This window comes from Mytilus edulis, chromosome 11 (assembly GCF_963676685.1).
Source record: "Mytilus edulis chromosome 11, xbMytEdul2.2, whole genome shotgun sequence".
Lineage (NCBI taxonomy): Eukaryota > Metazoa > Mollusca > Bivalvia > Mytilida > Mytilidae > Mytilus > Mytilus edulis.
The window spans coordinates 3,552,371-3,624,459 of NC_092354.1; the positions used below are offsets into that span (position 1 = coordinate 3,552,371).

The 72,089-nt window shown below is 33.3% G+C and overlaps 1 protein-coding gene and 1 long non-coding RNA gene across 2 annotated transcripts; both read right to left on the minus strand.

Moving 5' to 3' along the window:
• Window positions 1-4,170: 4,170 nt before the first annotated feature.
• LOC139495380 (uncharacterized) lies at window positions 4,171-45,421 on the minus strand. The gene is made up of 12 exons (XM_071283687.1): window positions 45,404-45,421; window positions 44,602-44,691; window positions 39,819-39,920; window positions 38,924-39,025; window positions 37,829-37,930; window positions 29,532-29,621; window positions 22,136-22,211; window positions 15,871-16,113; window positions 14,908-15,396; window positions 12,349-12,455; window positions 9,468-9,921; window positions 4,171-4,942 (listed from the first exon to the last, which is right to left on the minus strand). The coding sequence occupies exons 1-12, from the start codon at window positions 45,419-45,421 to the stop codon at window positions 4,551-4,553; spliced, it is 2,265 nt and encodes a 754-aa protein (XP_071139788.1). The 3' UTR covers window positions 4,171-4,550.
• A 9,150-nt stretch (window positions 45,422-54,571) lies between these two features.
• Window positions 54,572-56,238, minus strand: LOC139493902 (uncharacterized). Its single transcript, XR_011657094.1, has 2 exons — window positions 55,336-56,238; window positions 54,572-54,740 (listed from the first exon to the last, which is right to left on the minus strand). It is a non-coding gene; the product is annotated as an uncharacterized lncRNA (long non-coding RNA).
• Window positions 56,239-72,089: the final 15,851 nt, after the last annotated feature.

A 72,089-nucleotide genomic window follows, 5' to 3' on the forward strand; every position in this document is an offset into this window, starting at 1 on the left:
ATTCTCCTCGAGCAATCCTAGTTACCCCTTGGTAGTATAGAAACTTGTGGTATAATTTTAAAGAGATCAATACACCATACCACAAGTTATTGTCTGGAAAATAGAAAAATGCTAATTTAGGCCCTTTTTATGCCCCTTTTTCTTAAATTGTTAGAACCATAATCCCCAAAATCAATCCCAATCTTTCTTTCCTGGTTATAAACATTGTGTTTAAATTTCATAGATTTATATTTGCATTTACTAAAGTTATTGTCAGGAAACCCCATGTCTTCGGACAACAGCAATGACGACGTGATACCAATATACGACTGCAAAAATGTTTGCAGTCGTATAAAAATATCTATTACTCGACCAATAAATGGACAAAGCGCTTAATATGCAATTTGGATATGCTAGGCGAGGGGATATCAAAGGCACTAATAATCATGACAATTAGAGAACTTAAAGAACCTAGATTTGCCATTTTAAATGCTAATATCTGTATAGTTATAACCGGTACTCACTAGATATCACTTGTTTTCTCCTCCTCATCTGAAAAGGAATAATATCAAACATTTTAAAAATAGTCGAGGGGACTGATCAGCAGGAGCTTTTGGAAATGTTCCACAATGCTTATATAAAAATGATGAGTAGATCAGTGTAAATATAAAGATGTAAACTTGAAACATCTGAGCTATTTTCAGGAAGAATAATTCTGATATCCTTTCTAAATTTCCCTATGCAACACAAAATCTTATTTAACAATATACTTAGCAAACATCACAACATATATGTTCCAAAGGTTGAAAAATGTTTTAAAATAAATTAGTGATATATTTAGAACATCAGCCATGGGTTTGATATTAATGGCTTGAACTCAAATCTTTGGAAGGCTTAATGAATAAATAACTTGGTGTTCAAATAAAAACAATAACAACATTTTGAAAATTCAAACGCCAAATTCCTCATCTACCGATGTGGCTCATCGTTACTATGAAGTTTCAAAAAAAAATGAGCATTTTGATATTTTTGAAATTTTTGGTGTAGTTTCCATGGCAACAAAGTAGTTCCACTGAATGCTGAAATCATCCAAAACCAGTATATGGCTGGCACCTACATTGTATTAAAATATAATGATTCTGAGTTTAAGCATCTCCAAATTATTCACCAAAATCAAAAACTGGATTTTTCACATTTGTTCCGTTTCCATGGTAACGGCAGCCATATTTTATGTTTTGAAACCCAACTGCAACCGAAATTTTGTGTTCCTCGTTATAGTGAGCTATCAGTAAGATTGGTTCCATTGGCTCCAAAAAATCTGCCGTACAAAACTAGAGGCCCTAAAGAGCTTGTGTCGCTCACCTTGTGAATATGAAACAAAGGACACAGATGGATTCATGACAAAATTGTGTTTTGGTGATGGTGATGTGTTTGTAGATCTTACTTTACTAAACATTCTTGCTGCTTCCAATTATCACTATCTATATTTAACTTGGCCAAGTAGTATCAGTGGAAAATGTTAGTGAAAATCTACAAATTTTATGAAAATTGTTAACATGGTTAAATATTGACTATCATGACTATGAAGGGTAATAACTCCTTAGGGGGTGAATTGACTATTTTGGTCATGTTCACTTATTTTTATGTCTTACTTTGATGTACATTATTGCTGTTTACACTTTGCTGTACATTATTGCTGTTTACAGTTTATTTCTATCTATAATATTATTCTAGATAAAAACCAAAAAACAGCAAAATTTCTTTAAAATTACCAATTCAGGGGCAGCATCTTAACAACCGGTTATCAGATTCATCTGAAAATTCCAGGGCAGATAGATCTTGACCTGATCAACAATTTAACTTCCTGTCAGATTTGCTCTCAATGCTTTGGTTTTTAAGTTATAAGCCAAAAACTGCATTTTACCCCTATGTTCTATTTTTAGCCATGGTAGCCATCTTGGTCACCGAACACATTTCTTAAACTAGATACCCCAATGATGATTGTGGCCAAGTTTGGTTAAGTTTGGCCAAGCAGTTTCAGAGGAGAATATTTTTGTAAAAGTTAACGACGACGGACGATGACGGACGCCAAGTGATGAGAAAAGGTCGCTTAGCCCTTCGGGCCAGGTGAGCTTAAAACAGAATAAGAACATGAAGAAAAGGATTAATTTACCAATATCATACATAGCTTACCATACATAAGGTATGTGTTGTTATTTTCATTTCAATTAAGCCTTTGGCCAAATCTCCAAAACGTATGCCATTGTTCTCTCTCAAATCAATAAGTGTTAAAAACTTGACCATCTGTGTATTTCTTGGGTAATTCTCTACCATATCACTCCATTCTGTTTCTTCCATGTCAAGATGAATAGCTAAATCATGTATCATGTGTTTGTCACAATTAACAGACAAACGAAGCAACTCTGTGTTACTTGGAATCTGAGATAATGCATCTTCACTCAAACCTTAAATTAATATATAAAAAATACATATGATAAATTTTTACACGCACATTACATCACCATACAGCTTAAACAAGATATAACCTATTTATACAAGGATAACTATCATATTTCCTAAGAAAATCGTTCAACCTGTTTTTATAGCAAGATAAATAAAGGCAACAGTAGTATACCGCTGTTTATAGCAAGATAAACCTCCCATTAAATTGCCAGTATTTAACAGCCGCATTATATTGACAAAACTTGAACATAAACCCAAATATATAGGTAATTGGTAAACTTGACAATAATTTGTATCTAGCAGTCAAATGATCTTCTCAGTATACGACTTATTTATTTACATTATGCATAAAAACTGAGTTTTGATATCAAATGAAAGTAGATGAAAATATTATACTTATACTGAATAACGCAACTGTTCACAAATTGTAATAGAACGCTGTTTACTTAGCCCGCTACACATGATATTTAATGGAACATCTCTTTGACATTCCTGGTACATGTACTATTAATCTTTCTCAAATTACAAAGCTTAAGTCGCCTATAGAAATTGGTTGATATGCATGATGTGTCTGTGATACAACAAAAAAAAAAAACAACAACAGAAGACTTGTTTTTTTATGGAATGCATTTTAAGATACAAAATGTCTTCTGAACCGGTAGCTTCTAATTTTATAATTTTATTGTGAAATTTTAACTGATGTAACTGAAAGAAGTTTATTACGAAACCCAAGAGCTTGAAATCCAATAATTCTCATATGTTATATCATTTACAACTTAGGTATCCTAGGGGTTGACACCTTCGTGGTTTAATTAGTTCAGTCAGTTAAGGAAGTATCACTGAGAGGTCATGTCAATTCTTTATTAACGCTTTAGGTATTATTTTATCAATAACAAAACACAAAGTTAACATCAGACACTTGACACTGATTACATTGACATCAGACATCTGATACTGATCACATAGACATCAGATATATAATACTGATCAAATGAACATCAGACACTTGACACTGATTATATTGACATCAGACACAAAACACATAACTATACCTGTACAATCCGGATCACACTGCTTTTGTTTCTATTAAAGGAAAACAAATATTATTGTAAATGTAACATCCACAAGAAACTGTACAGACACTTATTATAACAAAGCATATACTAAACACAACAATTTGAACTCTTAACAGTAACTATGACCTGAATTCGATTGATTAACATGGACATATCTTTCTGTAAATATCTTATTAACTAACTGCAAACAGATAAACCTTAGAGTTGATATAAAACTCAATAAGGTAAACTACCTCGTGAAATGTAAGTTATGTCTTGAAATTCCTGTTGAGCAAAAAGAACCATATCTTTTTAACAAATTGTACATATATATTTAAATGGATTAAAAGTTAGCCAATCGTAAATTTACTATTTTACTTTAATTGGTTGCTTTCCAAAAAAAGACTAGATTTTCTTTTCTGTTTGTCTCGTCACATGTTATAATAAGAAAACAACAATGCGTCCATAGTACATAGATGCTCCACCTGCATTATCACTTTCTGTGTTCAGTGGACCGTGAAATTTGGGTCAAAACTCTAATTTGGCATTAAAAGTAGAAAGATCATAGGGAACGTGTGTACAAAGTGTCAACTTCAACTACATCTCTTTATTGTGGTAGGGGAAATTAAGTGATTACACAAAAAAGTTGCATATTCAATGCTAGTATTCAAACCTGTTTCTGGTTCCAAACCTTCCAGTTGAGTGTAATGTCGTCACCATGGTTACAAACGCACTCATCAGTTTTTAAAGCTAATCTTTCTTCTGGAAAGTAACAGATAAATCTTGAGCAGGAATACTCAGTGTGAAATGGTAGTTGACTGATGACTTTTTCGTGGACAGTGGACTGATAAAATTCCGAAATCCTCTCCAATGTTAAATGCAAACATTCTCTGACACTAGTGGCTATCTCAGGAACTATCAGGCCCTTGGAGCGTTTGTGGACTAGGTACAGTAAGATCTTGTTACCTTCTACACAGACAACGATATCATGCTCTTTATCAACTGATAACCCAACAAACCCAGAAAACATAAGTTTCCTTCCACGGTATTGTTTTAATGTCCACATACTGAGACATGCACATATGAGACGATTTGGTAAGGCAGGAGGTATGATGGTTCCTTTGAAAAAAAGGCCAAACTAAGTGTCCTCTCTGGTGTACATTCTTGTGTCAAGAAATCTGTATCATTTCTTTGGGTAAGCATACAGGGTACAAAGAAGTTTTCTATTGGTAGACGGCTTCCTGTTTTTGTATCATATCTCCGTTGTTCGGATACGATATCTAGATGTATCAGCATATCAAATATGTACTCTTTAAATGGTAAAATCTGACGGAATTCATCTTGTTCCCAAATCTGGTAGAGGTCTACTTTTTGTATCATTCCATTTTCAGACATCTTTTGAAAGGTTTCCCTTGTTTTATTTTCTGTGGGCCAAAATGCAACATCTATAAAAATGAAATAAAGAATATGTTATCAGACTATATTATGAGGTAATACCGGTCTATAAAAGCTACATGATAAAACAATTTGTATCGCTCACTTAGATCATCACTGGAAAAAACAATTCATCCTAATATTTCAATTAAATGTCTTTTGTATCAGAACACATTATGTTTTTGTCTAGTCTGTTATAACGGGATTTGATGATCAAAGTTGAATCATTTTCCATTTGTAAGAAAATAATCTGAAACAAGGCTTGCATGTGCTGTGGGAAAACTGTGAGTTTTCAAATGTTTGCATGGTTTCTACATGTTTTCTGTAGAAGAAATGATGCATGGCAGTCATACATGATGACATCTTGTCAGTCAATTACTGTCGTTCATATTTTTATTTTCCAGCTTTTAGCACATAAAGTTTACTCCTCAGTTACTATTTATTCTAAGTACATGAAGTAAACAAATATTTTGAATGTTTATTACCTTGATTACCTTGATTAAATACATTACTTTTGGGTGGGTAATTTATTAGTTTTGAGGTAAGTTTCTAAGCTGTGATCCTTTTCGTGGGTAATTTATTAGTTTTGTGGTAAGTTCCCAAGCTGCATTCCTTTTCGGTGCGTAATTTATTAATTTTGAGGTAAGTTCTCAAGCTGCATTCCTTTTGGGTGGGTAATTTATTAGTTTTGAGGTAAGTTCCCAAGCTGTGATCCTTTTGGGTGGGTAATTTATTAATTTTGAGGTAAGTTCCCAAGCTGTGATCCTTTTCCGTGGGTAATTTATTAATTTTGAGGTAAGTTCCCAAGCTGTGATCCTTTTCGGTGGGTAATTTATTAATTTTGAGGTAAGTTCCCAAGCTGTGATCCTTTTCGGTGGGTAATTTATTAATTTTGAGGTAAGTTCCCAAGCTGTGATCCTTTTCGGTGGGTAATTTATTAGTTTTGAGGTAAGTTCCCAAGCTGTGATCCTTTTCGGTGGGTAATTTATTAATTTTGAGGTAAGTTCCCAAGCTGTGATCCTTTTCGGTGGGTAATTTATTAATTTTGAGGTAAGTTCCCAAGCTGTGATCCTTTTCGGTGGGTAATTTATTAATTTTGAGGTAAGTTCCCAAGCTGTGATCGTATATATAAAGAAGACATTTATGTTAAATACACTGAATGTGATTTTTTTCCTTGACAAATACATGAAATATGATATTTATAAAATAGGGGCGAGATATACCAGAGGGATATTCAAACTGACATCGCCATGGCTAAAAAAGAAAAAGACAAACAGACAAATTTGATATTATAAAATAGGGGCAAAATATACCAGAGGGACATTCAAACTCATAAACTCACATCGCCAAGGCTAAAAAAGAAAAACAGAAACAGACAAATATGATATTATAAAATAGGGGTGAAGTATACCAGAGGCACATTGAAACTCATAAACTGACATCTCCAAGGCTTAAAAAGAAAAAGACAAACAGACAAATATGATATTATAAAACAGGAGCGAAATATACCAGAGGGACATTAAAACTCATAAACTGACATAGCCATGGCTTAAAAAGAAAAAGACAAACAGACAAATATGATAGTATAAAATAGGGCAAAATATACCAGAGGGACATTTAAACTCATAAACTGAAAATGCCATGACTAAGAAAAAAAAGACAGACAAATATGATATTATAAAATAGAAGCGAAATATAACAGAGGGACATTAAAACTCATAAACTGACATCTCCAAGGCTAACAAAGAAAAAGACAAACAGACAAATATGATATTATAAAAAAGGGGCGAAATATAACAGAGGGACATTCATACTCATAAACTGACATCGCCATGGCAAAAAAGGAAAAAGATAAACAGACAAATATGATAGTATAAAACAGGAGCAAGATATACCAGAGGGATATTCAAACTCATAAACTGACATCGCCATGGCAAAAAAAGAAAAAGACAAACAGACAAATATGATAGTATAAAACAGGAGCGTGATATACCAGAGGGATATTCAAACTCATAAACTGACATTGCCATGGGTAACAAAGAAAAGACAAACAGACTAATATGATATTATAAAAAAGGGGCGAAATATAACAGAGGGACATTCATACTCATAAACTGACATCGCCATGGCAAAAAAAGAAAAAGATAAACAGACAAATATGATAGTATAAAACAGGAGCAAGATATACCAGAGGGATATTCAAACTCATAAACTGACATCGCCATGGCAAAAAAAGAAAAAGACAAACAGACAAATATGATAGTATAAAACAGGAGCGTGATATACCAGAGGGATATTCAAACTCATAAACTGACATTGCCATAGATACCACATAATCCGTTATCATCTGTGAAACTAATATTTCATAACAGTCAACCAACTCGTGATGGTGTCCGTAAAAATTTCTTTCAACTTCACTGTTTGGTTTAATTTAGCAGGAATTTCTGCTCTATTGGTGAGGATCAGATTTCTGGATGAAATTTGTTCCCTAATATAAATAGAAAGTGACACAGTTACAACATGATGGGAGAACTAAGTATTAATAGTTGATATTTCATGATTATGAAGAATAAATGTCTGCAGACTTTCAGACAATTGATTAATCCAGGATATCTTCCATCAAAATACAAGTTTCATTTAAATCTGTGTATAAAACTTGTATCTTTTGACAAATATTTCAAAAATGGGAACCAATGAATAATTTGTAACACTAGGCATCATTATGGGCACTTATACCATTTTGCAATTGTGTTTCACACTGAAATGTCTCGCCTTCTTTACTAATCATTGATATTATGTTGAGAGTCCTAAGTATAAAGCTTTATTACAACTGTCACTGAACTTAACATTAACCAAGATAGCTAAACAAAGACCAATGAACCATGAAAATGAGGTCAAGGTCAGAAGAACCATGCCAGCCAGACAATTGCAGCTAACAATGCTTACATACAACAAATATAGTTGACCTATTACTTATAGTTTAAGAAAAATAGACCAAAACACAAAAACAGTCAAAGGACACCAACACATCGAAAAAATCTCGCAACCCTAGGGGTGCATCAGCTGGTCCCTAAACAATAATGTATGTTAGTTTAGTGAAACTGAATGTCTCACTAACCACGTCTACATTCACCTTCTATAAAAAGCCTAGTATAAGAGTTTCAGTTTAAATATATAAAAACTACACATTGTCTCAAAACATAATTGTGTTGAAAATCAACTCATAACGAGATAGAACTACTTGCATTCTCAAAGTTTTTTAGCATTGTTCAAATATATCTTATATTTGGAAACCATGTAGTTCTATAGTTAAACCGATACCTTTATCATGTTTATACTAAATAAATATCAGTTTCAGTTTAAATTGAAAAAAAATATATTATATTTAAGTTTCATAAAATTTCGTTGAAGTAAACTTAAGTCGGAGAACAGAAACGAAATATTCCGCCTTGTTTCCATTTGTAAGAAGCATAACTCTAGAACGGTAAAAGGGAAGGCACCAAAATTCAAACTTGATCTTTGTTTTGTGGTAATAAGTATTTTGTATATAATTCATAAAGTTTGGTTGAGGCAGGGACTTTCTATACTAACGGGAATAGTCAATTATAACGATATCTATACACATTATCAGACTGATCTCGGCCATAGCTAATGTCACGTGACTTTATAGCAAATCATTTCACATTTTGAAGTATTCTACATAACTACAAATAAACTATATGTTCAAGTTTAACAAAAAATGGTTTTTATGAAATTTTATACATTTTGTCATTGCAAACTGCTTTTCATGTTTTCAAAAGATTTCTCGTCTTTTAAATATTGATCTTTAAACTTGTGTGATATGGTAACCATTTTACACAACTGGGGTGTTCTTCAAAACGATACGTCTCAGTTAAATAATTCATCATTCTTTAAAATCTTATATTTTGTGTCATCTTAAATCGCTATTAATCAGATTTTATATATACAGCTAATAATAATTATACAATTACAATGTACTGTGAAGTACGCAAATATATACTAGCATTGTATATCAGAACTAAGTTTATTGTTGGGTGGTAGCTTTAAATAGGCGGCTGAGTAATCAGTTAGTATAGAAAGTCCCTGGTTGAGGCAAACTTAAGTAAGACAATGGAAACAAAAAATTCAGCAATTTTCCCATTTATAAATTAAAGGGACATACTCTAGTATAATAAAAGTGACGCCACACAATTCAAATTTGATCTAAGTATCTAAGTAAACTCCTCGGTTGCCTGCTGTCGTACATCACCAATTAAAAAACAACATTTTTATTCAGAAATCTGATAAGAAATTGCATGCATTTCACAATTTTTAACACTGTGGATAAAAAAAAGATTAATCTTTTTACTAATCATATTACATATAGTTCTCACATACCAACAATAATATTAGTATAGGATACTATCCAACAGTCTGTCACGCTCTAATAAAAGGTAGGTAAACACTTTTTGGATATTGGAACATTTTTAACTGCAATATATATATATTCACTACACAATGAAAATACATACACACCTGTGATAAAAGATCTCATAACTTCCACCATAAGAAGAGGGTTGATGATTACATTATCTCTCAGCTGGGGAGTATCGAAATAAACAATCTTCCCAAGGGAATGATGAAAATGTAGGAAATCAGTCAACTGCTCAGGGGACAGGACAGACACCTCGCTGATAGCATTTAATTCTTTAACTTCAGCCAATGACATTATTTGTTTTCCTTCTGCCACTAGTTCAGCGATCTCTAGCTCTAGTGGAACACAAGCATTGGGCATTCTTTCACCCCAGCATGGGTGGTCGAATGTAAGTTCTGTTATTGTTTTCTTCAGAACTTCTATTTCTGGGTCGGCTTGATCTTTGGCATTGACAAATATCAGAGGTCTAAGGACCAGATGATGTTTTCCCTCGTGGTCTTTAAACAACTCCTCAATTCCTCTGTAAAGCTCTTCACGTCTGGTCTCAATATTCTCCTGTTAAACATAAAAAGTTGACAGAATAATACACTGTATCGCACACCTGGTGATTTAAATGCATCTTCAATGGTGGAATAACAACAACAACAACAATACATTGTTTTAAGAGAGTTACACAATGAGTTAATCTTCCCTGAGGCCCTCATCGTGAAAATTCAAACAAAATGCAAACATATACATTGCATACATTAGTATAAAAAGTCAAGTATGATAATAATGTTCAATACAACTTGATAAAATGTGATGAATAAATAAACATGATGACATAATCAGTTTTTAATATTATTTATACAGCTAGGTTGATTTCAATAAATGATCTGTTATAAATGTTGTATTTGAAAGAATTAACATTTGTAATATTTTTTCACGGTATTGGCAAATTATTCCACAAGAATGGTCTCGAATACGTAAAAAAGATTTTGAACAATTCTGTTCTTGGTTTAGGGAGTATGAGGTTTCCTTGAACAGCATTTCTCCAGGGGTATGTATTTATTTATGTCTGAAACATAATGAAACTTGTCAGTTAGATATGATGGGGCGTCATTTTTAATGCACTTAAATGTCATCACAAACTTGTGATATTTTATTCTCTGTTCAACTGTCAACCAGTTTAAGTGTTTGAATAAGGGCAAGAAAGAGCGAAAGGGTCGGTTTCTAGTATTAATCTAGCAGCTCTCTTTTGTAATTTTAATATCCTCACTGCTACAACTACTCCACACTTAACAACAATAATCAATTAGTGGCAAGATAAAACCAATATAGAATAATTTTCTGTTGTCTAGATTTAAAAATTGTTTAATCTTTAATAGTAGATATATATAGTCTAGATGATATTTTTGAGCAGAGCACATCAATTTGGTTTGTCCATGTGAGGGAAGGGTCAATTTGAATTCCTAAAATACCTTTGCATGTGGAAGATTGTATCACTTGATTGTTAATAGTTAAACAACTCTCATTGTAATGTGGCATTGCTCTTTGCTTCATTCCAATAATCATATATTTTGTTTTATTTTTATTGATGAACATATTGTTATCATCATGATCATTGCACCATTCCTCAATACCATGTACATCTTCTTGTACCTTTGACTGTAGAGTTTGATAACCATTACCAGAAAGATGTAAAGTTGAATCATAGGCATATAACAGTGAAAGAATTTTTCATATAAAAAGGAAGGTCGTTTATGTATAATATAAATAGAAGGGGGCCTAATATGGAGCCTTTGGGGACACCATACTTGATATAAAGTTTTTCAGAATGAGCATTACCAATTTGTACTTGTTGAGTTCTTTCATTCAAATATGATTTTAAAAAAGAAACAGCAGTATTATCAAATCCATAAATTTCAAATTTTTTTCAGAGAAAATCATGATCTACTACATCAAAAGCTTTCTTAAAATCCAACAGGACTGTTAAGTTGATATCACCATCATTAATAACACGTTCTACAATTAGATTTATCTCAAATTTTCAAGTGACATACATCTTCTCTCAAACGTCAATTTTACACTTTTAACCTAGATCTCATACTTTCAAAGATAACAGACTGAAACTGTTATCAGTTGTTAAATCTTACCTTCCAAGGGAAATAAAATGAAAAGGGTATTTTGAAAGAAAAACTTGCTATTGATATTTTTGTTTGGTAATTCACTTTACCTACCTAGTAAAGAAACACAAGTAAACAACATAAGTCACAGTTAATAAGTTGGCAATAAATCTAAAACAGGTCAAGAGGGTATTTGCATAAACATATGGATATTGTTTAACTTCAATTTTTTGTTGATAAAATTGAACTTATTTTAAAACAAATCATAAATCGTCCTCATGCATTACCTGTCCCGATTTTTTATTTCACCAACTCATCAACATTTGTATTACGTTTTGGAATTTCAAATATTTTGGCCTCTAACATCACTAAACTTTCATATTGTCAGCATATTTGTTGAAATAAAACTGACTTAAAAAGAAAATACAAACTTTAACATTTAAACTGAGCAATTGTTATAGTCAATAGACCATGCCCGAGAGTAACAAGGCAAAAAAAATACAAACTTTAACATTTAAACTGAACAATTGTTTAAAGTCAATAGACCATGACCGAGAGTGACACGGCAGAAAATCTCCATGACAATGAGATATATCAAATTGAATATTAATACAAATGCTAACCAATATCATTTTCTTATGTATAAGTGTTTCTTCATATATTCTACTCTAGTTATAGTCCCTGTAATCTGATCTTAAGTCTATTACCCACAAATCAATTAGGATCTTTTTTTCTTTCGATAGTGTAGCTTTATACGAAGTTTGGTCAAGTTAAGACATATGGGCATATCATCATCATGTAAGCAGTTTTTACACATTATTCAAGTGTTTCAAATGGCAATGACTTACTACTATATTTCTAACATAAGATCACTCACCATTGGTACTTTGTCCTTGTGAGTGGCAACAAACAAGATTTTTGGTATGCCTGCATATACAACCTTACAATAGGTCAGGATGGAATTGACCCAATATTGCAAGAATACTACAAAATGAAATCATACTCTGTCATAAAAAAAAGTATAAACCAGAGGCTCTAAAGAGCCTGCGTCTTTCACCTTGGTCTATGTGAATATTAAACAAAGGAAGCAGATGGAATACAAATTCATGAACAAATTTAACAAGTAATTCCATTCCCCTACTTACTTTTTTAGGCATAACATATAAGGAAATAAATCTGGATGGTGTATGAAGAAAAATTTCATCAAAACTACAATTTTTAGTCTTTGGGTAGATATTTTGAGAAATCAAGTATGTAAACATTCTAACATTAAATATGTTTTTTGGTTTACTCATTATAAAACAATCTGACTTTCTATAGGAAAACATTGTTGTTAACATTGCTTAATGACAAGGCCATTAATTGTGAATTTGACAATACATTGCTTAACTTACTTTTACAACAAATAAACATATTTTGACACAAGTAAGGATAACATTTGTTTTTGCTGCTATTTAATACAAAGTTTTAACAAAAATAGAATTAAGGAATAACAACAATAGTGCACACACTGAAATTTCTCGCCTTCTTTACTAACCATTTATATTATGTTGATAGTCCTAAATATAAAGTTTTACTACAACTATCACAAAAAACTTAGCATGATCCAAGAAAATGAGGTCAAGGTCAGATAAACTAAACAGAAATACATGTACTCCTAACAATCATTCAATTCACTATATGTAGTTGACCGGTCTGTCTACAAAGGACTCATCAGTGACGCTCGAATCCAAAAAAGTTAAAAAGGCCAAATAAAGTACGAGGTTGAAGAGCATTGAGGACAAAAAATTCCTGAAGTTTTGCCAAATACACCCAAGGTAATCTATTCCTGAGGTAGAAAAGCCTAAGTATTTTAAAAATTCAAAAGTTTTGTAAACAGTTAATTTATAGATATGACCTAGAAAATTTAACATTGACCAATGAACCATGAAAAGGAGGTCAGGGTCAGACGAACCATGCCAGGCAGACATGTACACCGTAGAATCAATCTATGCATTAAATATAGTCGAACTATTGCTTATAGTATCTAACAAACAAACTTAACCATGAAAACTTAACATTGATCAATGATCCATGAAAATAAGGTCAAGGTCAGATGATACATGGAGACTGACATGTACATCATAAAATATTTCCATACACCAAATATAGTTGACCTATTACATATAGTATTAGAAAAAATACTAAAACTCAATGAATTGAAATGAGGTTAAGGTCAGATCACACCTACAATACTGTGCAATTGAAGATTTCTTGCTATAGCGCAATACTGTGCAATTGAAAATTTCTTGCTATAGCGCAATACTTAATATAATAATTCACATATCCTGTTTGGTATTTATATCCTGCCATATCATTATTATTTGCTTTTATATATATATATATATATATAGAAATAAACAACTTAAAATAAAAATAATTAAAGAAAAAAAAATCCCCCCCAAATTTTTTGAACCCCTTATGATTCAACACCCTAAACTCAATCCCAGCCTTCCCATTGTGGTATAATACCTTGCAGTACAATTAATCAGAGAGATCCATACACTTGAACACAAGTTATTGTCTGGAAACTAGAAAAAAAGCTTTTTTGTGTCCTTTTTGCCCCAAAACTCAAACCCAGCCTTCCCTTTGTGATATGGAACCTTGTAGTATAATTTCAGAAAGATCCATACACTCACACAAAAGTTATTGTCCTGAAACTAAAAAAATGCATGTTTTTTTACCCTTTTTGGTCGCTAATTCCAAAAATTTTGAGGCAATTACCCCCAACATCAATCCCAGCATTTCCTTTGTGATATGGAACCTTGTGGTACAATGTAAGAGAGATCCATACACTAACACACAAGTTATTGTCTGGAAGTTACAAAAATGCTTATTTTTGGCCCCTTTTTCCTTAAATGATGGTACCATAACCCCCAAAATCAAACCCAACCTTCCTTTTGTGGTATTGAACCTTATGGTAATATTTCAAAGAGATCCATTTATTAAACTTAAGTTATTGTGCAAAAATCCAACTTGTCTTCGGACGACGACAACGAAGCCAACTTCATACCAATATATGACTGCAAAAATATAATGTTGTCTGTCAATAAATGCAACACTCTGTTCATGCTTATGATAAAATCATCAGCTCCTTTTTTGTGAGAATTTACTCATTCAAAATCTAAACCACTTTCCGACGTACAAAAATTTAAACCTGGTATATTTGATAAATATTAGTGTCTTACCTCATATCAATGTTTCAAAATGTGAGACATATTGAGGTTAATATTGTTACGTTTGTGACAAGCTCAAAGTGTCAATGTAAACAAGTTACGTAAACATTTAGATTGGCTTAAATATTTAGACAATTTTAATTGTTTTTTGAACTATCACCTTGCTGTCATAGAAATGTATCCTGTTTTCATTATCTGAGTGTAAATAACATGCACATTACCTGCTGGCGTTGGCGTCATGTGCTGCCCTGGAAAACACATCACATCAGGGACCTGTTCATGCAAATCTTTGCTCCCATCAAATACTACAAGAAACAATGCCCGGAACGTCATGAAGGTCTGATGTGTTGTTAGAAAAACATATTGTCCACCAAAATCCCAGAAGATAAGACGTCCGACTTTCATCTTATACTTCCCACTTTTGAGGAACTTTTCCATTTTCTTTCTTATTTCTTCTTTAGTCATTCTTGTTCTCATTTTCTTTTCCATCTGTTTGACTGTGTGAGGCACATTGGAGGATTTCGTTGATGGTAGAGATTGTGTTGCTGCAGACTGTTCTGAGGACAAAGAGGAAAGTGTAGCTTTGGCATAACCAGTTGGGCTTGTATCTGAAGCTTTGATGAACTTTTTGGTTAGTTCACTCTCCTCCTCTTCTTCCAGAGAGGTCATTAAAACCTTACTGTACACAACATCCAGGGCATTATAAGAGTCTGAAATTATATTTAATACATCAGGCAAATCAAATCAAAATCAGCTGCAGGCTGTCACAACGAAGTGAAGAATGTAAGAAAAATCAGTAATTAAGATTAGAATGATCTCTTATCAGGTGTAACATTCACATAATGCTATTAACACATTTTAAAGAGTCATATTTTAACTGATTGATGATGACATTACTGAATATGGAAAATAATGTTAATTCATTGAATAATTTTAACATTTAAATTCAATTTCAAAATATAAAACCTTAACATCTTTCTTATAAGATTAGTAAAATGTTAAGATTTTCATACACAAATCAGATTTGATATTGAATTAATATGGTGCGTGAATAGAAGGCACAAAAAATGACTACAATGTGAAACTATTTAAATCAGTGCTATAACATGTCTGGTGATAGGGCAGTCCATGCAATATAGTTTTTTTTTAATGTGGTCAGATATTCTTCTTGTGCTCTTTCTCACCTGGATCAACAAGAATCCACTCTTTTGACTGAATGTCGAGGCCACAGCGACCTTCTACCAGAGAAATCCCATCAGTGGGATGTCGCCCTTCTGGTATGACATCCCCAGCTAACTGCTTCACAAGAGTCGTTTTCCCAACAGAAAATTGACCAGTTACCATGCATCTCATATCAAATGATTCATAGCTGCCATTCCCTAATAAACGATTTAACATGGCAGACTGTTGCCCTTTTCCGATGGAATCTAAAAAAAAAAATTTGAAAGTTTTGATTTGTTCATGTTGTGAAAAAAAATGTATCCATACACCAGTCAGAGATATAACTCTATAGGGTTATTACAGAAAATAACTTGTGTGTGTTTTTACAGATTTTCTTCCTAAAATATTCTAAATCTGTAATAACATATGTTTGTTATTTGTAAAATTATTTCATTTATAGTGGGCTCTAGGGAACTCTTGAGACTCTGCGCAGAAACTAAATGCATAGCCTTGATAACTAATTTCTTAAGTAAATTAATACATTTTTGATTAACTATGATAAATCAATGAGTTGAGGCTATTAAGGGATAAACTTAGCTGTAATAACAAGGCTAAGTTATTAAAGGAATGTAACTTATTATATAAGACACTTGGGAATCACTGAGAAACTTGCGCAGAACCTCATTACATGCTCTGGTCATTATTTCTTACAATAAATTAAAATACATTGTAATTAAGCATGATCTATGTCTGAGCAAATCCTTTGAAGTGATATAGAGAAGCTGTGATAACACCCTTTAGTTATTTCAGGCATATTTTTTCTGTGATAACATATAGGTGTATTATGCAAAATGGCAAACTATGAACTGTTATATCTTTCAATAGTTAAGTATACATATAGACAAACGTAATATCAATAGAACTTTTACAAATTTAAACAACATTAATGATGTATATTGTCCCTTTTGAAACATGTAACATGCGTATGTTATCACATTTCTTTGATTTTTTAGTCTACAATAACAAATGTGTGTTATTTTCCTGTAATAACCCTATAGAGTTATATCCATGACTGTGCACACACTCATAGATAATTTCTCCTCATTTGTTGGTTAATATGTTGATATGTCATCTCTTCGATATGTCAGTGTGTTAAATCTGTCAGAATGTCTTTATGTATATGTGTTGATGTATTAGCCTGTTTGTGTATTGGATTATTGGTGTAATGATGTAGAAGTCTGTTAATGTGTTAAATTGTTAGTGTTTTTATATGTTCATGTGTTGATATATGAATATTTTAATGTGTTGAAATTTCAGTGTGTTAATATGTCTATGTGTCGATGTATGAGTCTGCATGATAATGTGTTAAAATGTCAGTTTGTTGATATCTCTATGTGGATGAATTTATCTGTTAATGTGTTAATTTATAAGTGTGTTGATATGTATACATGTTAATGTACGAGTCTGTTAATCTGTTGATCTGTTAGTGTGCCAATATGTCAAGGTGTATGTATGAGTCTGAAATTTTAGTTAATATGTCAGTGTGTCAATATGTTTATGTGTCGATGTATGAGTGTTAATGTATTGATATATCCGTGTGTTAATGCGTTGATGTTTGAATCTGTTAATGGGTTGATTTGTCAGTATGTCAATGTATTAATGTGTAGATGTTTTAGTATGTTAATGTGTTGATATGTTGATGTGTTGATATGTCATGTGTAGATTTATTAATCTGTTATAGTGTTCATCTGTCAGTGTGTCAATATGCCAATGTGTTGCTATTTGAGTCTGTTAAGGTGTAGTAATGTCAACTTGTGGATGTTAGAGACTGTTAATGTGTTTATTTGTCAGTGTGTCAATATGTTAATGTGTTAATGTATGCGTTGTTCAATATGTTTGTGGTTCAATATGTCAAGAGTGTCTACATGTCTATGTATTGATGTATGATCCTGTCAATGTGTCAATATGTCGACGTGTGAATATTTTAGCCTGTTTATGTGTGGATTTGTCAGTGTGTCAATTTGTCGATATGCAAATGTTTCAGTCTGTTAATGTGTAGATCTGTCAATGTGTCAATGTATGAGTCTGGTAAGATGTTGATATTCAGTGTGTCATTATGTCAATGTGTTGATGCTTGAGTCAGGGAATGTGTTGATATGTCAGTGTGTCAATATGTCAATGTGTTGATGTTATAGTCTGGTAAGATGTTCATCTGTCAGTGTGTCAATGTGTTGATGTTTCAGTCTGGTAAGATGTTGATCTCTCAGTGTGTCAGTATGTCAATGTGTTGATGTTTGAGTCTGGTAATATGTTGATATGTCAGTGTGTCAGTATTCAATGTGCTGATGCATGAGTCTGTCAATGTGTGATCTATTAGTGTGATGATGTTTGTGTGCTAAAGAGTTGATCTGTCAATGTTTCAATATGTCAATGTGTTGATGTACGAGTCTGTTAATGTATTCATCTGTCAGTGTGCTGTTGTTTGAGTCTGGGTATATATTGATATGTTAGTGTGTCAATATGTCAATGTGTTGATGTTTGAATCTGGTTATATGTTGATATATTAGTGTGTCAATATGTCCATGTGTTGATGTATGAATCTGGTTATACATGTTATATGTTGATATGTAAGCGTGTCAATATGTCAATGTGTTGATGTATGAATCTGGTTATATGTTGATATGTAAGTGTGTCAATATGTCAATGTGTTGATGTATGAGTCTGGTTATATGTTGATATGTAAGTGTGTCAATATGTCAATTTGTTGATGTTTGAGTCTGGTCATATTGTTATGCCTAAGGGTAGGAGTTAAGATTGATAGGTTTATATGTATCATGTTTCATTCTTTTCTTGTGTTGCTCAGAGAGTTCATTTCTACTTTCACTTTCATTTTCGTGTTCCGTTACTCTGAGCTGCACTGTTATATTATGAACGGAAGGACTATGCCTATGAACACTTTATATTTCAGGTATCGCGGCCGTATTGTATTGTATTATATGTATTATATTATTGTTTATGGGAAATATTGATAGGACAGGGTTCGTTCTCACTGTTTGACCAGGGGGGTACTTTGACATGATCCCAGCATTAGTTTGACCTGTATATCGCTTGTCTCTTTTGCTCACCTGTTTTATTCAATCACGTTAAGGGTCTATATTGTAACCAGGGTACGTTCCCACTAAGGGTTATTCTTGATAAGCCCATATCTCCCCTTTTTCCTCGACAGTTGTGTATTTCTATTTGTTTTTGTGCCATGTTCCATATTATTGCCGTGGGAACTTCCGGTTTTAAGGACCAATCGGAATGGACAGAGATAACCTAGTTTCCAGAACCCGGTATTATGTATATTTAGAATTACAACCAATCGCTACGTTAATTTTACGGACACACTTATCGTTATAGTAACGGACACACTTTCTGTGTCCGCAGACTTCCGGACTATATAAACGGTTGTAGCAGACGATTCTGGACAGCTCAGCTAACATTACCTTGACCATTTTGATAGATATACCATTATTACCAGAGCCTATACCACTTGTGAACCATTACCAGGTTAATGCTAACCCCGATTTTTTATGATATTTACGACCTGACAAGTGACCTATATTATTTACTACAATACTATAAATAGTAAAACCGCTTTCCCATGTTTACGCACGACGATTAACATCCAAGGGGGGCTCTGAACCGTTTTTGCTTTGGGATATTTATTTATAACATATATATATTGATTTATGACTGATTAAATAGTCATTGATAAACTTATAACTGTTTTTGTTATATTTTGTCTTGAAATGAATAAGAAACCAGTGTCTTAGATTACTCAGTCCAGCTACCAAGGTTTGCAAGTTACCATTGCATGTTTCACGATTACCAGTGAAAGATTATAAAAGGCCTGCTACCAAGGTTCTAGTGTTAAGCAAGTAAACACACACACACACATTTAAATATGAGCGACGTAATGCTATACCAGAGGTGTTACAATATGTTGATATGTAAGTGTGTCAATATGTCAATTTGTTCAAGTTTGAGTCCGGTAATATAATGATCTGTCAGTGTGTGAATATGTCAATGTGTCTGTTCATGTGTTGATCTATCATCGTGATGATGTATGTGTGTTAAAGTGTTGATCTGTCAGTGTTTCAATATGTCATTGTGTTGACGTTTGAGTCAAGTGATATGTTGATCTGTAATTGTGTCAATATATCAATGTATTGATGCAGAAATCTGTTTATATGTTGATCTGTAAATGTATCGATATGTTGATCTGTAATTGTGTCAATATATCAATGTATTGATGCAGAAATCTGTTTATATGTTGATCTGTAAATGTATCGATATGTCAATGTGTTGATATGAATCTGTTAATGTGTTAAACCAGTCAGTGTGTCAATATATCTATGTGCTGATTTATGAGTCTGTTAATATGTTGATATGTCAGTGTATCAATATGTCAATGTGTTGATATATAAACATGATAAATGTGTTAATGTGTTAAATCTGTCAGTGTATCAATATGTCCAATGTTGCCGTAGTAGCCTGTTAATGTGTTGTTCTGTCAGTTTGTCAATATGTCTATGTGTCGATGTGCGAGTCTGTTAATGTGTTGAAATGTCACTGTGTCAATATGTCAATGTGTTGATAAATGCATATTTTAATGTGTTGATCTGTCAATGTGTTGATACATCAAATGTTGATGTATGACTCTGTTAATGTGTTGATTTGTCAGTGTTTCAATATGTCAATGAGTCGAAGTATGAGTCTGTTTTTTTTCTAATATGTCAGTGTGTTGATATGGCAATGTGTTAATGTATGAATCTGTGTATGTGTTGATTTGTCGGTGTATTAATATATGCCAATGTGTCAAAGGATGAGTCTGTTTTGTGTTGATCTGTCTACGAGTGAATATGTCAATGTGTCAGTATATGAGTCTGTTTAAGTGTTGATCTCTCAAGGTGTTGATGTGTAAAAAGCTTTAGAACTGTCAGTGTATTAATATGTCGATTTGTAAATTTGTCAACTGGTCAATGTGTCCATATGTCTATGTGTCAATGTGTCCATATGTCTATGTGTCAATGTGTCCATATGTCTATGTGTCAATGTGTCCATATGTCTATGTGTCTATGTGTCCATATGTCTATGTGTCAATGTGTCCATATGTCTATGTGTCAATGTGTCCATATGTCTATGTGTCAATGTGTCCATATGTCAATGTGTCAATGTGTCCATATGTCTATGTGTCTATGTGTCCATATGTCTATGTGTCTATGTGTGCATATGTCTATGTGTCAATGTGTCCATATGTCTATGTGTCAATGTGTCCATATGTCTATGTGTCAATGTTTGAATTTGATACATTTTTGATTCCTCAATTTTGAGATGATGATCTGTCAATGTTTTGATATGTCAATTGATTAATATGTCGATTTTTTAATAGGTCAACTGGTCAATGTGTCTATCCGTCTATGTGTCAATGTATTAATATGCCAAAAAACTACTTATTCTGTATAATCAAATTAAGCCGATGGCTGGTTTATCGCAATTCAACTTCCCCTTATTTGCATTAGAATTAACATAAAGACAAACACAAGTCCATAAAAAAAACATTAAACATAAAATTGCAGATAGAGCACAAATCTCACCAAACGTCCATGAGAACAATTATTGATCCACTAGTGGCGTCCATCAGTTTGTACTTGAAAAGAAACCCTTCAATACATAATTGTGTGATATCCTGTCTATTTACTTAATTTATTTTAATATTCCACACTTTGTGAATACTGATAGTTTATTTTAGTGAGACATCCATTTTCACTGAACTTGTATACATTAAAGTTTAGGAGTCAGCTGAAGCAGTCTGTAGGTGTGGGATTTTCTGGCCGTGTTCGAGATGAATGCCTTGGGCTGTTTTATACTTTTTGATCTGGTTGAAGTTTCTTTGACGCATTCCCCGTTTCCATTCTCAATTGTAATCAAATATTCAATTGCTTGAGTTATATATATTAACTAAGTTTCAAGTTGATGTGATCACAAACTACATGTTTAATTCAAAACGTTAACTTGATACCGGGACAGACGCACAAACCAGAAAACATCATGACCCTCTACTATTGTAGGCAGAACATAAAACATCCATTTACTTGTCTTAGGCAGATCAGCTATATCCCACTGTGGCAATACTCTCAGAAAAGTATGGATGTACTTGGGACAACAAATATCCGTATATTAGAAACAAGCAATTATAAATCAGTTCAGCTGGTATCTGAATAATTAACATTAGATAATTACCTTCAACTACTGGTGCTGCAGGTTCCTGTAAATGGGTGTCAGGAGTTACTTCTGGGGATGTCTTTGACATGACAGTCTAAAAAAGAAAAATATGATATAGACTATCATGCCCTATGTGAAAACTTGTCAAATAGTTTAATACCCCTACAGAAAAAAAGTTGAGGGTCAGTTGAGGGATATGTGGAGGACATTTGAGGGCTAGCTGTTTTAAGCAAAATAGTTGAGGGCTAGGTGTTGAGCAGCTTTCTTTGGTTACGTCTTCTGACATCAGACTCGAACTTCTCTTAAACTGAATTTTAATGCGTATTGTTATGCGTTTACCTTTCTGCATTGGATAGAGGTATAAGGGGAGGGTTGAGATCTCACAAGCATGTTTAACCCCGCCGCATTTTTGCGCCTGTCCCAAGTCAGGAGCCTCTGGCCTTTGTTAGTCTTGTATTATTTTAACTTTTAGTTTCTTGTGTACAATTTGGAGTTTAGTATGGTGTTCATTATCACTGAACTAGTATATATTTGTTTAGGGGCCAGCTGAAGGACGCCTCCGGGTGCGAGAATTTCGTGTTGCATTGAAGACCTGTTGGTGACCCTCTGTTGTTGTCTGCTCTATGGTTGGGTTGTTGTCTCTTTGACACATTCCCCATTTCCATTCTCAATTGTATAGCTCAACTCAAACCTTGCCAAGCACTGTATGTTTGATAGATGTCGCTCAACTGGCCCTCAACTGAACCTGGCCATTAAGTTGAATAAGAGTTGAGCAATTGATCTTTCGTTTTCATATAGTTAAGCAAAAGTTGAGCATTCAGACTTTGATTTTTTTTTTGTAGTTGAAGAAAAGTTGAGCAATTGATCTTTGATTTAACTTTTCATGTAGTTGAGCAAAAGTTGAGCAAAAGTTGAGCAATTAGAAATATGAGCTGGTGATATAAATGTTATGTGCACCATCTGTTTTCAATTTATCTCTGTGTACATGTGTAAAGTACAAGAAGACAGGAAATTGTATTGTAAATGTACACAGAGTTTGAGGCAACATTATGGGAAGCACATGTTTTTATACATTTTTCTTCAGGTATTTACTTAACTATAACTCATAACATAAAAATAAAAAAAAACAAACAGTATTTTTTTATTATAAGATCAAATATTCAAGATTTTGGTAATTAATAGTTATTATTAGGGGAAAATGTTAAAAGGATCACACTGTCACAATACCCTTAAAAACCTCAATCAAAGTTAAAATTTGAACTGGGCTTGAGCATGCACATGGCAAGCAAAGATGTCTTCTAGCTGTCATGAATAAAATAAGAATTTTACAATGGATGTTTACTAATAACTGTATAGACATTGAATAGTGCAATGTATTCTTCTGATGGCATGACTTTTGGATTTAGGAAGATTGATGTTTTAACAAATATTTATGGAAACATCTTTTGGTAAGTACATTGCATTAGAGTTTCCACCATTTTGAATAAGTGTGTATGCACATTTAGTTCAAAATAGTGATATTTAAAGTGTCTTCTTAACTTTTTACAGTGAAGAAAAAATTTAGACAATATATTTATGCATTAATTTATATATTATCAAGTGTGTAAGACAGGAGACATATTTATTTTATTATTAAGATAATTTGTTTTATAAAGTATTACTAATATACTAATAAGAATATTCTAATACATGTATAATGAATATGGTATAAAACTATAGACATCTGGGGTAAGACTGCCAATAAGACATCTATCCACAACTGACAGATATATATATATATATATATATATATATATTTCTTTTTTTTTCTTGTTGAACATGTTGAACAACTCTATCTATTTTGAGAATTTCAATATATATCTAAATACTTCTCCTTGCATAAAAATTAATATGGCTGCAGGATTAACTAGATGATTTTATTTACTAGATAACTTTTAACTAGAGTCTCTAAAGAGCCTGTGTCGCTCACCTTGGTCTATGTGCATATTCAACAACGGACACTCTCCAACATTGTAGACAAGAATAGAATTCACGACAAAAATCAGTTTAGATGATCTTGTATTGCTTATCATTTAGCCTGTTTAGTTTCTCTCTAACTTCTTTAGTTTTTGCTCAAAACACAAAAGAAGATAAACAAAATCCTCATTTAAGGGCAATCACTCCTATAAAGAGTCAGTCTACTTAAATATATCGGCAAAATTTGAATTGTAAGTAGATCTTGACTTGCTGATCATTTTGTGATTTGAAATGTCTTTATCTATTATAATTTTCTATCATTTATGACAAAACGCAAAACAAAAAGGTGAAAATCGTCTTTTAAGGACAATAACTCCAAAAAGGAGTCGTCTGACCATTTCCTCCATATTGTCTTTATTGTAGATTTTGTTTTGCTGATCGTTTTTGTCTAGCTAATTTTCTATCTGTCTAATATAGTTTTAAGATAGAAGGCAAACAAGAATGTGTCCAAAGAACACGGATGCCCCATTTGCAATATCATTTTCCATGTTCCATGGACTGTAAAAATTGGGTAATAATCTAATTTGGCATTAAAATTAGAAAGATTATACTATAAGAAACATATGTACTAAGTTTCAAGTTGATTGGACTTCAATTTCATCAAAAACTACCTTGACCAAAAACTTTAACCTGAAACTCCCTCTTTCATTTTCTATGTTCAGTGGACTGTGAAATTGGGTCAAAAGTCTAACTTGGCTGTAAAATTAGAATGATCATATCATAAGCAACAAGTGTACTAAGTTTCAAGTTGATTGGACTTCAGCTTCATCAAAAACTACGTTGACCAAAAACCTTAACCTGAAACTCCCCCATTCATTTTCTATGTTCAGTGGACCGTGAAATTGGGGTCAAAGTTTAATTTGGCCTTAAAATAAGAAAGATCGTATCATAAGCAACAAGTGTACTAAGTTTTAAGTTGATTGGACTTCAGCTTCATCAAAAACTACCTTGACCAAAAACTTTAACATGAAACTCCCCCCTTTAATTTTCTATGTTCAGTGGACCGTAAAATTGGGGTCAACAGTCTAATTTGGCTTTAAAATTAGAAAGATCATATCATAAGCAACACGTGTACTAAGTTTCAAGTTGATTGGACTTCAGATTCATCAAAAACTACCTTGACCAAAAACTTTAACCTGAACGGACGCACAGATGAACGGACGCACAGACGAACGGACGCACAGACTAACAGACGAACGGAGCCACAGACCAGAAAACATAATGCCCCTCTACTATCGTAGGTGGGGCATAAAAACGGAAAGATTGGTCAGCGAAGGGCAATAACTTTAATAAGGAGTCTATAGACAATTTTGACCATGTTGACCTATCTGTAGAACTTGCCTTGTTCATCATCTTTACCGCTGTATCTATTATAGTTTTCAAGATAGTAGGCAAAAATAAAAAAATGGTAAAATTTGTCATTTGAGGGCAATAAATCCTACAAGAAGTCATCTGACAGTTTTGACAAGTATAGACAATTGGCAGAGCTCAACATCCTGAAAATTTTAGGTCTTGTCAGATTTTCTCTTTATAATGGTTTTCAAAATTATAGACAAAGGGTCTCTTGACCCCAACTAACTTGCCTAGTCTGGGGGGCATTCACCCAATATAAGTATATATGGTTTTTAGAAAAGTAAAACGGAATAATTCTGACAAGAGTGCACCCGCTGAAATGTCTCGCCTGATTACTTACCATGATTGGTTTTATGTTGATAGTCCTAAAGATAAAGTTTCACTACAAGTATCACATAAACTTAAAATTATTAATGATCCATGAAAATGAGGTCAAGGTCATATAAACCAAGTCAGACAGACATGTACACCTTACAATCATTCCATGCATCAAATAAAGTTGACCTTATTGCTTATAGTATCTAAGAAGCAGACTTAAACAGGAAAACTAAACACTGACCAACAAACCATGAAAATGAGGTCAAGGTCAGATGAACCCTGCCAGACAGACATATTCACCTTACAATCATTCCATACACCAAACATAGTTGACCTATTGCTTATAGTATTAGAAAAACAGACCAAAACACTAAAACTTAATATTGACCAATGAACCATGAAAATGAGGTCAAGGACAAATGACACCTGCCAGTCAGACATGTAAACCTTACAATCATTACTCCATACACCAAGTACTGTTGACCTATTGCTTATAGTATTAGAAAAACAGACCAAAACACAAAAATTTAACATTGACCAATGAAACGTGAAAATGAGGTCAAGGTCAGATGAAACCTGCCAGACTGATTTGTACCCCTTACAATCATTCTATACACCATACATAGCTGACCTACTGCCTATAGTATCCGAGAAATGGACCTAATCACATAACGTTAACCTTGAGCACTGATCCATGAAATGAGGTGGAGGTCAGGTGACCTCTATCTGACGGACATGTAGACGTTGCAAGGAACCATATACCAAATATAGTTATCCTTTTACTCATAAGTGAGAAATTCACATAACCAAAAATCCAATTTTTTTTCAAGCAGTCGCTGAACCATGAAAATGAGGTCAAGGACATTGGACATATGACAGACAAATAGTTTAAGCTGCCACCGGATAGTAATACCCATGTCTCACTCTACGACTTTCGTCACAGGTGAGACAAAAATGGAACATATATCAAGAGTCAAGAGTCAGTAATATGAAAATAGTCTATTTACAGTAGATCCTTTTTACAAAATACTCAATACTCACCAAAATGTATACAGATCATAAATTTTGAGATACGGCGCAACATGTAAAAAAAACTCCCCCTTTTTTACAAAATACTCAAAAATGAAATTTTGAATCATCACCAAAAAGTGATAGATATTAAGATTTATGTAACTAAGAAGTGTGTAAAGTTTTAAGCAATAATCAAGCAATAATCAAGAATCATTTTTGAAATACGGTGCGACATGTGAAAAAGAATCACACCACTGTTTTAGTTACAAAGTGCCGTAACTCATAAAGTTTAAATCTTATTTTCACCAAAAAGTATACAGATCATTTGACCATCAGAAGAAACAACTATATTAAGTTTCATGAAATTTAAATAAGGTGTTCTCAAGTTATGGTGCGACATGTTTACCCCGGACAGACGGACAGACACCGGACATTTGTATCCCATAATATGTCCCGTCAAAATTTTGACTTGCGTATTAAACTAGAGGCTCTCAAGAGCCTGTGTCGCGCACCTTGGTTTATGTGCATATTACACAATGGACACAAATAAATTCATGACCAAATTGTGTTTTGGTGATCATGATGTGTTTGTAGATCTAACTTTACTGGACATTCTTCTTGCTACAATTATCTCTATCTATAATGAACTTGGCCCCGTACTTACAGTGGAAAATATATTCTAAAAATTTACAAAAATTTATGAAAATTGTTAAAAAATGACTATAAAGTGCAATAAGGGGTAAACTGAAATTTTGGTCATGTTGACCTATTTGTAGATCTTACTTTGCTGAACATTATTGCTGCTTACAGTTTATCTCTAGCTATTATAATATTCAAGATAATAACCAAAAACTGCAAAATGTCCTTAAAATTACTAATTTTGGGGCAGCAACCCAACAAAAGGTTGTCTGTTTTGTCTGAAAATTTCAGGGCAGATAGATCTTGACCTAATAGATTATTTTACCCCATGTCAGATTTGCTCTAAATGCTTTGGTTTTAGAGTAATAAGCCAAAATCTACATTTCACCCCAATGTTCTATTTTTAGCCATGGCGGCCATCTTGGTTTGACAGGGTCACGCCACACATTTTTAAAACTAGATACCCAAATGATGATTGTGGCTAAGTTTGGTTAAATTTGGCCAAGTAGTTTCAGAGAAGAAGATTTTTTAAAAGAATACTAAAATTTTAGAAAAAATGGTTAAAAATTGACTATAAAGGGCAATAACTCCTTAATGGGTTAACTGACTATTTTGGTCCTGTTGATCTATTTGTAGATCTTACTTTGCTGAACATTATTGCTGTTTACAGTTTATCTATATCTATAATAATATTTAAGAAAATGAGCAAAAACTGCAAAATGTCCTTAAAATTACTAATTCAGGGCCTGCAACCCAACAACAGGTTGTCCGATTTTTCTGAAAATTTCAGGGCAGATAGATCTTGACCTAATAGATCATTTTACCCCATGTCAGATTTGCTGTAAATGCTTTGGTTTAAGAGATATAAGCCAAAATCTACATTTCACCCCTGTGTTCTATTTCTAGCCATGGCTGCCATCTTGGTTTGTTGGCAGGGTCACGCAACACATTTTTGTTAACTAAATACCACAAAGATCATTGTGGGTGAGTTTGGATTAATTTGGCCCAGTAGTTCAGAGGAGAAGATTTTTGTAAAAGATTACTAAGATTTACGAAAAATGGTTAAAAATATACTATAAAGGGCAATAACTCCTAAAGAGGTCAACTGATCATTTCGGTTATGTTGACTTATTTGTAAATCTTACTCTGCTGAACATTATTGCTGTTTACAGTTTATCTCTATCTATAATAATATTCAAGATAAAAACCAAAAACAGTAAAATTTCCTTAAAATTAACGGGTTGTCTGATTCATCTGAAAATTTCAGGGCAGATAGATCTTGACCTGACAAACAATTTGACCCCATGTCAGATTTGCTCTTAATGCTTTGGTTTTTTAGAGTTATAAGCCGAAAACTGCATTTCACCCCCCCATGTTCTATTTTTAGCCATGGCGGCCATCTTGGTTGGTTTGGCGGGTCACGGGACACAATTTTTAAACTACATACCCCAATAATGATTGTGGCCAAGTTTGGTTAAATTTGGCTAATTAGTCTCAGAGGAGAAGATTTTTGTAAAGGAATACTAAAATTTACGAAAAATGGTTAAACATTGACTATAAAGGGCAATAACTCCTAAAGGGGTCAACTGACCATTTGGGTCATGTGACTTATTTGTAAATCTTACTCTGCTGAACATTATTGCGGTTTACAGTTTATCTCTATCTATAATAATATTCAAGATAACAACCAAAAACAGTAAAATTTCCTTAAAATTACCAATTTAGGGGCAGCAACCCAACTACGATTGTGGCCAAGTTTGGTGAAATTTAGCCCATTAATTTCAGAGGAGAAGATTTTTGTAAAAGTTAATGACCACAAACGACGCCGGACGCAATGTAAAAATAAGAAACATCCAACAGATGAGAACACAGATTTTAAACATTTGTCTTTCACATATGCCAACATGAATATTAGGCAACAAGCTTGGAATTGTCAACTTACATTGTTAACTGACAAAAATTACTACAATAACATTGAAAACTACAGGCAACTGTTTAATTGTAATTTCTTTGTACCAAGTCTGTTTTGTCTCTCATAATCTGTAAATATCTTTTAAAGTAGGACAATACTATTTACCTCAAGGAAGTCCATCACTTCTTCCTTTTTCCTTTTTTCCTCTTCATTATCATAGCTGTATATTTCTACCAGATCATAAGGAGTCTGACCCTGAAAAACAATCAAACAATCTTTCATTAATTATACACATATATATATCTTTTATTTCAAAAAACTTTAAAACATTAAATAATAGGTAACTGTTGAATAAATTTTACCTATACAACATGTACAATGTAAAACGATAAATAATAGGTAATTGTTGCATTTTAATGTTACCCATATAATTCAAAACGATAAATAATAGGTAAATTACTGCAATGTTACCTTTATAACATGTATAATGCAATAAATAATAGGTAACTGTTGCATCAATTTTATCTATACAATGCAGAATAGTCTTATTTATACTTGACCTAAAAGCCAGTGAACCTAAACTAACAACAAATAAGAAGAAACATTATAAAGAAATCAATGAATAATGTTTGAGATTTTACTGTTAAAGAAATGATTGCAGTATGTAAAATATTACATTAAAACCAAACACACTACAAGAAATAAAGCTATCATTATGATAATTCAACAATCTGTCTGGAAACTACAGTTAATTTTGTCTGTGTCATTAACTTGTAATATTAGTAACAACACAGTGTTAGGGATTTTACTAACTCTACATATTTGGAACATATGAAAAATCTCATATTACTGGTACAACTGTTATATTAAAATACATTCTGCAAAATACAGCTGGGATTGTTTCTTTATTCATACATATCTCTGATTATTTCTTGAAAAAATAATCATGTTTATGTGCGACTCCTAAAATATATGCGCTCAAACCATGTCTGTTATTCTTGCTTGCTCTCTATTCACGAGTTTAATAGCACATGAGTAAAAGGCTGACATGTGTTACTGTGGAGTTCTATTATTCGTATTTTGTGTTCAATTCAGAGTAATATTATTCTAGTACATACTTTATTTACAACAACTATGACACATGAGTAAAAGGCTGACATACGTTACTCTGGAGTGTAATTTTTCGTGATTTTTGTTCGATTCACATGGATGATGAGAGTCCATATTATTATTCTAGTAAGTGCTTTATTTACAACAACTATGACACATGAGTAAAATGTTGACATATGTTACTGTGGAGTGTTATTATTCATGATTTTTGTTTGATTCACATTGACAATGACAGTAATATTATGCTAGTAAGTGCTTCATTGACAACAACTATGACACCTGCATAAAATGCTGACATATGTTACTCTGGAGTGTCATAAGTCATGATTTTTGTTCAATTCACATGGATGATGACAGTCCATATTATTATTCTAGTACGTGCTTTATTGACAACAACTATGACACATGAGTAAAAAGTTTACATATGTTGCTGTGGAGTGTTATTATTCGTGATTTTTGTTCGATTCACATTGACAATGACAGTAATATTATGCTAGTAAGTGCGTTATTGACAACAACTATGACACCTGCATAAAATGCTGACATACGTTACTCTGGAGTGTCATAAGTCATGATTTTTGTTCGATTCACATGGATGATGACAGTCCATATTATTATTCTAGTATGTGCTTTATTGACAACAACTATGACACATGAGTAAAAAGCTTACATATGTTGCTGTGGAGTGTTATTATTCGTGATTTTTGTTCGATTCACATTGACAATGACAGTAATATTATTCTAGTAAGTGCTTTATTGACAACAACTATGACACCTGCATAAAATGCTGACATATGTTACTCTGGAGTGTCATAAGTCATGATTTTTGTTCGATTCACATGGATGATGACAGTCCATATTATTATTCTAGTACGTGCTTTATTGACAACAACTATGACACATGAGTAAAAAGCTTACATATGTTGCTGTGGAGTGTTATTCGTGATTTTTGTTCGATTCACATTGACAATGACAGTATTATTATGCTAGTAAGTGCTTTATTGACAACAACTATGACACCTGCATAAAATGCTGACATATGTTACTCTGGAGTGTCATAAGTCATGATTTTTGTTCGATTCACATGAATGATGACAGTCCATATTATTATTCTAGTACGTGCTTTATTGACAACAACTATGACACATGAGTAAAAAGCTTACATATGTTGCTGTGGAGTGTGATTTTTGTTCGATTCACATTGACAATGACAGTAATATTATGCTAGTAAGTGCTTTATTGACAACAACTATGACACCTGCATAAAATGCTGACATATGTTACTCTGGAGTGTCATAAGTCATGATTTTTGTTCGATTCACATGGATGATGACAGTCCATATTATTATTCTAGTACGTGCTTTATTGACAACAACTATGACACATGAGTAAAAAGCTTACATATGTTGCTGTGGAGTGTTATTATTCGTGAATTTTGTTCGATTCACATTGACAATGACAGTAATATGCTAGTAAGTGCTTTATTGACAACAACTATGACACCTGCATAAAATGCTGACATATGTTACTCTGGAGTGTCATTAGTCATGATTTTTGTTCGATTCACATGGATGATGACAGTCCATATTATTATTCTAGTGTTTGCTTTATGACAACCACTATGACACATGAGTAAAAGGCTGACACATGTTACTGCAGAGTGTCATTTTTCGTGCTTTGTGTTCGATTCACATGAATAATAATATTATTATTCAAGTATGTGCTTTATTGACAACTAATATCACAAATAAGTAAAAGGCTGACACATGTTACTGTGGAGTGTCATTATTCGTGGTATGTGTTCAATTCACATGGATAATGAGAGTATTATTATTCTATAAAGTGCTTCATTGAAAACCACTATGACACACAAGTAAAAGGCTAACATATGTTACTGTGGAGTGTTACTTTTCTTGTTTGTGTATTTATAAGCAAAATGACACCTGCATTATAAAAGGCTGAAATATGTGGGTAACACTGTTCTTGTTTTATACTTTTTATATTGGCTAATTGATTAATTAGTGAATGCTTGGTATCAAGTGTGTTGGTAAAGTATGATAAGATTGTAGTTGTGTTGGTAGTGTATGATGTGTTGCTGGAGTAGGATTAGATCATAGCTTTGTTAGTAGTAAATAATTGGTGTAAGGTATGTTGGTTGAATGTGATTAGATGGTAGTTATGATGGTAAGGTTTGATTGGATGGTTGGTGTGCTGGTGGTGTAGGATTAGTGTTAGATGTGTAATTGAACTATGGTTAGATGGTTGATGTGCTGGTAGTGTATTTTTGGAGTTAGATATGTAATTGAAGTATGATTAGATGGTTGATGTGTTGGTAGTGTATGATTGGTGTTAGATATGTAATTGGATTGATGAAGGGTGTGTTTGTACAGTATGATGAGATGGTAGTTGTGTCAGTAGTATATGATTGTTGTAGGGTATGTTGGTGGAGTACGATGAGATAGTAGTTGTGTCAGTAATGTAGGATTGGTGTAGGGTGTGTTGATGGAGTTTGATGAGATGGTTGTTTTGTCAGTAGTGTATGATTGATGTAAGGTATGTTGGTGGAGTATGATGAGATGGTAGTTGTGTCAGTAGTGTAGGATTGGTGTAGGGTGTGTTGGTAGAGTATGATGAGATGGTAGCTGTGTCAGTAGATTATGATTAATGTAGGGTGTGTTGATGGAGTATGATGAGATGGTTGTTGTGTCAGTAGGGTAGGATTGGTGTAGGGTGTGTTGGTAGAGTATGATGAGATGTTAGTTGTGAAAGCAGTGTATGATTGGTGTAGGGTGTGTTGTTAGAGTATGATGAGATGGATGTTGTATCAGTAGTGTAGGATTGGTGGTAGGTGTGTTGGTGGAGTATTATAAGATGGTAGATGTGTCAGTAGTGAAGGATTGGTGTAGGGTGTGTTGGTAGAGTATGATAAGATGATAGTTGTGTCAGTAGTATATGATTGATGTAGGGTGTGTTGGTAGAGTATGATGAGATGGTAGTTGTTTCAGTAGTTTAGGATAGATGTAGGGTGTTTTGGTAGAGTATGATGAGATGGTAGTTGTGTCAGTAGTTTAGGATTGGTGTTAGGTGTGTTGGTGGAGTATGATGAGATGGTTGTTATGTCAGTAGTATATGATTAATGTAGGGTGTGTTGGTAGAGTATGATGAGATGGTAGTTGTGTCAGTAGTTTAGGATAGATGTATGGTGTTTTGGTAGAGTATGATGAGATGGTAGTTGTGTCAGTAGTTTAGGATTGATGTAGGGTGTGTTGGTAGAGTATGATGAGATGGTAGCTGTGTCAGTAGTATATATATGATTAGTGGTTGATGTGTTGATAGTGTATGTTTGGTGTAAGATGTGTAATTGGATTGATGTAGGGTGTGTTGGTAGAGTATGATGAGATGGTAGTTCTGTCAGTAGTTTAGGGTTGGTGCTAGGTGTATTGGTGGAGTATGATGAGATGGTAGTTGTGTCAGTAGTTTAGGATTGATGTAGGGTGTGTTGGTATAGTATGATGAGATGATAGTTGTGTCAGTAGTATATGATTGATGTAGGGTGTGTTGGTAGAGTATGATGCGATGGTAGTTGTGTCAGTAGTTTAGGATAGATGTAGGGTGTTTTGGTAGAGTATGATGAGATGGTAGTTGTGTCAGTAGTTTAGGATTGATGTAGGGTGTGTTGGTAGAGTATGATGAGATGGTAGTTGTGTCAGTAGTATATGATTGATGTAGGGTGTGTTGGTAGAGTATGATGAGATGGTAGCTGTGTCAGTAGTATATATACGATTAGTGGTTGATGTGTTGGTAGTGTATGATTGGTGTTAGATGTGTAATTGGATTGATGTAGGGTGTGTTGGTAGAGTATGATGAGATGGTAGTTGTGTCAGTAGTTTAGGATAGATGGAGGGTGTTTTGGTAGAGTATGATGAGATGGTAGTTGTGTCAGTAGTTTAGGATTGATGTAGGGTGTGTTGGTAGAGTATGATGAGATGGTAGTTGTGTCAGTAGTATATGATTGATGTAGGGTGTGTTGGTAGAGTATGATGAGATGGTAGCTGTGTCAGTAGTATATATACGATTAGTGGTTGATGTGTTGGTAGTGTATGATTGGTGTTAGATGTGTAATTGGATTGATATTGGGTGTGTTGGTAGAGTATGATGAGATGGTAGTTGTGTCAGTAGTTTAGGATAGATGTAGGGTGTTTTGGTAGAGTATGATGAGATGGTAGTTGTGTCAGTAGTTTAGGATTGATGTAGGGTGTGTTGGTAGAGTATGATGAGATGGTAGTTGTGTCAGTAGTATATGATTGATGTAGGGTGTGTTGGTAGAGTATGATGAGATGGTAGCTGTGTCAGTAGTATATATACGATTAGTGGTTGATGTGTTGGTAGTGTATGATTGGTGTTAGATGTGTAATTGGATTGATGTAGGGTGTGTTGGTGGAGTATGATGGGATTGTAGTTGTGTCAGTAATGTAGGATTGGTGTTAGGTGTGTTGGTGGAGTATGATGAGATGGTAGTTGTGTCAGTAGTATTTGATTGATGTAGGGTGCTTTGGTAGAGTATGATGAGATGTAGTTGTGTCATTAGTTAAAGATTGATGTAGGGTGTGTTGGTATAGTATGATGAGATGATAGTTGTGTCAGTAGTTTAGGATTGATGTAGGATGTGTTGGTAGAGTATGATGAGATGGTAGTTGTGTCAGTAGTTTAGGATTGGTGTAGGTGTGTTGGTAGAGTATGATGAGATGGTAGTTGTGTCAGTAGTTTAGGATAGATGTAGGGTGTTTTGGTAGAGTATGATGAGATGGTAGTTGTGTCAGTAGTTTAGGATTGATGTAGGGTGTGTTGGTAGAGTATGATGAGATGGTAGCTGTGTCAGTAGTATATATATATGATTAGTGGTTGATGTGTTGATAGTGTATGTTTGGTGTAAGATGTGTAATTGGATTGATGTAGGGTGTGTTGGTAGAGTATGATGAGATGGTAGTTGTGTCAGTAGTTTAGGGTTGGTGCTAGGTGTATTGGTGGAGTATGATGAGATGGTAGTTGTGTCAGTAGTTTAGGATTGATGTAGGGTGTGTTGGTATAGTATGATGAGATGATAGTTGTGTCAGTAGTATATGATTGATGTAGGGTGTGTTGGTAGAGTATGATGAGATGGTAGTTGTGTCAGTAGTTTAGGATTGATTTAGGGTGTTTTGGTAGAGTATGATGAGATGGTAGTTGTGTCAGTAGTTAAGGATTGATGTAGGGTGTGTTGGTAGAGTATGATGAGATGGTAGTTGTGTCAGTAGTATATGATTGATGTAGGGTGTGTTGGTAGAGTATGATGAGATGGTAGCTGTGTCAGTAGTATATATACGATTAGTGGTTGATGTGTTGGTAGTGTATGATTGGTGTTAGATGTGTAATTGGATTGATGTAGGGTGTGTTGGTGGAGTATGATGGGATTGTAGTTGTGTCAGTAATGTAGGATTGGTGTTAGGTGTGTTGGTGGAGTATGATGAGATGGTAGTTGTGTCAGTAGTATTTGATTGATGTAGGGTGCTTTGGTAGAGTATGATGAGATGTAGTTGTGTCATTAGTTAAAGATTGATGTAGGGTGTGTTGGTATAGTATGATGAGATGATAGTTGTGTCAGTAGTTTAGGATTGATGTAGGATGTGTTGGTAGAGTATGATGAGATGGTAGTTGTGTCAGTAGTTTAGGATTGGTGTAGGTGTGTTGGTAGAGTATGATGAGATGGTAGCTGTGTCAGTAGTATATATATGATTAGTGGTTGATGTGTTGGTCGTGTATGATTGGTGTTAGATGTGTAATTGGATTGATGTAGGGTGTGTTTGTACAGTATAATGAGATGGTAGTTGTGTCAGTAATATATGATTGATGTAGGGTGTGTTGGTAGAGTATGATGAGATGGTAGTTGTGTCAGTAGTTTAGGATTGTTGTAGGGTGTGTTGGTGGAGTATGATGAGATTGTAGTTGTTTCAGTAGTTTATGATTGATGTAGGGTGTGTTGTTGGAGTATGATGAGATGGTAGTTGTGTCAGTAGTTTATGATTGTTGTAGGGTGTGTTGGTGGAGTATGATGAGATTGTAGTTGTGTCAGTAGTTTATGATTGATGTAGGGTGTGTTGTTGGAGTATGATGAGATGGTAGTTGTGTCAGTAATTTATGATTGGTGTAGGGTGTGTTCTTCCATACAACAAATATAGTTGACATATTGCTTATAGTTTGAAGGCCGTACGGTTAATGTCTGTGTCATTTTGGTCTCTTGTGGACAGTTGTTTCATTGGCAATCATACCACATCTTCTTTCTTATATTTGACCATTCAACCATTAAAATGTGGTCAAGGTCAGTTGACACCTGCCAGTTAAACATGTACACTTTACAATCATTCCATCCACCAAATATAGTAGACCTATTGCATACAGTATAAGAAAAACAGACCAAAACACAAACACTTAACTATAACCACTGAACCATGAAAATGAGGTCAAGGACAGATGACACCTGTCAGTTGGACATGTACACCTTACAGTCCTTCCAATAGTATCTGAGATATGGACTTGACCACCAAAACGTAACCTTGTTGAATGTTCACTGATCCATGAAATGAGGTCGAGTTCAAGTGAAAACTGTCTGATGGGCATGAGGACCTTGCAAAGTACGCACATACCAAATATAGTTATACTTTTACTTATAAAAGAGAATTTAACATTACAAAAAAAAGTTTTTTTCAAGTATGTCAAAAAATCGCTTAAATTTTACAGTTATTTTGTTTATGTACAGCTTTTTCGAAAAAAAAAAAAAAATAAAGGCCACCGATGAGTTAAAAAAGATATTTCAATTTTAATGCCAAAAATGGCATTTTTGCACAAAAAGGGAGATAATTTGGAGATTTTCCAATGATATCTACATTTTAAAAGTCACCTGAGGCCAACACCAATTTATTTTTGGAATGATTCTTGTACCATAATGATAAAACTACTTAAGGTAATAAATGAAATTTGTAAAGAAAAATTATTGTTTTTTTTTTGAAAATCTTATACCCGCGAGCCTCCTTAAGAAAACTGTGTTCATTCATTAGGTATATTAATAAAAAGGTTTGTCCATCCATGTAAAAGTTAAGCACAGACTGATTTTTTTCATATTTAGTTTAACCTGTGTATTATACAGGTATTTTATCATAAACTTAAAAGTTGTACTTTATTATATTTTATTTGCAGCTGTTTATCCTCAACTATTGTATTTGTATTAATATTGTAATTGTACTTTCTCTGTTGACTTGTATTTAGTTTTTAGAGAATAAAATATCTATCTATCTAATAAGAATAAAACTGAATGTTACCTGTTTTGTTTTCACCCAAGGATTGCATCCTTTATCTGTTAACCATTTTGTTACATCAATCCCTCCAAACTGAGCAGCATAATGTAAAGCTGTGTATCCATTCTATAACAATATAAAAATATAAACATGTTAATGGTGTGTGATAACAAAATCACGATAGGAGTCAAACAATTTACCAAATGTAAGAAATATAACATCTGTTAAGAAAATATCCAATTATATTTGTGTATAAACTATTAAATGGTAGATTAAGATATAAAAATTCAATGTATATTTTCTGATTCAGTGAAACAAAACAGGTAAAAAAAGATTAGTAAAGTCTTAATTATATGTGTAACAAGTCAAATAATAGCAACCCTAACTTTATATAAGTCTCACAAGTAATTGTTGTCCATTTAACATGTATGATAAACAACATGATTTTATGCTGATTCAGTAGAATGACCAAAGTTGAAAAAAAAACTTTTTTCAAGAAACATTAAAACGAGTTAAATTTTCTGATTCAGTACAAAGAGACAAGAAAAATAAGACCCCACTTTATATAATTCTGTCAAGTATTTGGTTTTTTTTTAAACATGTTTTACATTAAATCTGTAGAATTAACATTATCTGACTAAAGATGTTAACACAACTCGTTCTCTTTAACTTCTCATTAAAAAATGAGTTGTTTACAAAATATTTTTTTGTCAGGAAACAAAATAAAACCTTAACTATCTGATTCAGTTCTGTGTTACGAATGAAAAGAGACCCCACTTTATATAATTCTAACAAATATTAGTTGTCCATTAAACCTGTCTGATTAACAACATGATTTTGTGTAGGTTCTGTATAAAGTGATGTTTGTTCAGAGTAAGGTGATTAAAAGTTTTTGAAAAAAATAAAAATTTAAAGAAACATTTAAACGAGTTATATTTTCTGATTCAGTACGAAGAGACAAGAAAAATAAGACCTCACTTTATATAAGTCTGTCAAGTATTTGTTACTTATTAAAATCAGATGTTTACAAAATAAATTTTCATCAGGAAACAAAATAAAACCTTAAAATAAATATAAAGTGATGTTTGGTCAGAGTAAGGTCATTATATCTATCATTACCTCGGTGGATGTGGCCTTTAACTGACTGCCGTGACTGACTAGGTAAGTCATCACCTCCAGGTGTCCTCGCACAGCCGCCCACATTAATGGTGTCATTCCTCCCTGTAATATCAACATATAACAGACATCAAAACTTGTGTCATAAACTGGACAATGTTGTGTAATAAATATAAACAAAATATATATCACATGAATCAGTGGTCAAAACTGAATAAAATGACCAGTCACACTTTTATTTATATTCCACATAAAACAACAAATAAACGACATGTTTATTGTGAGATGTCAGAACTTCCATCAGAATTGTCAGGTTGAAAAAAAACTTTTATCAAGAAACATAAACAATATTTATATCAATGGACTCAGCTGGACAAGATAATTAAAATCAGACCCCACTTTATATAATTCTATCAAATATTTGTTGTCCATCAACCTGTCTGATTAACAATGATTACGTAGAATGATCAAAGTTAAAAAAAAACAAACTTTTTTTCAAGAAACATTAAAACGAGTTATATTTTCTGATTCAGTACGAAGAGACAAGAAAAATAAGACCCCACTTTATATAATTCTGTCGAGTATTTCTTATTTTTAAAAGATGTTTTACATTAGATCTGTAGAATTAACATTATCTGACTAAAGATGTTAACACAACTTGTTCTCTTCACCTTCTCATTAAAATCAGATGTTTACAAAAAAAAATTTCTTCAGGAAACAAAATAAAACCTTAACGATCTGATTCAGTTCTGTGTTACGAATAAAATGAGACCCCACTTTATATAATTCTAACAAATATTTGTTGTCCATTAAACCTGTCTGATTAACAACATGATTTTGTGTAGATTCTGTATAAAGTGATGTTTGGTCAGAGTAAGGTCATTATATCTATCATTACCCTGGTGGATGTAGCGTCTAACTGACTGCCGTGAGTGACTAGGTAAGTCACGACCTCCAGGTGTCCTCCCCCAGCCGCCAACATTAATGGTGTCCTTCCCAACTGTAATATCAACATATAACAGACATCAAAACTTGTGTCATAAACTGGACAATGTTGTGTAATAAATATAAACAAAATATATATCACATGAATCAGTGGTCAAAACTGAATAAAATGACCAGTCACACTTTTATTTATGTTTATGTAAATAAACAACATGTTTTATTGTGAGATGTCAGAACTTCCATCAGAAATGTCAGGTTAAAAAAAAAACTTTTTTTAAGAAACATTAAAACGAGTTATATTTTCTGATTCAGTACGAAGAGACAAGAAAAATAGGACCCCACTTTATATAATTCTGTCAAGTATTTGTTATTTTTAAAAGATGTTTTACATTAAATCTGTAGAGTTAACATTATCTTACTAAAGATGTAAACATAACTTTTTCTCATCAACTTCTCATTAAAATCAAATGTTTACAAAATAATTTTTTGTCAGGAAACAAAATAAAACCTTTACTATCTGATTCAGTTCTGTGTTACGAATAAAATGAGACCCCACTTTATATAATTCTAACAAATATTTGTTGTCCATTAAATCTGTCTGATTAACAATGATTACGTAGAATGATCAAAGTTTGAAACAACTTTTTTCAAGAAACATTAAAACGAGTTATATTTTCTGATTCAGTACGAAGAGACAAGAAAAATGAGACCCTACTTTATATAATTCTGTCAAGTATTTGTTATTTTTAAAAGATGTTTTACATTAGATCTGTAGAATTAACATTATCTTACCAAATATGTTAACACAATTTGTTTTCATTAACTTCTCATTAAAATCAAATGTTTACAAAATAATTTTTCGTCAAGAAACAAAATAAAACCATAACGATCTGATTTAGTTCTGTGTTACGAATAAAATGAGATCCCACTTTATATAATTCTAACAATAATGCGTGGTCCATTAAACCTGTCTGACTAACAACATCATTTTGTGTAAATTCAAAATAATGATCAAAGCTTAGAAAATATTTAGTGGTATTTCCGTGTAAAATGTTGGCTGCTTCATATCTTATGAGTTGTTGTGTATAAGGGTAATATAGCAATGGTGTGTGTTTGTGGTGAGTATATTAAAATGTAATAGAGCAATGATTGTGTTGAGTATAAGGATAATATAGCAATGGTGTATGTTTGTGCTGAGTTTAAGGGTAATATAGCAATAGTGTATGTTTGTGGTGAGTTTAAGGGTAATATAGCAAAGGTACATGTTTGTGGTGAGTATAAGGGTAATATAGCAATGGTGTATGTTTGTAGTGAGTATAAGGGTAATATAGCAATGGTGTATGTTTGTGGTGAGTATAAGGGTAATATAGCAAAGGTACATGTTTGTGCTGAGTGTAAGGGTAATATAGCAATGGTGTATATTTTTGGTGAGTATAACGGTAATATAGCAATGGTGTATGTGTGTGGTGAGTATAAGGGCAATATAGCAATGGTGTATGTTTGTGGTGAGTATAAGGGTAATATAGCAATAATGTATGTTTTTGGTGAGTATAAGGGTAATATAGCAATGGTGTATGTTTGTGCTGAGTATATAAGGGTAATATAGCAATGGTGTGTGCGTGTGGTGAGTATAAGGGCAATATAGCAATGGTGTATGTTTTTGGTGAGTATAACGGTAATATAGCAATGGTGTATGTTTGTGCTGAGTATAAGGGTAATATAGCAATGGTGTATGTTTGTGCTGAGTATACGAGTAATATAGCAATGGTGTATGTTTGTGCTGAGTATAAGGGTAATATAGCAATGGTGTATGTTTGTGGTGAGTGTAAGGGTAATATAGCAATGGTGTCACATGTCATGTTCAGTACAGGAGTGGTAAATGTATGTTGTATAATCAGGTGTCACATGTCATGTCCAGTACACGAGTAGTAAATGCAGGTTGTATGATCAGTTGTCACAGGTCTTGTTCAGTACAGGAGAGGTAAATGTATGTGATATGATCTGGTGTTATGTCATGTTCAGTACAACAGTGGTAAATGAAAGTTGTATGATCAGGTAGCACATGTCATGTTCAGAACAAGAGTGGTAATGCATGTTGTATGATCAGGTGGCACATGTCATGTTCAGTACAAGAGTGGTAAATAAAAGTGGAATGATCAGGTGTTACATGTCATGTTCAGTACAAGAGTGGTAAATGAAAGTGGTATGATCAGGTGTCACATATCATGTTCAGTACAAGAGTGGTAAATGCGACACAGGTTATGTTCTTCTCATATATGTTATGATGGTATGATACTAAACCCCTAACGGGAAGGATTGTGCCTGATGTTCATATGATGAAATCATAATCTTTCAGTCAGTTTAATTGAAGTCTGGAGCTGGCATGTCAGTTAACTGCTAGTAGTCTGTTGTTATTTATGTATTATTGGCATTTTGTTTATTTTCTTTGGTTACATCTTCTGACATCAGACTTCTCTTGAACTGAATTTTAATGTGCGTATTGTTATGCTTTTACTTTTCTACATTGGTTAGAGGTATAGGGGGAGGGTTGAGATCTCACAAACATGTTTAACCCCGCCGCATTTTTGCACCTGTCCCAAGTCAGGAGCCTCTGGCCTTTGTTAGTCTTGTATTATTTTAATTTTAGTTTCTTGTGTACAATTTGGAAATTAGTATGGCGTTCATTATCACTGGACTAGTATATATTTGTTTAGGGGCCAGCTAAGGGACGCCTCCGGGTGCGGGAATTTCTCGCTAAATTGAAGACCTGTTGGTGACCCTCTGCTGTTGTTTTTTATTTGGTCGGGTTGTTGTCTCTTTGACACATTCCCCATTTCCATTCTCAATTTTATGTTGTATAATCAGGTGTCACATGTCATGTTCAGTACAGGAGTAGTAAATGAATGTTGTATGATCAGGTGTCACATGTCATATTCAGTACAGGAGAGGTAAATGCAGGTTGTATACTCAGGTGTCACATGTCATGTTCAGTACAGGAGTGGTAAATGCAGGTTGTATAATCAGGTGTCACATGTCATGTTCAGTACAGGAGTAGTAAATGAATGTTGTATGATCAGGTGTTACATGTCATGTTCAGTACAAGAGTGGTAAATGCAGGTTGTATAATCAGGTGTCACATGTCATGTTCAGTACAAAAGGGGTAAATGAATGTTGTATGATCAGGTGTCACATGTCATGTTTATTACTGGAGTGGTTAACTCAATGTTGTCTGATCAGGTGTCACATGTCATGTTCAGTACAAGAGTGGTAAAGCATGTTGTATGATCAGGTGTCACATGTCATGTTTAGTACTGGAGTGGTTAATGAATGTTGTATAATCAGGTGTCACATGTCATGTTCAGTACAGAAGAGGTAAATGTATGTGGTATGATCTGGTGTTACATGTCATGTTCAGTACAAGAGTGGTGAATGAAAGTCGTATTATCAGGTGTCACATGTCAGGTTCAGTACAAGAGTGGTAAATCAATGTTGTATGATCAGGTGGCACATGTCAGGTTCAGTACAAGAGTGGTAAATCAATGTTGTATGATCAGGGGTCACATGTCAGGTTCAGTACAAGAGTGGTAAATGCAGGTTGTATAATCAGGTGTCACATGTCAGGTTCAGTACAAGAGTGGTAAATCAATGTTGTATGATCAGGTGTCACATGTCATGTTTATTACTGGAGTGGTTAACTCAATGTTGTCTGATCAGGCGTCACATGTCATGTTCAGTACAATAGTGGTAATGCATGTTGTATGATCAGATGTCACATGTCATGTTTTAATAGTACTGGAGTGGTAAATGAATGTTGTATGATCAGGTGTCACATGTGCTGTTCAGTACAAGAGTGGTTAATGAATGTTGTATGATCAGGTGTCACATGTTATGTTTAGTACTGGAGTGGTACTAGTAAATGAATGTTGTATGATCAGTTGTCACATGTCATGTTCAGTACAGAAGAGGTAAATGTATGTGGTATGATCTAGTATTACATGTCATGTTCAGTACAGGGGTGGTAAATGTATGTTGTATAATCAGGGGTCACATGTCATGTTCAGTATAGGAGTGGTAAATGTATGTTGTAAAATCAGGGGTCACATGTCATATTCAGTACATGAGTGGTTAATATATATGTTGTATAATCAGGTGTCATATGACATGTTTAGAACAGGAGTGGTCAATGAAAGTTGTATAATCAGGTGTCATGTCTCAAGTCATGGCCAAAGTTATGTTTTTTTGTGTAGAATACTATATATGTTATCTGTAATAAAGTAAATCACACTATTTCAGTTGTATACAGTAAATGCAGGTTTTATGATCAGGTGTCACATGTTATGTTCAGTACAGAAGTGGTTAATGAATGTTGTAGAATCAGGTGTCATGTCTCAAGTCATGGTCATGCAATATTTTTTTGAACCAAAGTAATGTTTTTTGTGTAGAATACTATGTTACGTGTAATAAAGTAAATCAATATTTGAATTGTATACAGTTATGAAGTATCAGACAGCAACCCTTTGACATACAAACTGGAGTGGTATTCATCAGTGTGATAAAGTAAATCACAATATATCATAATACTATGTTTCTTAATATTTTGAACACAAGAGTAATTGCAATAAATAGAATGTACACTGAATCACTGAACACTATCAAGGGCAGTGTTTAACTGATCCACATTATGTGTACTACATAATAAATATCTGTAAATGTGTTAAACATTTTACTTTACTTACATTATCATCTCTACATTCCAAGTTAGCTCTGTTCTTTATACATAATTCTACCTCTTTTATATTCCCCTCCCTTGCAGCTGTAAGAAGTCTCTGTAAGCAAAACAAAGCTTTTACATTTTCCTCTAGAACATACAAATGTATTATAAATGTAATAATTGAATTTAACAAGCTACATTTTTACAGTTTCAACAGTTTATACCAAATACAGTGATTACCAAGAAGGAGTGAAATTGTTGTCTATAATTTCAGAGTTTTTTTTAGAAAATTCTGTAGACAATTGTATTATGCATCAGTTTTGGAGATCAGCCTATGATTTTGTTAAGGTTTGTGTTGCTCGGTCTTTAGTTTTTTATGTAATGTATTGAATATAAAAAGAAGACGTGGTATGATTGCCAATGAGACAATTCTACAAAATAAACAAAATGACACAGAAAATAACAACTATAGGTCACCGTACAGCCTTCTACAATGATCAAAGCCCATATGGCATAGTCAGCTATAAAAGGCCCTGAAATGACTAATGTAGACTGTTGAATTTTGATTGTTTTTCATTTATTTCCATGGCGATGTCAGATTCTCTTCGACTTAAAGAGTTGTTAATGTCCTACAATATCTTACGTTTTTTTTTTTTTTTTGTCTCCTGGAATTTTGTATATTGAAATTCTGTTCACTGTAGACATTTTGATTTCTCCTGTTCTCCCCCTGAGAATACTGCATGCCTGTATCTTATGTACAGTTTATAGACAACATAGGTCACATGACATAGGTCACATGACACTGAATTTTAAGAAGAAAAACTTACCCCATCCCAACCTGCCATTATATCCTGTAAAAGAAAATGAAATCATTGTATATATATACAATGTTATAAAAATAAGGAGATATGATTACCAATGAGACAACTATCCACTTAAGTTCAAATGAAGTGGATGTAAGCAATTATAGGCAACTGTACAGCCTTCAACAATAAGAACAAGAGGCTGTCAAGTGACAGCAAACTGGATTTTCCTGCATAGGTCGAACCCTGAACAGTTGAACAAGTATGGACACAACATTTAAGCTTAAAACAGCTCTGAATTTGGATTCTGATTGAATATTTATAATAGATTATTTTCTAATTAAGAGGGAATGCCACGAACCATCAAGCTTCCTCCCTAAAATTTATTGAAACTACATTTTTAATTAATAATGAAAATGATATTTGCAAATCTGAAACACAAACAGGATCATGTAAAAAAATAAACATTAACACACACAGCAAAAATGAATTACCACATAACAACTGTGACATCTACCTTCATAACACACATGACTTTAAAACAAGAGGCTCTCAAGAGCCTGAATCGCTCACCTGAATTTTTGGTTTAATCTCTCATCAATGATTATTTTGGATTTTCAATTTATTTAAATGTTCTTTGAATTGTCCTATTTTCTTCAAAAGCAAAAAAAAAATCATTTTCTCCTATGTTCTATTTTAGCCATAGGATCTATGTTTCTTGACATACAAGGAAATGAAATATAAAATTTATACTAGATATTCTGAAACCCTGAAACTCATTTAGCCTAAGTTTGGCTGAAATTGATACAGCAGTTTCAAAGGAGAAGATTTTTTAAAGTAAGTCAACATGATGAACAAATTGTGAAAAAAGTCTTTAAAGGGCAATAACTCCTTAAGAGGTTAACTGACAATTTTGGTCAAATTAACTTACTTGTAGATCTTACTTTGCTTAACATTTTTGCTATTAACAGCTTAATTGTATCTATAATAATATTCAAGATAATGACCAAAAACTGCAAAATTTCCTTTAAATTACCAATTAAGTGGCAGCAACCCAACAATGGGTTGTTTGATTCATCTGAAAATTTAAGAGGTGATAGATATTGACCTAATGAACATTTTTACCCCTGTCAGATTTGCTCTAAATGCTTTCGTTTTTGAGATATAAGCCAAAAACTGCATTTGACCCCTATGTTCTATTTTAAGTAACGGCGGCCATGTTTTTTGACGGATCAAAAATCGAAGCGCACACTTTGTGCAGGATATACTAAGGAACAATCATGCTAAGTTTCATTCAAATCCATTCAGTAGTTTCAGAGAAGAAGATTTTTTAAAGTTAGCAAATATGATGAACAAATTGTGAAAAATTGTCATTAAAGGACAATAACCCCTTAAGGGGTCAATTGACAATTTTGGTCATATTGACTTATTTGTAGATCTTACTTTGCTGATCATTTTTGCTGTTTACAGTTTATCTTTATCTATAATAATATTCAAGATAATGACCAAAAACTGCAAAATTTCCTTAAAATTACCAATTAAGTGGCAGCAACCCAACAATGGGTTGTTTGATTCATCTGAAAATTTCAGGGCTGATAGATCTTGATCTTATGAACATTTTTACCCCTGTCAGATTTGCTCTAAATGCTTTCGTTTTTGAGATATAAGCCAAAAACTGCATTTGACCCCTATGTTCTATTTTAAGTAACGGCGGCCATGTTTTTTGACGGATCAAAAATCGAAGCGCACACTTTGTGCAGGATATACTAAGGAACAATCATGCTAAGTTTCATTCAAATCCATTCAGTAGTTTCAGAGGAGAAGATGTTTGAAAAATTGTTAACGACGACGACGACGACTACGTTGACGACGGACGCCAAGTGATGAGAAAAGCTCACATGGCCTTTTAGGCCAGGTGAGCTAAAAAAAGCCAAAAAGAAATTTTGATGTTATCATTACTCAGGTCAGGAACACTACCTTATATGGAAATGCATGAATTAGCATACTTATGTTCTCGCACGTGTAATTGTTTATTTACGTGTGACGCAATTTATTGTTACCTGGTTTTTTTTACCAATCCACTTAATGAGCAACAATGCATTATGGACTACTACGTGTTTACAATCAACCAAGAACACGTGCTTCTTACTTAAATACAACACATTTTGTCGTGCAATGCGGGATTAACAATTTAGCTTAGTTTTTCATTTTTTGTATCCACATTTATAGTTCGTGATATAAAGTATTCGTTCCATGCTCAGATTAATGAAGAGTTCTTTCTATGCGAAGAAAAAGTGTTTGATTTACCAGATATATAGCTATTCACGTGTTTGATGATGACATGCAGATTTCATGTATTTGTCCACCAGACAGCAACGACACAACAGTGAAAAACACAATTACACATCAGACAAACATAGAAGTGTAAAGTTAGCCGTCGATTACAGCCATGACAGCCGATGCTAATATTCATGAGTGCAGAAACTTTCGTATAGATAGTTAAAGAAATGTGTGATCCATGAATTTTGTGTTCATACAAAAGACGAAGACTAAGAGTTTGTCAAGTATCTGATGGGGTCACTAAACTTTTTGAGTTTAAAAATATATATTGCACCTACTTTTATGTTTAATTTAAATCGAGGACAAAATGTGTTTATATATTTGTCTTTAAGAGACAATAGCGTATAATCATCAATCGTGGCCATTTATAGCCGACTATACGTTATGGGGTTTTCTCATTGTTGAAGGCGTTACAGTTGCCTATCATTACTTACATCCACTTTATTTGTGCTTAAGTGGATAGTTGTCCCATTTGGCAATTATACCCCATCTCCTTATTTTTGTATATAAACATCCCTCAGAAGTTCGGGTTTCCATTATAAAGTATTTACATACATGACAGTGTTTACAAAAAAGTATTGATTTTTGACATATTTCAGTATTTGGCACTTTCAAACTGTTCCCTTTGCTCTGACGGTAGTGGAAAACAACTGTTGTTTCATATGGTTTTCGTCTTTGCTAAGATTTTTTTTCAAATGGAGATATTAGATTTTTTTTTAATTTTTAATGGACTCGGACTCGAACATTTGTCAATCTTAATAAAATCATTAATGATGTTATCCATGTTTATGTTCAACAACGTGGGAAATTTGATATGTTTTGTGAAAATTGCACCGTTACACCTAAACCTACTATATTTCTTTTATGCATTGGATATAAACATTTCTATTTTTGTAAATAAAATAATGCCGGTTTTTTTTATGTTATTTTACACAAATAATTTTTGGTCACTTTATAGCTTACTTTTCAGCAACGAAACCTATGATTGCTTACTTTACTAGATTGTGTATTTAATGGAAATATGTCTCAATTGGCACTCATACATCATCGTCGTATTTCTAACTTAATCATGTTAATAGGTAATATTGCACCGACTATGATCCAGAGGATTTAAATAAATGGAGATATTGCACAGGACAGCAGCCGAACGATAAAAATACCTATGACGGACTCTGCTGTTGTCTATTCTATAGTCGGGTTGTTGTCTCTTTGACACATTCCCAATTTCCATTCTCAATGTTATGCATCGAGTGATGAAACTATACAAAATATGTTAAGCTATTTACCGTCCGAGCTTTAATAACACTTATTTTTAGCATACTGAATATTATGATGTTCAGATCCTGATAAAAAGTTTACACATCCAGTACATATAGAAGTGTTTCTGTGCCAGTTTTTGTGTTTGTCGAGGCAGAAATGTTTTTGGAATGACATTATATATGTTTTAAAGAGATTACAAAATGTTCATACTTGACAGTAATCATTTCATACGAAATTTCACGGTTTCAAGTCGTGAAATTATTGCACAGGTACAATGCATAACAATGGAAAAAAACCTGTTTAACTACTTTTACAAGGCGAGAAATAAGAAAGTCGACCAGTGAAGCTCGTAAGCAATACTTTTTTAATCTGAGCATGCAAACTGAAGATTATGTGAGTTTAAAGAAACGTGTTAAAGTAAAGTCCCTTACTTATTACAATACAATTAAATACCCAAAGTGAAATCTGTTGGTACGAGTTCTACAACCGTCAATATAAGATTACATGTGGGTCTTCATCAAACTGTTATTGCAACTTCAGCATGTTATAGTCTGTCTTCAAGGCCTTAATGCCACTTTATATTCATACCCCTTCTGCCAATAGTCAATCAGAATCTGAAAAAAAAGTTTTAAAATTTAAAACATGTAAACAGATTAAACAGAATAGAGAATGGAAACAAGGAATGTGTCAAAGAGACAAAAACCAAACCAGAGAGCAGAGACAGCCAAAGGCCAACAATGGGTCATCAACACAGCGAGGAAAATTCTGCCCCCAGAGGCACACTTGATCTGGCCCCTAAAGGCTAAACAATAATGATTACTAGTTCAGCAAAGTAAACATGGTAAAGGCAAATATGTTTGTTATTCTGTAAAATAAATCATAAATATTTTAATTTTAAGTGGCCTCTAGGGAACTCTTGAAACTGTGCGCAGAAACTAAATGCATAGCCATTATAACTAATTTTTGAATTAAATTAATACATTTTTCATTAACCATGGTAAATCAATGAGACAAGGCTTTCAAGGGATAAACTTAGCTGTTATAACAAGGCTTAGTTATTTAAGGCATGTAACTTACTATAAATGAGAAACTTGGGAATTACTGGGAAGCTTGCGCAGAACTTCATTACATGCTCTGATCATATTTCTTACAATAAATTAAAATACATTGTAATCAAGCATGTATATGTCTGAGCAAATGCTTTGGAGTGATGAAGAGAAGCTGATAACACCCTTTAGTTATTACAGACATACATGTACTTTTTCTGTAATAACATAGGTGTACTATGCATGATTGGAAACTATGAACTGTTATATCTTTCTATAGTTGAGTATACATAAAGACAATAGTAATATCAATAGAACTTGTATACATTTTAACAAAACTAATGATGTACATGATGTATATTGTTCCTTTGAAACATGTAACATACATATATGTTATCACAGTTCTTTGATTTTTTAGTCCACAATAAAAAATGTATGTTATTTTTCTGTAATAACTCTATAGAGTTATATCCTTGACTGACTGAACCATGAAAATGAGGTCAACGTCGGGTGACAGCTGCCAGTTGGACATGTACATCTTATAATGATTCCATATACAAATAAATTGGGAATGTTTCCATGGGACACAGAAGTTGCCCCCGCTTGCATATCATATAAAGTTATAAAGGGACATAACTGAAGAACGGTAAAGGTCACTATCAAAATTTGGTTGGGGCTAACTTAAGTCAGAGAACGGAAACGAAAAATTCAGCACCTTTACCATTTGTAAAGGGGCATAACTCTAGAACAGTTTAAGTGAAGCACCAAAATTCAAACTTGATCTGTCCTTTGTGGAAATAAGCATTGTGTATAAGTTTCATAACATTTGGTTGAGGCAAACTAAAGTTAGAGAACTGATATCAACTTTGGGACGCATGGACATATGCAGGGACAGATGGACACACAGACTGACCAGGGCATAAATATAGTAGACCTATTAATTACAGTATTTAAGATGTGATAGATAGTTTATTCTCATAAAACCTTGAAGTACATAGGTTACAGACAAGTTAAAAACATGCATATGGACTTGACCCATACAAATTTAACCTTGCATGTTCACTGATCCATGAATAGAAAACAAACTGTCTGATGGGCACTAGGACCCTGCAAGGTACGCACGTACCAAATATAGTTATCCAATTACTCATAATAAGAGAGAAATTAAGAATACTAATAATCTTAATTTTTTTTTTCAAGTAGTCACTGAACCATGAAAATGAGGTCAAGGACAATGGACATATGACAGACAGAAACTTCATAACATAAGGCATCTATATCCAAAGTACGAAGTATGAAGGATCCAGTTCTTCTATATACAAATGTAGGTAAATAAAATTCACTTGTATAAGTATCCTACAAATTTACATGTGAATACAGAGTTTATTCTGTGTATTGGATATTGTCAAAATGGCCAAATCCAACCTGCCACTGTAAGGATTAGGTGGGCAACCCTGCCTTAACCAATGAATGGTAGACAAACAAAGAGAGAGTCCAGGAGAAGGGAAATCATTTGACAAAGACACACGCGGGACAAGAATGTCACACCATGTCTTAGATTTATGATTTTTTATTAGTTGGTATAGGCTTTGAGCTAGCTGTCAATACCTGAGAATACTCTCAAATCTGTACAATGTGTTTTTGTTGTTGTGAGGGATTTTTTAATACGCTGTCAAGTCCAGTATGTATATATATAAGTGTTAAAAGTTTGTGTGCTTTGTATTTCGTAGATTCACATTCCCTAACATGATATTCATAAAATCACACGGGTTGGCATGGTTGGTGTCTTGGTAGAATCTGTAATTGCTCATCTTTTTGGAGCACATATTTCGTCCTATTTGTCATCTTATTTTTAAGGACCTGGGTTTGTATTTGTCTCTTTGTTTTTCTCATTTTGACTGACGCTACATTAGTCGCTAATTTCCGCGACAAAATTAATTGAAACAAGAAGTAATTGTAACAGGATGTTGTTAACGAAGTCTCCCAAACAAAGTTCCCATAATTTGCCATTCCCATGGTCACATATATTCATTTGATTTGTTCTATTGTCCCTAAAAGAATATATGGTTTAGGGGTTGGGATCCTTTGATGGATTACAATTTATCAAACATGAGGGGGTGGGGGTGACCCCCACGGACATAACCTATATTTCATTTAATTTGTTTAATTGTCCCTTACAAGAATATATATGGTTTAGGGGTGGGGATCTTGACCGTTTACAATTTATCAAACATGAGGGGGTGAGGGTGACCCCCATGGACTTCCCAGGGGTTAAAAAATTTTGTTACAGCTAACTAGCCCAGGACTTATTGGCAGCAGGATTTTACTAGCCCTGTTGGAAGAACTGCTAGTCCATCAAAACTGACCTGCTAGCCCTAGCTATATATAGTATGCCTTAACTAGAGGCTCTAAAGAGCCTGTGTCGCTCACCTTTGTATAAGTGAATTAAACAAAGGAAGCAGACAGTTCAAGACAAAATTGTGTTTAGGTGATTGTGATGTGTTTGTACATCTTACTTTACTGAACATTCTTGCTGCTTACAATTATCTCTATCTATAATGAACTTGTCCCTGTAGTTTCAGTGGAAATGTTAGTAAAAATTTTTAAATTTTATGAAAATTGTTTAAAATTGATTATAAAGGACAATAACTTCTTAGGCATAGATGCCAACCCCTTTTGAGACAATCAGTAACAAACTATCAAATTTTCCGTATTTTTGAAAAGTTTTCAGTAATCATTCAAAAACTTGCATTTACCAATAAAAATTACTGACGAGTGGTTGCAAAATGATGTGCACTAAAATTTGTCGTTCAACATGTTGTCTGTAGTATGAATTCCATTCATTAATTGTTTAGATGTTCTCGACTCGTACATTTTCGTTTTGTCGAGGAGAAGTAGAGAAAGGGGGAAAGCTACTTCATAAAATGCAAGTTTTCCTCTTCGGAAGTCAGTCAGTTCCCATCAATAGGTTGATAACTCCCGAGAAACCGGAAACATTACGTCGTTTTCTAAATACCGGACTAGGACGGAAAAGTAATGATAAAAATCCGCGATTTACAAAATTGAACGGCGATGATTGGGAATCCGTAACTATTCGACTTTGACCGTAATAGGGTAGTTTGTATCGCAAAATCGGAAAACTACGGAAAATTCGTAATGGTTGGCATCTATGCTTAGGGGGTCAATTGACCATTTTGGTCATTTTGACTTATTTTTTAGTCTTAAATTGCTGTACATTATTGCTGTTTACAGTTTATCCCTATCTATAATAATATTCAAGATAACCAAAAACAGCAAAATTTCCTTAAAATTACCAATTTAGGGGCAGCAAACTAACAACTAAATGTCCGATTCATCTAAAAATTTCAGGGCAGATAGATCTTGACCAGATAAATAATTTTATCCCTTGTCAGATTTGCTCTAAATGCTTTGGTTTTTGAGTTATAAGCCAAAAACTGCATTTTACCCCTATGTTCTATTTTTAGTCATGGCGGCCATCTTGGTTGGTTGGCCGGGTAAAAAAACACAAATTTTAAACAAGATACATCAATGATGATTGTGGCCAAGTTTGGTTTAATTTGGCCCAGTAGTTTCAGAGGAGAAGATTTTTGTAAAAGTTAACAACGACGGACGACAGACGAAGGACGACGACAGGCGACGGACAACGGAAGCCAAGTGATGAGAAAAGCTCACTTGGCCTTTAGGCCAGGTGAGCTAAAAATCAAGAGTTTGCTGCATAATACAAAGTGGGTGTCGTTTGTTTTGAAGGAGACATTATACACTGTATTTAATATTTTTTGTTGATCTGTAATTTATTATTTTGGTGCTTAACCTAACTTACTCAGGAGCCTGTAATTCAGTGGTTTTCGTTTGTTTATGTGTTACATATTTGTTTTTTATTCATTTTTTTACAAAAATGAGGCCGTTAGTTTTCTCGTTTGAATTGTTTTACATTGTCATGATTGTCTTATCGGGGCCTTTTATAGCTGACTGTGCGGTATGGGCTTTGCTCATTGTTGAAGGCCGTACGGTGACCTATACCAGCTTTTTCATGGATTTCATGAAATCCATGGCATCGAAAAAAAGAGTGACGGATTGTATACTCAGTATTTCCATCGTTGCCATGAAATCATAAAAGGATGGAAATCATGGCATCGATGGCAAATTGCCATGATTTCCATGGAAAGTGTGGCATCAATGGCAGGTTCACATGGCCTCTATGAAAAGTATGGCATTTATGGCAGGTTGCCATGAAAATGATGGCAACAATTACAGATTGCCATGGAAAGTATGGCATCCATGGCATTTCCCTGGTATTCACTCACAAATGGACATGCAGACCTGCAATATTACCATGTATAGTTCTGTATAGTTTAATAACATATTCTTGTCCTTTGTCCTTTTCAAAATAGGACACTGGGAAAGTAAATATCTGCAGGAGTTCTCATCAGATTGAATTAACCTCATTACTTTCAAAATAAAGCTTCACCATTAAAGTTTCATTGCCATATATTGCTAGCAAAATAGATAAAAAAAATAAAAACTATTCAAATTAGACTATGTTTTAATGTAAATTTAAGTTAAACATTTTGGAAATGTTCAAAGTTCATTATTGCTATCTGACGTCTATCTTGTATTGTGTTCCTTTCTTGGCTTCAGCAGATGGTTGATGACCTATAGCTAGTGGACAACTTTCCATTTCTTTCGTATGATGCCTAAAAAAAAGTTACCATATATATTAATATCTATTCTGAAAAATATCATATATATACTAGTGAAATAAAACAAGTAGGTGGGCTTTTCCTTCGTTTTGACATATTGACTTGATGGGCTTTTCTCATTGTTGAAGGCTGTATGGTGAACTATAGTTGTTAATGTCTGTGTCATTTTGGTTTGATAGTTGTCTCATTGGCAATCATACCACATCTTCTTTTTTATATTGAATTTACTATTTTTACCATATCATTCAATATACAACAGAAACATCTAAAACTCGAAATTATAAAATTAAACTATGAAAAATAAGATGTTAAGCATGTTTTAAAGAGTAATTATATTTTTAGAAAAGAATCCTTGTAAAATCAAGGGCAGATAATTTTAATGACCTGTTTTGGGGATTTTTTCAATAAAATAAGACCTGTGGGCTGTAACCCCAAATTTTCAAATATGTATATAATGTTTATATAAAAATGAATATTACAGATGGTTTTACAACTTTTTATTTTTTTCCAAAATGTTTTGAAAGTCCAATATGTGCCAAAATTACTTAAAAAGCATTCATAAGAATTTCTTTCATATAAAACTACTTACTCCAAGTCTGATTGAATGTGTCCATTCTTCAGTCCTATCACAAAACAATTGTCTTTTGTTTCACCATGCAGTTCTGAAATATAAAACATATTACAATTAAAATATAAGAAATATTACAATTAAACAAAATAATTATTACATATTCTGTATGAAGTGTATAGGTTATTCTTTACTGTGATTAGTATTGGTCTTTTATTTCACTTTAACATCATAGGCCCATATTTACATGTATGTCTTGCCATTTTTAAAATCTTAAATTTGATCCATAATCATGATAGTTCAAAACATATGTACTAATTTTAAAAGATAATACTTTTTGATTTTTCCGAATAGATGTCTATATATAACATGTATATAATTTATTACAGTCATACTACAGATCTCCAATTTTGCCAAAACTACTATCGAATAATATTCTATAAAATTGTCTTAAAGATATAAGTCTTGTCATCATGGTCATAATACCACAGTAATTATGTACATGATGTAATTATGCAAAAATTGCATGGTCTTTTATAGTTATTCTCTTGATCCCACATGGTACTTATATATGTCACAATTTATTTGAAGGAAATAACAGTTTCATAATATTCAAAAAGGTTGAAATACTTATTCATAATTTGTACTTACCAGAAGATTTAATCCAAAATATATGAAAACATCAATCTTCACAAATCCAATAGTCATATGTCATCAGAATAATACATCTGCACTTTTTAATGTTAATAGAATACTTTGGCTCTTTTTAGGCCACAACTCTACATCCATGGTAAAATTCATATTTTGGTCAAGATAAATAAGACATCTTTTCTTGTAATGTCTGCAAGTTCAAATTTTGAATCTGACCAGTGTTGGGGTTGTTTGAGGAGTTGTTTGATTCCTTGAAATGTTTCCATAATTATACTGTTAATTCAGGGATGATTCCAGATGTTTTCAAATGGGTCCCTTGAACATCAAATTGGGAATTTTTATCCCAATTGGGAATTTTTTATGCATACAATCTAAGACGAAATAATATCATTTTGCTGTAAAAACGGAAAATGTTGTAATACATGAATATTATTGCACATGATGCACTATCATCTTTACTTAACTTTGGTAAACGAGGCCTATTACAAAAACATATAATTATACTGGTCAGCTAACATAAACATATGGGAAGCCGTTAAGCTATTTATTCAAATTTCAAATTATCTCATAATATATAAGATATTTTATATAATATATCTTATATAATATATAAGATTTTTATAAGATATTTTATATAATATATAAGATTTTATAAGATATCATATGTAATATATATGATATCTCATTTAATATATGAGATATCTTATATAATGTCTTTTTTAAAAGCTATCTTATATATTATATATATCTTAAATTATAATATGAGATATATAATATATCTAACATTGTCTAATAAGATATCTCATAAAGTTTTAAAACTTTATAAGATATCTTATTTACTTTATGCGATATCTTATATACTTTATAAGATATCTTATTTACTTTATTCGTGTGGTCTAGCGGGACAGCTACAGTGCATGCCATTAGGTGTCATGATATCTCAGAAGCATGGGTTCGAATCACGGCAAGGGAAGAACAAAACGTTTACGATTTCAAGCAAATTTATAGATCTAACATTGTTGGGTTGAGGTTTAGACGAGTTGTATATACATAATAATGTACACAGCCATGTATCACCATCACTGCTGGTGATCCGATGAATAAATCTGTTGAAGAGTTGTCACTGGCTATCTTATATAATATAGAAGATATCTAATATCCATTATAAGATATCTTAAACAGGCCTCTACAATAACTTTTTTTCAACTTGTCCAGTAGGACAAGTACATACCAAAACTTACTAGTCCGAATGAAATTGTTACTTGTCCATTTTTTATTTATTAAAAATACCCTTTTTACATTTTAAGTTCATTAAAAAAGAACAAAACGAATTTAAACAATAGAACAGAATTGGATGCATTTCTTTTGAAATACTTTTCAAAAATATGAGTCAAGTACAACTTGTCATGTCACAGGACTTAGGTTCTAGTTTTTATCAATGCCAGTCTCATCAGACTCTACCATCTGATAGGCCTTTACACTCATTGGATTTGTATCCTGTTGTTTTTAAGTTGCAAAAAGTGTAATCAAATGCAATCAATGAAAAGAAGAAGATATATATAAGGTCTGATTGCCAATGAGACAACTCTCTGCAAGAGACCAAATGACACAGAAATTAACAACTATAGCGTGTATAGGTCACCTTTTATATTATTAAAACCTTGTACCTGTTAAAAAGTGCCTGACAAAAAAACAGTTAAAAATTATGGATTGCAAGTAAACATGTTGAAGAAAAAGGTTTTGCATTTGAATAAACAGAATACAGAAACATGTCAAATTAATTTTTGTGTTTTGTTTATAATCATACTTTGTTCATCAAAGTTGGATGAAATTTGTTTTCTGCAGAATAATTGTACTTGTCCCCACGGACAAGCATGATACAGCTTTTACTTGTCCGACCTTTTTTCCCTCTGGTACCGGACAGTCGGACAAGTGTTATTGTCGCGGCCTGGACTCTTACATAGTATATATACGATATCTTATATAGTTTATAAGATATATCATATAGTTTATAACATATCTTATATATAGTTTATAAGATATCTTATATAGTTTATAAGATATCTTATGTAGTTTATAAGATATCTTATATAGTTTATAAGATATCTTATATATACATTGATATAGTGTATAAGCTATCTTATATAATTTATAAGATAACTAATATCATTTATAAAATATCTGATAAATATACAATGTATATATATTGTTTTTATCCTGAAATTACTCCCAACACTTTAGTAATTAAATCGAAATCATTGTCTGTAATTTCTCAAAGAAATCGAAATAGTTGAAACACGGATCGCGAAGAGGAACCCAACATGAACTGGTTAGGAAACAGAAATATTCATATAAGCGCTTGCTCAACGTGGCAGTGAGGTAACAGGCGACTTTAAGTACAAAGAAAAATTATATGAGATATCTTATAAACTATATATAAGATATCTCATGAACTTTATAAGATATCTTAAAAACTATGTAGGACATGTAGGATATCTTACAAACGATATAAGACATCTTATGAACTATTATATAAGATCATATCTGAGAAAATTTATGAGATATATCTTGAAGTTAGATTAAATAGCAAAATGGCTTGCCATATTAACCGCTGAAATAGTCATCCATTTGGGTATTTTTCAACAGGTCTTCTTTATATTTAACTCACCTTGATTCAAATGGATTTCAGATTGAGCTGGCCAATTGTTGAATTCCGAAAATCAATTACAAAAGTTTATATACTTAATTGATAAGATATTTAAAGCAATTGTCATTGAACCAGTGAACTTTAAAATTAGTTGGATCATTTTCATATCTTTTGAAACAGTTCCATAATGATGACATCGTATACCTTAGGGGGATGGGGGAAATGGCTCACTTCATGAATGGTCTATTATCAACATTATTTTCAAAAACGCTCAAACTTTTGTCTTTTGATGAAATAGAGCAAAATATAAAATAATTTCTTTTACAAAACAAGCTTTCATCAAATTACATAACCGGCTCTGCTGGGCGATCTGCTTTTACGAGATCAGCGCCCATTAAAATTTATTCATCAATGTTATACAAAAATTTGAATTTGCTCTTTGCGGAGGTCAGCTTCGGACACCCATTTTGACAAAAAGCATGTTTTTGATCAACCTGCTGAGCGATCTACTTTTACGAGATCAAATACTCCCATAACATTGTAATCAATTGAAACCGGCTGCTAAAATTGTTTAACTCATGTTGACATAATTAAATCGTTGTTAATAAAATGCGATAGTAGTCAGCATTCGTATCCTGATTTTACCAGGTTTTGACGACAAACTATGAAAAATTATAGTTGCCACATCGGTGTCGGAAACTTTTCCAAAAATACCGACTTTTATTTTATTTTCCTGAATTGGGAATTTATATTCACAAACATTTTGGGGGCCGCTGGCCGATTTAAGGGCCGCTAAGCGGCCCTAAACTGTATAGTGGAATCATCCCTGCCTATTAATTACCTAAATCTTAAATATTAGATATATATAATAATAAATAAAAAATATTCACCAATTTTTATCTATTATTTTTACATTTTGGACTATAGAAATTTAAGAGAAATGTACAAAGCCATATGGTCTCCTTCTTTGGGCCCCAACTCTTGTCAATGAATGTGTACATATCATTTCCTGTCCATTTCACAGAAGCAAATGAAACCAGATGGGGAACCTACATAACATTTCTATCACTAATTGTTAAGGAAGAGACTGCATGGAAATAATATTTGTGTATTATCCATACTGTATCATGATTATTACTTAATTAAAAAGAGATACACTTAATAATTATAATTGTACTTGAAAATAAATTAATTTAACCTGCATCTCCTATGTTGGAAAATTAAAAAATAACTTATTGTCTTAATTACTGTTAGTGAAATAAGTATATAAAATTCTGGTCACTTTTTATTTGTTTAAATGTATATAAATAGCAACACATAAAATAAAGTTATAAATTACCTAACAATGCTATCACATTTTATATTTAATAGAATTTAATATGCAATCTTTAAGACTCTTCAAATATATGTTGGATTTCAGGGTGGTACAAATACTGGCTTTATGACACAAATAATTATCATGCACACTCTCATCAGTATTGATATATTTTTCATTTGAAAAAAAAATTAAAGGAACTTTATTTTTAGGTGGATTCCATCTCGGGGATCCAGCTTTTTTTAAGCGGAATCCTCCTAATATTCTCATACAGTAGTATTGATAATGTTTCAGTAACTTTTAATGTTTCAAATCATCAAAATATTTTAAGTCCAATTTTGCCTTCATTTTCATCTCTGAAAATTTCTAAGTATTGCTTTTCCATCGTTTGCCTTCCTTAAAAATTTCAAAGTCCAAGTTTGCCATCGTTTCCATCCCCCCAAAAAGTTAAAGTCCAAACTTTGCCATCGATTGCCATAGATTTTCATCCTTTCCATGGAATTTCTTTTATACATAATATGAAAACGATGGAAATTTTTGCCATGGAAAATTTGTGCCATAAATTTCATGGAATTTCATCAAATTTTACATCGTTTCCATCCTTTTTCCATGAAAAATTGATGGCATAGATGGAATGCCATGAAAATCCTAGGGACGGGTTGGCAGCCCTTCTGTCCTGGACACTATAAAAAAATTTCCGCGACTTATCCCTGTCGTATTTAGCATTTTTGGGGGATGAATTTTCAGCCTCGTTACTCCTTTCATCTACCGTTTTTCGTTTTGAAACTGACGAAGTTCCTGGGGTTCCCGTGCTAAAATATCAAAAAATATTTTGTTGCATGGTTTCGTGCTCAAGAGCTGTGCAACAAGACAGGTCAATACCAATCAATACCTCATACCCCCAAATACCGTTAATTGAAAATCTTGGCACTATAAGCAATGTACAATACCCCAATCCATGGTATGAGAAATCGATATTTAAAGTACGAGAATTGCAATCAACACATGATACCAGGCCACCAGACATGCCAGAGTTATTTGTTCTATTTCTAAAATATGTACAACAGGACCTGTACAAACCAGTTCAAATTCTTGAAATCCCAGATGATTTAATTGAATTGAATTGGCTAACACAGAATAGTGATGAAGGGATTTTTCACTTTCTATTTTGGAAACGTCAAGAATTTTTTGTTACTAGTCCATTGGGCATATCGAATTACACATTTTAATTGCCCGAGGCGTAAATGATCTAGTCCAGGGCGTCGGGCTAGTGAATTTTTTAACCCCTGCTTCCCCTATATTTCATTTGATGTGTTTTATTGTCCCATATAAGAATATATATGGTTTAGGGGTGGGGATCTTGACCGTTTACAAGTTTGCAAATAAGAGGGGGTGGGGGTGACCCCCCAGGGACTTCCCTTTTATTTCATTTGACTTGTTTTATTGTCCCATACAAGAATATATATGGTTAACAGGTTTAGGGGTGAAAACTCAGAATTTATCAGTAGGAAAAGGAGGGTTACATTAGTTTTTAGGTTTCTCTAACAAATTGCAGCACGAAGTGTCAGAATCAATTACATGTCATCAAAGTGGTCACCAACATGATTATATATGTCAAATGGTAGATTAAACCTGAATTGAGTTATAATCCACCTGACCTGTTTATATACACCTTATCGCTATTTGTCCGCCATTGCTGGAAATCACACAGGTTCCCGTAAAATTTTGACGTCATAAAACAAAATGTCTGACGCCACAATGGAAAAGTGATTGTTGTTGACGTCAAAAGTTCAAGCGGACGGGTCAGCCGGGAATAGCGATAAGGTGTATTGCATTTATAAACATGATAAAAGTCTAAATGAAAGGTTCACGACAAGCTTTTTATAAAAAAAAAAAATACTTGTCACAAAAAAAAGTGACAAACATCAGCGCCGCCTGGTGTCTAAAAACTCTTCAACAGTTCAAATGCAACGCACTTGGTTTTACCATGTTTACTGTCTTTTAACTTTCAAATTTGATTTGATTTTCATAAATACTTTAACCTTGAAGAAAATAAAAATACTCAGTTAAATGTTCAATTGAAAATTTCTTCTCAGTCATCATTTAGAAAGTTTCGTCCAAACGCAAAGAAGAAGAGATATGGAAACCCGGAAATGTGTCCATGGTTACTGTGTTCAAAATGTAAATAAATATTTTTTAAATGAGATAAAATGAGTAGGGCCTATGTCATTTCTTCATGTGAGTCAGATATAACAGAAATATTTAAAACTTACCCTTTAAATTCATTGAATTGACGTCTTTTTGGTCAAAAAGAATTGTTTGTAGTTTGTCGATAGCAGGAACAGGAAGCTTTGTCAAAACGAGACACTCAATGACGGGATTGGGACAAGTCGTACCAGGAAAACTCGGACCGGTTTTTAAGAAACTCTGATTAGATTGAAAGATCTGACCAGTTTGAAACACTGATTGGGCCCATTTAAGGACGATACAATTTCAAAGATACCTTGGAACAATGTGAAACACTGATTGGGCCCATTTAAGAACGCTTCTCAGTGGTTGTCGATTCTATTAATCTAAGGAAAAAAGGGGGCGTCAGAGGACGTAAGACGCGGCCTCCCGTTTAATCGCCAAATAAATAATTAATAATTTTTCACGGTATATATAGATTTTTAGTAAAAAAACGTCCAAACATATTATTTATTTAATTGTCTTAAAAACTGGTCCAAGTTGTCTTAAAATGATTTTGACAAAATTTGGTTGTTTTATTCATAACATGTTCTCATCTAAAATTAGACGACATCAATGAACAACACCTGACCTTTTGCTGTTCCTGCTAATAAAGTAAAAATGGCTTCACTAGAAAAGGATGACACCTAGAAAAAGCATCAATTATTGAGTGTATATGTCATTATACACAATTTTTACCATAGTATAATGCTATAAATTCACAAATGTTCATTTCTAAGCTAGTCCAGTTAGAACCGACTTATGATATATATGCAGTGAATATAAAAAAGAAGATGTTGTTTGATTTCCAATGAGACAACTCTCCACAAGAGACCAAAATGACACAGTAATTAACAACCATAGGTCACCGTACAGCCTTCAACAATGAACAAAGCCCATACCGCATAGTCAGCTATAAAAGGACCCGAAATGACAATGAAAAAAAAATCAAACGAGAAAACTAACTGCCCGGCTTATTTATATAAAGAATGAACGATACAAAAATATGTAATACATAAACAAACGACAACCACCGTATACTCATTTTTCAATCATTTTCAATTTTATAATTAAGGCACATTTTATTTCTATTCCTAAAACTATTTAAAGTTTGAAAAGAAGAACACATTGTTCACTCCCCCCCCCTCCCCCATTAATTCTTTATCAAAAATATTTATTTTGGAATTATAAAATGAAAAATCTAAAATATCTAGTTTCTGTTAGTGTTATCTAGATTGTCTCGTCTTCATTCTCTGACAAATTCTAGTCCGCCCTTCCACAAAATAGTGAAAATTATTTTTAGTTTGTTCTATTGAACTTTCGAGAAAAATACCAGATAAGACAACCGTTCAGCAGCAAGTGATGCTTTTAAAATGCTTAATAGCTATAACATACATTTTTCTTTTAAAATACAACTTTTAAATCTTACGGGAAACTATTCCAAGCTAAAAAAATTTACCGTGACCTCGCTCTTCCTTACCCCACCCCACCCAAAAAAAAAAACCAAACAATAACGCAATACTACATGAATTATCATTCTTATAGTCAGTACTAAATTGTTCACAAAAAAATCTGATTTAAGCCTAAACGCACAGAAAGTTCTATGTTCTATATTTATGCTTTTCATTTTTATGCAAAACCTTTTACATTTTGATTTTATGGGTTGTTTTGTTAATTGTGCCTTTAATTAAAAAAAAAAAATGTCGTAGCTCCAGACTACCAAATGAGTATAAACAAGTATATACTTTTAAAAAAAATCTTAAATTAGACACCTACATTTAACTTTTGAAAGCCATAACAGTTCAAAACAATCCAAATCTACACACACTTAACAAAACTGATTTAATTCAACTGGTTATCAACCCGTTTCGCTATAAGATGATACAAGCCGTCTCCTGTGTCAAAGGGCCGTGAGAGCTACATGTAATGACTTTGGCGTCAGCAATTACCAAAAGATCTTCTCTGAAATTGCTTGACCAAATGTTACCAATTCATGCAAATGATTTTTCAAGAGTGAATCTAGGAAAAACAATATTCATCAACAAACATGACCATTATCTGTTACAATGCATTCGAGATTTTAGTAACAGCCGATTCCATTGAACGTGTAGGTAATAAATAAACTCATCATAGATACCAGGCCTAAATTTTGTATATATGCCAGACGCGCGGTTCGTGTACAAAAGACTTATCAGTGACGCTCGCGATCGAATCTAAAAAAGTTTAAAAGGGCCAAATAAAGAACAAAGTTAGGTAATATCTGCACAACGAATCATTATAAATGCAAAAATACCAGTTGTAGCCTTTAATCTATTTATTCATATATGTATATGAATAAAGTTATGAAAGACAACAGGGTCACCAGGGTGAGAAGTCCATGTCATCTAAAATAAATGCTTAGCTCTATTGAATGTGCAGATTTAGTCAATAACACTCAAATATCATTAAAAACAGCAGTACATCTAATTAAAGACAAACTGACAATTCTAGATAATGATGAATTTTTATCAGAACTTTTTAATGACAGAAATCAGCCAAACGGAAATAAACTACGAACTTATCGCTTATACAAAGAAAATGTTTAAACATAACAATACATACAGCGTAACATCCCACGTTCTGTTAGACGAACAATGACACTTTTTAGAAGTGGAGCGTTGCCATTGGCTATCGAAACGGGACGATATTCTAGACCGCAGATACCCTTGAATGAACGATTATGTAAACTATGTGACCATTCAACCGTAGAAAATGAAATACACTTCACGATGAACTGTCCGCTCTATTCTTATCATACTCATTTTTATTAGAGTGTTACAAAATAATTGCAGGAAAAAAAAACAAAAAACAACAAAAATCAAAATAATTGTGTATTTAGTAGAATTAGCCAAATCAAACAATAAATGACTTAAATCTTGTTTGAAATTTTCACATTTCTATTGATTAAACATTATTTTATAGATCAAATAATAAATAGATAAAAGGGCAGTAATCCAGTCTCAGATTTTTGTTTTGGTTATATTGTATACAGCAGCTGATTGTATTTACAAATACTTCTTAAATGTAAAAAGAAAAAAAATTGCTGTACCTGATATTGTGGTTTATATTGAAATTGATAAAGACAACAAACTCAATTATGAGCTATTCCAATATCAATGTCCCTAGGGAAAAGAAGGGGGTGCTACTTAATTTTAGACCTCCATAGTGCCCATAGACACATCAAACACCTACCAAAATATAAGCCTGAACCCGTGAGGGGATCACACATCAAATTATAAAAGTTGCATATATTCTACACTGTGAATAAGACCAAACAATGATAGAAGGAGTTAGTTTTAAAATATAATTGAAAAACTAAACTGATACAAATCAATATTTTTTTTGATGTTGATGAATAAATCACAATGTGTAATAGTTCTAATAAATTGTTATGCCAGCGTACAATTGTAGAAGGGGTTTATGTTTGATGATCCATGCTTTTGTTTGTTCATTCTTTCATCTGTTCTGCTTTAGGTTCAAGTTTTAGTTCAAGTGTTTGGTCAGGATAGTTGTTAATGATGTTAACGAACAATCAACTTAAAAATAAATACACATGTGCCTTATCATAAGGCACGTGTGTATTTATTTTTATGTTATAATCTTTCTAATGATAAATTAATGATTTTGACCCCAATTTCATAGTCCACTGAAAAAAGAAAATTTATCACAACTTCTAGCTATTCTTTTAATAGAGTTATTCCACGAGATGTTTTTGGGTCATTCATTAGAATATCTTTTAAATATATGATTTTGATTACAACTGCATTAAGATAGAATAATTCCATGCAGAAAATTATTGCTTTTGTCACATAGATATCACTTGTCAAATTAAAAAAAATTAAACATTTTTTTTTATTACTTTATTACAGATCTACAAAATAGAGCTAAGGTCCTTTAAGCCAAGAAACTGCCAGTGTCAGATAAGGACAAACTAAGAAAGGCCATGCAAATTGATTTAATGTCAAGTTGGGACAGTGATTCTGTAGATAAACTCGCCTGATCACAAGACCTGGGATTTGAGAGGGACGAAAGATACCAAATGGACAGTCAAACTCATAAATCTAAAACAAACTGACAACGCCATGGCTAAACATGAAAAGGACAAACAGAAAAACAATAGTACACATGACACAACATAGAAAACTAAAGAATAAACAACACGAACCCCACCAAAAACTAGGGGTGATCTCAGGTGCTCCGGACGGGTAAGCAGATCCTGCTCCACATGTGGCACCCGTCGTGTTGCTTATGTGATTACAAATCCGGTAAATAGTCTAATTCGGTAGGTCACATTCATGAAAGGGAAGGAGATTGTAGTTACGACGTAAGGAACATATCCAATATCATTTGTGAAAGGGTTATTCCATAACGGTCAACCAACTCGTGATGGCGTCCGTAAAATTTACGAAGGGATGATTTCGACTTCACCATTTGGAACTCTTGATTTTATAGCTTCCTTGTGAGCAGTAACCCTCTATCAAGAAAATCATGATAGGAAATGCAAGCACGGGAATATCGTATCAATTGGGAGATATATACCCCGTAGGCAGGTGTTCTGGAATGTTGCTACTTAGAAATGAAAAGTTCACAATTTGAAAGCTGAAATCATCTCTTTTGTCGTAAAGTTTTGTTTTCAACCGACCCTCATTGTCAATTTCTAGATGTAGGTCAAGATATGAAGCCGACTTAACTGTATCTGTAGTATCCTTTATCTCCAATTCGATGGGATAGATGAGTTCCACATGGTCACCAAATTTTGAATTGTTTAGTGAAAGAACGTCATCTATATAGCGGAAGGTAGAGTTAACGGATATTGCTAACTTCTTATCTTTCTTCCTGAGAAGTTCCTGCATGAAGTCAACCTCATAATAATAAAGAAACAAGTCGGCAAGTAGAGGGGCACAGTTTGTTCCCATTGGGATGCCGACAGTCTGTTGAAAAACACGTCCTCCGAACGTTACAAATATGTTGTCAATCAAGAAATCAAGCATCTTGATATTATCGGTTTCAGAGAATTTTTTGTTTGAATCAGAGTGATTCTTTACAAAGTATGATTTATACCTCCCTAAGACAAGATACTTGTATCTACGTTGGCCATTCTTTTTTATGAAGCAAAGTAAAACCAACTCTTTCAATTTGTCTTTTAGTTTGGAATGTGGAATACTTGTGTACAGAGTAGAAAAGTCAAATGTTTTAATACTGTTACAAGATGAAAGAGAGTTAGATTGTATGTACTCTAAAAGATCTTTGGAATTTTTAAGTATCCACATCTGATTCACGCCACCTCTAGAATAGGCAGTTTTACAATAACTTTGAAGCCCGTCTTTGATTGCTGATACAATAGATGTTAATAACTTAGAAAGAGGTTTCGTGGAGCACTTGGAAGACCCAGCAATATACCGTTGTTTGTAAGGACACTTATGTAGTTTAGGTATCCAATACAGTGATGGAAGATCCAGTTCTTCATCTTTGGTTGAAATACCAAAGGAACAAAGAACAGACCTATGATTATCCAAGATTTCCTCTTTGGTAAGTGTCGTGAGGGTATATGTTGAGTTTCCAAGTGAATTGTCTATACCTAATTCGTTTTTCAAGCAATTAATGTAGTGACTTTTACAGACAAAAACGATGTTATTTGGGGCTTTATCTGCGGGGACAACAACATATTTATCATGGAGGTCGGATAAGTGTTTAGCAACATTTGGGTCTTTAAAGATTGACGTAGCATGGGCATTGATGGACCCATTCAGTTTCTTAATTCTGATTTGTATTAACGACCTCACTGCCTTAATCCATTCGGATAGAGTGTCTACGTCTTCCTTTTCACGTTTAGCCCATTGCCTGGCATAATCCTCGACTGAGTCCATCAAAATTTTAAAGTTGTATTTCCAATTGATGGATTTAGGCTCACGATATTTCGGACCTTTCGATAATACATTTCGTAGAGAAGTGTTATTAACAATGTTAAGGTCACCGGTAATAACGTGGCCAGCAGGATTATATGTGAATTAGGAACTAGCACAAGTGCAATCAGGAGGTTTAGACTTGAAGTCGTCAATATCGAGATTCTGCAAAACTCGTTTGTAATTGAAAATTTTAGTTTCAATAGGTTTGGTATAGGTATAAGAAATTATTGGTACAGACTGGTCTTTGAAATAAGGAAGTATTTTCGATTGAACTGATTTATGATGAAGGATATTGCCTAGGTTGACGCCATCGAGACCTTTGTTGGCAAAGGAAAGATTTAGAAAAGATCTTTTCTCTTTTTCATCTTTTCCAATGCGAACTGGCTTGAAAAGTCTGTGACTTGCAATATCCGAAATTATAGCTTGAAGTTTGTATTGGTTTGAATGAGGGTTTGTAACAGTGGATTCCAAACATAAATTGAACAGAGAATGAAGTTTTGAAAGGGGTAATGAATAAAGTTTCGTGCGAATGTGATGAATACCTAACGGCTTTTGTATAAATGACAGCAAGTCATTAATAGAGACATCATGCAGAGAAGGTAATGTATAATGACGTCTACGTCGAGGAGTCGAGTTGAAAATATTCATCACATTCACCGAGTTACACGAAGGACTAGATAGAATACCTATACCATCAATTTTGTCATTGCAGCCATACGGTGTTGCAGTTCCCAATTGTCTAATCCAGTAGTCTTCTTTTTGTCTACGGAGAGTCGTTGAAAGATTAGGATTGTTAGAGCTATGTTATATCTTTTCGATAATGCGACCTGTCATAGAAACGATGGAATGATCGGGCTGATTGAAATGCTGGTATGGAATGTCGTTAGCATTGAGGTTAATGTCTGATCTATGACCGCACATACGTTTGTTTAGCCTTCCTTTCGTTTCACTGATGTATACCAATCCGCAAAGGTTGCACTCTAATCCGTAGACGACATTTATCGATTTACAATTCAGATCATCGTAACTTCTGGTAAAATATGACTTCTTGGTCAAATTGCTAGTGAATTCGGCATCTGTAATTAAAATAGCACAAGTTGTGCAGCCTTTGGTCTCACATTTTGAAATGCGACAATGTTGTACTGTGTCATCAAAAACCAAAATGTCTTTAAGGAGAACTGAACATGGCTGTATATGTGTAATATTGCTATTGTCACTAGGACGATGATCTGAATGAGTCGTGTTAGAGATATTTGTCATGTCTGGTGATGAGTGGACACCTGCCGTATCAGACGACACCGTGTCCATGGTGACGTCTGTTTCGGACCTTTTTTATACTGGGCGACGTCCGAGCCAGTTTCCTCTTTGATCTTCGTAAGTTCATGAAATTGTAGTTTTGCTACTGGGCGGATGATGTCCTCGGGGACAAAATGTCCACCAGCAGAGACATCGACCCAGTGGTAATAAAAGAGGGACGAAAGATACCAAAGGGACAGTCAAACTCATAAATCTAAAACAAACTGACAACGCCATGGCTAAAAATGAAAAGGACAAACAGAAAAACAATAGTACACATGACACAACATAGAAAACTAAAGAATAAACAACACGAACCCCACCAAAAACTAGGGGTGATCTCAGGTGCTCCGGAAGGGTAAGCAGATCCTGCTCCACATTTGGCACCCGTCGTGTTGCTTATGTGATTACAAATCCGGTAAATAGTCTAATTCGGTAGGTCACATTCATGAAAGGGAAGGAGATTGTAGTTACGACGTAAGGAACATATCCAATATCATTAGTGAAACGGTTATTCCATAACGGTCAACCAACTCGTGATGGCGTCTGTAAAATTTACGAAGGGATGATTTCAACTTCACCATTTGGAACTCTTGATTTAATAGCTTCCTTGTGAGCAGTAACCCTCTATCAAGAAAATCATGATAGGAAATGCAAGCACGGGAATATCGTATCAATTGGGAGATATATACCCCGTATGCAGGTGCTGCTGGAATGTTGCTACTTAGAAATGGAAAGTTCACAATTGGAAAGCTGAAATCATCTCTTTTGTCGTAAAGTTTTGTTTTCAACCGACCCTCATTGTCAATTTCTAGATGTAAGTCAAGATATGAAGCCGACTTAACTGTATCTGTAGTATCCTTTATCTCCAATTCGATGGGATAGATGCGTTCCACATGGTCACCAAATTTTGAATTGTTTAGTGAAAGAACGTCATCTATATAGCGGAAAGTAGAGTTAAAGGATATTGCTAACTTCTTATCTTTCTTCCTAAGAAGTTCCTGCATGAAGTCAGCCTCATAATAATAAAGAAACAAGTCGGCAAGTAGAGGGGCACAGTTTGTTCCCATTGGGATGCCGACAGTCTGTTGAAAAACATATCCTCCGAACGTTACAAATATGTTGTCAATCAAGAAATCAAGCATCTCTATAATATCGGTTTCAGAGAATTTTTTGGTTGAATCAGAGTGATTCTTTACAAAGTATGATTTATACCTCCCTAAGACAAGATACTTGTATCTACGTTGGCCGTTCTATTTTATAAAGCAAAGTAAAACCAACTCTTTCAATTTGTCTTTTAGTTTGGAATGTGGAATACTTGTGTACAGAGTAGAGAAGTCAAATGTTTTAATACTGTTACAAGATGAAAGAGAGTTAGATTGTATGTACTCTAAAAGATCTTTGGATTTTTTAAGTATCCACATCTGATTCACGCCACCTCTAGAATAGGCAGTTGACTGTCACAAGATTTTAAATCTTACATGGATTAACTTAAGTCTTTAACTAGACTGTAAATACCAGAGACAGCTGAATGCACAAGGCAAAGAGCTGAGGTCCCAGTAAATCAGAGAGGCCCTGTCACAAGAAATGTATAGAACTTGCATGGGTTTTTGCTTTATAAGGGCATATGACAAAAAAATGAGAGATATCAATGAAAATTTCTTTAAATTTTAACAAGGACCAATTGAAAGGTACACTTTGGGAATTTGCAAGAACAAAAATACCTTCATGTTTACTTTGGAATTATAGTTGACAGTTTTCAGTTTAAGGGGGGAACCCTTTAAATGAAGTGGTTTGGTTTATTGAATTTGATTATTTTTTAAAGTAAAAAAATGAATTATTTCTCTTGTATTTCAACATTTTCATTTTCTATTAAAATTATTTTCAAGTTCAGCATATCGGTGACATCAGATTATGTTATTGTTATTAAGCTACATATTTCTTTTTACTTAAACTTTCTCTGCCTTTTCTAATAAATTAAATGCTGAATAATAATTTGAGGTGGCTCATTTCAGTGTCTTGTATTTGCTGTCAAGATTTTTCCTGTAAGATTTCACATTATTTATAATCACTTGACCAAAGGGAGATAACTTTTTGAATCTTCAGATTAGATAATCTGCGAAGAGGATTATGTAAAATGTAAATAGTTGAAAAATAATTTTATGGTTCAATAAAATCAAAATAAGTTATTGCCATTCATTATAAATAAATTTCTATCAAAAATAAGGCTCAATGATTTTTTTTTTATTTTACTTATATAAATAATAACAAAGTACACACATGTTGACTTCATAAAATTTGTAAACAAAAAAAATTGAAAATAAAACTAAAAATTTTACAGACCTGTTAAAATTCAAACTGACCACACGCACGATACACGCACGCACGATACACGCACGGTGAATGCACGATACACGCACGGTTCACGCACGATACACGATACACGCACGGTACACGCACGATACACAATACACGCACGATGAGCGATGAGCGTTACACGGAGGATTAACGCAAAATGAATGATGAATGATGAACGCACGATACACGCACGATGCACGATGAATGATAAATACACGATACACGCACGCACGATACACGCACGTTGAATGATTAATTGACGACTGAACAACGAACGGTTTTTACACGATTCTCAAAGCTAAAATTGATATGCATTTTCATTAAAGGCAATACTTGT

Excerpts from the sequence above, each read along its gene's own strand:
- LOC139495380 (XM_071283687.1), bottom strand. Across the intron at positions 39,921-44,601 it reads TGGAATGTAGAGATGATAAT|TTGGGAAGGACACCATTAAT; the intron begins GTAAGTAAAGTA and ends TTGATATTACAG. Across the intron at positions 9,922-12,348 it reads ACAAGGACAAAGTACCAATG|GAGAATATTGAGACCAGACG; the intron begins GTGAGTGATCTT and ends TATGTTTAACAG.